Source organism: Pleurodeles waltl, chromosome 3_1 (genome assembly GCF_031143425.1).
Source record: "Pleurodeles waltl isolate 20211129_DDA chromosome 3_1, aPleWal1.hap1.20221129, whole genome shotgun sequence".
NCBI classification, from domain to species: domain Eukaryota; kingdom Metazoa; phylum Chordata; class Amphibia; order Caudata; family Salamandridae; genus Pleurodeles; species Pleurodeles waltl.
The window spans coordinates 967,087,788-967,159,876 of record NC_090440.1 but is presented as its reverse complement, the minus strand read 5'-3'; the positions used below and the strand labels follow the sequence as shown (position 1 = coordinate 967,159,876).

The 72,089-nt window shown below is 43.8% G+C and overlaps 1 protein-coding gene across 1 annotated transcript; it reads right to left on the bottom strand.

Annotated features, from left to right (window-relative positions):
* Positions 1–18,602: 18,602 nt before the first annotated feature.
* On the bottom strand, positions 18,603–49,094 carry LOC138284832 (uromodulin-like). The gene is made up of 10 exons (XM_069224020.1): positions 48,999–49,094; positions 43,725–43,801; positions 43,089–43,181; positions 39,498–39,712; positions 38,317–38,480; positions 37,488–37,736; positions 35,700–35,853; positions 22,601–22,679; positions 21,045–21,074; positions 18,603–18,953 (listed from the first exon to the last, which is right to left on the bottom strand). The coding sequence occupies exons 2-10, from the start codon at positions 43,771–43,773 to the stop codon at positions 18,886–18,888; spliced, it is 1,101 nt and encodes a 366-aa protein (XP_069080121.1). The 5' UTR covers positions 43,774–43,801; positions 48,999–49,094; the 3' UTR covers positions 18,603–18,885.
* Between the last annotated feature and the right edge of the window lie 22,995 nt (positions 49,095–72,089).

Sequence of the window (72,089 nt, the reverse complement as noted above, 5' to 3'; positions counted from 1 at the left end):
GATATGGCGCGTAATAAATCACCAGGATCAGATGGTCTTCCATCCGAATTCTATTCCCTGTACAGTTCAAAACTGCCCCCCAACTGGAGAGGTCATACCATGCCTCGTTGGCTGTCGGCCACCCCCTGATACAACTAAACAAGCGATAGTGACTTCACTATTAAAACCTGGAAAGTCTGCAACAGATATGTCATCTTACAGGCCTCTATCCTTACTGAACACAGAATATAAAATATTAGCTAAGTTGCTGGGGCGGAGACTCCTTCCCTCTATAGGAAACCTGATCCACAGTGACCAGTGTGGCTTTGTGCCATTTCATAACACCTCGTTGAATATAAACTGGTTATATCATGTAATAGATTCTGCAAGAGAGAGATACCCCCAAGCGGAGTGTCTTTCTTTGGATCTCCACCAAGCATTTGATTCCTTAAACTGGGAGTATATGTTTGAAGTGCTGGAAAGACTTGGACTACCCTGTGAGTACGTACAATGGGTTTGCCTGCTCTATGCTGCTCCTGCTGCGAGGACACACACGGGGCAGAGTGTCTCAATCTCCTACCATATTCATAGGGGAACTAGGCAGGGCTGTCCATTGTCTCCCCTGCTGGTTGTGAGTTCTGATGCTCAGATATTTAAAGATTTTGCACCACTGTCGGGACTAGACATAAATTATGATAAGTCCACAGTATTTCTTTTCTGTACTTTGGATATAGGGACCACAGTGGGCTTTGGTGATAGGTGACTACGGGTAGCTGTAGAAACTTTTCGATACCTAGGTATACAGGTTTATCGGACCCTGCTGGACTTACTAGAGGGCAACTTGCGGATACCGATGACCTCACTCAAACCACAGATTCAGTTTTGGATAACAGTGCCACTATCCATAGCAGAGCACCTAGCGCTGTCCAAGGTGGTGATGCTGCCTTGTATCCTGTATTTTTTTATGAATATACCGGTGAGGGTGCCTGACACCTACTTTAAAGTGCTTCATTCTATGTTGCTTGAACTTATCTGGGGAAGGGGAAGGTGCCGGATTGGTTTGGCGAAGTTGCAAATGCCGGTAGACCAAGGGGGCATGAGTGCACCTGACTTTAAAGCCTACTGTGTGGCGGGCCAGCTTCAATGGCTCACATACTGGCTGGCTGGGTGAAATTTGAAAGAAATAGAATTCACCCAGACAATGTTTGATAGAGGTTGCCTACACTCCTTGATAAGTCCCACTGATGGGGTTACCTGTGACGACTGGACCATTAACCTAAAGCAGAATACAAAAATGGACACAGGAGGTAGTGGACACAATTGGGATGCTGATGAGAAACTCTCACTTACTTACACACATGGACTTTGTCCATGAACATAACCTCCCAACTTCTTTATTTTTACTGCATGCAAATATATTACACTTTGTGAAACAACACTGGGCTCCGGATGGCATAGAACCCCCCACACACAATTTTATTCATACCATGTATATGGTGGGACATGGGGCACATTTAATAAAATGGCTTTACTGCGGACTCAGACTTCATCTACTGCAGCCCTTGACAGATCTTAAATCTAAATGGGAAGTAGATATGGACAAAGAATTGTCAGACAAAGAGTGGCCTTCAATACTAGAATACCCTAGTCGGGTTTCACGGAACATGAGATTCAAGTTTATACAATACACCAAACTGCATAGAGCGTATCTCATGCCGCATAAGCTGCATATGCTTTACCCTACGCTACCATTCATGTGTCCTAGATGCGGAGTGGAGGAGGCAGACCTACTACACATGCACTGGAGCTGGCCTACTATTTCTAGGTACTGGGAAGAGGTTGGTACCGTCTTAGAGAAAGTAGCAGGAAATGGTGTCTGGGAGACCGCGGAGGGGTGTTTGCTTGGGCTGTTTACCCACACAAGAAAGGGGAGGGTGGCCTCACGGTTCGCAGATTTGGCACTTTTACTGGCAAAGCGCCTATTGACTAGACGGTGGAAAGCAAAATTAGTCCCCTCAATGACGTAGTGGAGTGTGGAGGTGTTGGAATGGGGCAGACCTGAGAAAGCCGCACACAGAAGAGAAGAGAGTGGAGAAGTGAGAAGACACCCCATGGCTTTAGACTGGGATGAGGTGCTGGACGCTTTTAAAACAGCATATGAGGCAGAGAGGGCCTAATGGTAGATATAGATATAGCCATACCAGGCCATTTTGCTTTAACAAGATCTAGTAGCCACTAATTGAAATGTGTTAAGAATGGAAATGTGATCTTGGGATGGTGTCTTTGAGCACAGATGCATGATATGTTCCCCCCCACACCAGACCTAAATAATGATCATATGCTCCACAAAAAATGGCAGAATTCTGACATGCCACTGCTATGCTTCTCCGTTGAGAATAGGATGTCAAGTTGAAAAGTTGAAAAATAAGGAAGGGGGGAGTGTTAACTGTTATATGTTAAGACATATTGAATAGAACACAGTTTTCACCAGGCGAGCTTTGTAATAATACGCATATCCTATATATCCTAGTACTGACTAAGAATGATCATGAATACGAAATCTGGATATAAGCTTGCATAGCTGAGTCATATAATGTAAAGCTGTATCTCCGGAATGATCATATTGAATATTATATAGTATGAAAACTATTGTATTGTAATATGCCATGATTATTATTGATTTTTGGAGAAAACAATAAAAACATATATATATATAATGGTTTGTCTTAGGACGAACAGTGGAAGAATTTAGGAATTGTTCAGTCTTGTATAATCTTGTAGCTCGAAAACGGTAACAAATAATGGCTTCACCGAGAAATCTGTAACAAACTGCAGTGGCTGAACGAACAAGCAAAGTAGATCTATTTTCTATTATTTTACTATGGATGTTCATTATGGAAACACTTTAGCATTATTTTTGCACCAATTTTGTACAATGATATGTAGCGTTTTAGTATCATTCGTCACCATTAAAGCATTTTAGTCATAACTTGATTCAACATTTGCACAATGATAAATAATGTTTTTAGAGTTGAAATATTATTGAATTATAAATGGTTTTAGGCAACTGTTTTTCCTCAGTTTTGCTTTTGACCAAAGTATTGTTGTTTAAATGCTGTATTAATGTTTTACATACACTGTAATGCTTTTTTATAATCAGACAATAAACTTATTTATTTAATGGTGAAACATTTTGCAGTAGACATTTATTTCTCATTTTTTCCCCTTTTTTCATAATATTATTTGAGTAGGTATTTTGTAGAGCAACATTTTCACTGTCACCCATGGTAGCCTATTCGAAATTAGGAGTCCTTAATATCAATTATAATCTTTTTGCCTTTCTGTAGCCTTTACACATTTCTATAGAAAACCTTTCAACTTTTTGATGGTTGCAAAGGTTTATGATTTACCACAGTTGTGCGAATATAATGTCTTCCTCAACCGTTTATGCCACATATATTCTTATTCCAGACTATAAAAAGTACTCTGCATGAACATAGGATGGCTCATGGAAAGCAGTTGGACCCTCATTTTGAGTGCCCTCCAAATTTCAATGATGTCGATAACGGCAGCTACCAGTCATGGAACAATAATAAGATTCATGGCAGATCTGTTAATTTCAATTACAGACTTGAGTCTCTGGGTGAAACTAAATGGCACAATGAGGAATTGCTGGGAGAATTGGACCCAGACTTACAGATTTCCCACTAATAACTAATTTTCCAGGGGGACCTTAATTCTCCACTTGAAAGTCCCAGTTAATTTGCCACCCAATACTTTCAGTTTCCTCAATATTGGTTAATTGTGGAGGACCAGGGGAGTAATGTGGCCTGGACTGTCATTAGCTCCAAGATATTCTATTTGTGAGTGAGGGACGGATGCACCAACCCTACATCTGACAGAGACTCGCTAAGCAAGTGCTTGGAAGGATTTGCGGTGTTGTTGGATCAGGCAGTGCGTCTTTCCTCATTTATTTCCATCATAGCCACCAGGCTCTTCCTGTGATGTGCCTGTGTCGCAGGCCTTAATACAGGATAATCGCCTGCTTGTGGCCTAAGTGCCCCATAAGTGGACTTTGTCACTGTGTCACTACCAAGAGTTTTGTTGAGCAGGACCCAGACCAGAAGCTTAAGTGACTTGAGAGGTTCCTTGGGGGCACCTAGTGAAGAACTAAGGATGTCATATTGAGGCACGATGTGCTGAAGATAGAATCCAGTATGCACCACTTTGGAGAATCATCTTCTGTGTGCGTGTACCCGTCGTGCTGAAAAGCAAGCTCCAAGTACTCACTGGAGTGTAGGGTTGAGCTGAGTTGTGTATCAAGTACCCACTGGAACACTGAAGCAAACCACGATCTGCAGCCTGCCACCCAGAATAGGCCCACAACCCTTGATTCAACATGCTGCTTGGCCAGCTGTGAGATCCTGCTGCATTAAGAGGGTTGAAATATATCCAGTGCTGCTACTGCAAGCTTGGTGAGCGACTGAAAAGGCCTAGGTCTGAGTGCTAAGACTAGACGAAAGTGCAGGGAGTACAAGCTGCACCCACTGATGTATGTCCCACTGAACCTGAGGGGTGGAGTCCAAAGACAGGGGGACCCACGAGTGGCAAGTGGAGGAGTAGTCAGCACAAACCCTAGAGAGCAAAGACTCTCACACCTGAATCATGTATTTGTGTATTATCTATTGTGTAGTGGAATTGCTGTTTTCTGTTTAAGAAACTGCTTGACTTTTCTACAAAAAGAAGCACTGGTTTGGGGATGGATTTTATTATGCTACTGGGGGGTGGTAGTACTGATTCTTGAGCCTAGGTAGCCCTCACACTAACCTCCTTGAGAAGCCTGTGATTGGACATCCTCACTACTAATGAGAGTCAAGTCCAGAAAGGGTTGTACTTGGCCAAGTTTTGAGAGTCACAGTATGGAGACCCTAGGACAGCAGTGGTTAAAGGCTTCAACACAAACGGTTGTGGCCCAGTAAACTTTGCCTGGCCTGTGGCCTACTCAAAGGGGTGTGCCAATTTTCATACAATATACAAGGTTTTTTGAGAGAGATACCAGATAACAATGACATATGGGATTTACATAATGATTTTTACAGTGTTACAACTGCTGTTTAATAAAGTTAACTGCTGCTATTCACATAATACCTTTGTAATCTCCCTGAAAGCCATAGTAGTAGTTACTTGAGAATGTTACTGTTCCACTGAAATAAGTGTATTTCTGAGGTCCTTGCCAGCTCCACTTTGCAAATGTTAAAATCAAATTGCCATGAACGACAAGAGCACCCCTGCCAACATGTACTGCCAGCCACTCCAAAGCCATTCTGTGTCCTGCATTTTCTCTTTACCCATACAACTTTCCTTCATTTTATGTGCCACATCATTCCAACCTGTAGTTCCATTGTCATTTTTTTTGTTGCTGGAGGACAACTAATACTTCAAAATGTATCATTCATAGTTTCCTCTTTTGAAACCATGGTACCAAAGCATGAATCAATATATTATGAGGCTAGAGAATTATTTAATTGAATTGGCTCTGTTTTTAAATGAAAGGCAATAACTTCGTTGAACACCCTTTTACATGCTTTTGAGATACTTGAAGGGAAAAATCACAAGTATAATAATAGCTGAATCTTAATGAGAATGAGCCAGTGACCTCAACGTTCAGACTGAAATCCTGGCAGGATCCAGCGCTTGAGAAGCAATATTGATCACTTCTGTTTTACTTTGACTCGAGTTTCATAGGACGCTACTGACAACTTATATTTCCCACAATGCACCATGGAAATAGTTGCATCTTCGCCCCACGTAGATGCAGGTCATCTTGATCGACAGCAGCACCAAGCTTTGCCGAACGTTTGAATCGATCAGAAGCAGTGACCATAAAAACCCTTTGAACGGTGATTGCAGTCCCGGTGTGGACTCCGCATAGTATAGTATTCTGCGCTAAAATAACCCCCATTCATATTCTGTGGAGCTGATGTTAAGGACAACTTTGTAAAATCAAAGAACACAATCAGCCTCTCCAATGTAACCCTGGTGAAGAATAAGACACTCACAAATTCCCCAAAGCCAATTAGACAATAGAAGAATCATGACTTTCCGACCTTCCACTCTCTATTAACCACTTACTTACCTAGCAGCATAAGGAAAACAATTCAGAAGTTCTGCCTCTCGCTTATAACCAGCATTCACAATCTTATCCCACTCCTTTACTACTTAGTGCCTTCAGAAAGCCGGCTGGTGGACAGCCAAATTAAAGCAAATAAAATAATAATTTAACAGGACTGAAAGAAAACTTAGTCATAAAGACAAACTGACATTCCCGCAACATTTCAGAATTTATGATTTTACATTTAAGTAAAGTAAGCTTGGACTGAATTTTAAAGTTTGTGTTTTTTGAAGTTTGAATCCAGGCAGTGGTTCCTTGGACCACAGCCTACTTCCCAACACACTGTTTTTACATTCCCAAATAGAAGTAGCACATAAGAGACCATTTCCCTTTGGTGAATGTGTTACCACCCTATTCGGTCGCAAAATATTGGTACATCTCTGTAGGAGGCTGGACTGGCTTGTAGTGAGTACCAAGGGGTACTTACACCTTGCACCAGGCCCAGGTATCCCTTATTAGTGGATAGGGTGTCTAGCAGGTTAGGCTGATAGATAATGGTAGCTTAGCAGAGCAGCTTAGGCTGAACTAGGAGACGAGTGAAGCTCCTACAGTACCACTAGTGTCACTTGCACAATAACATGAGAAAACACAATACACAGATATACTACAATATGCCAAAGTATCTCAGAATGTACCCTCAGTATGAGGATAGCAAATATACACAAGATATGTGTACACAATACCAAAAATATGCAGTATAGTCTTAGAAAACAGTGCAAACAATGTATAGTTACAATAGGATGCAATGGGAACACATAGGGATAGGGGCAACACAAACCATATACTCCAAAAGTGGAATGCGAAGCAGGAATGGACCCCAAACCTATGTGACCTTGTAGAGGGTCGCTGGGACTGTAAGAAAACAGTGAGGGTTATGAAAATAGCCCACCCCAAGACCCTGAAAAGTGAGTGCAAAGTGCACTAAAGTTCCCCAAAGGACATAGAAGTCGTGATAGGGGAATTCTGCAGGAAAGATACAAACCAGCAATGCAACAATGATGGATTTCCAGTCGAGGGTACCTGTGGAACAAGGGGACTAAGTCCAAACGTCACAAGCAAGTCGGAGATGGGCAGATGCCCAGGAAATGCCAGCTGTGGGTGCAATGAAGCTGCTACTAGGCAGTCGATTCTGCAGGAACGACAAGGGCTAGAAACTTACCCTTTAGAAGATGAATGTCCCACGTCGTGAAGAGTCGTGCAGAAGTGTTTTCCCGCCAAAAGACCAACAACAAGCCTTGCTAGCTGCAAATTGTGCGGTTAGGGTTTTTGGATGCTGCTGTGGCTCAGGAGGGACCAGGATGTCATCAATTGTGTCTGGGGACAGAGGGGGCGTCGATCAAGACAAGGAGCCCTCTCAGAAGCAGGCAGCACCCGCAGAAGTGCCGGAACAGGCACTACAAAGAGGAGTGAAACGGTGCTCACCCGAAGTTGCACAAAGGAGTCCCACGCCGCCGGAGGACAACTTAGAAAGTCGTGCAATGCAGGTTAGAGTGCCGTGGACCCAGGCTTGGATGTGCACAAAGGATTTCTGCCGGAAGTGCACAGAGGCCGGAGTAGCTGCAAAAGACGCGGTTACCAGCAATGCAGTCTGGTGTGGGAAGGCAAGGACTTACCTCCACCAAACTTGGACTGAAGAGTAACTGGACTGTGGGAGTGACTTGGACAGAGTTGCTGGATTCAAGGGACCTCGCTCGGCGTGCTGAGAGGAGACCCATGGGACCGCTGATGCAGTTCTTTGGTGCCTGCGGTAGCAGGGGGAAGATTCCGTCGACCACGGGAGATTTCTTCGGAGCTTCTAGTGCAGAGAGGAGGCAGACTACCCCCACAACATGCACCACCAGGAAAACAGTTGAGAAGGCGGCAGGATCAGCGTTACAGAGTTGCAGTAGTCGTCTTCGCTACTTTGTTGCAGTTTTGCATGCTTCCAGCGCGGTCAGCAGTCGATTCCTTGGCAGAAGGTGAAGAGAAAGATGCAGAGGAACTCTGATGAGCTCTTGCATTCGTTATCTAAGGAATTCCCCAAAGCAGAGACCCTAAATAGCCAGAAAAGAGGGTTTGGCTACTTAGTAGAGAGGATAGGCTAGCAACACCTGAAGGAGCCTATCAGAAGGAGTCTCTGACGTCACCTGCTGGCCCTGGCCACTCAGAGCAGTCCAGTGTGCCAGCAGCATCTCTGTTTCCAAGATGGCAGAGGTCTGGAGCACACCAGGGGAGGTGCAGGTCAGGGGAGTGGTCACTCCCCTTTCCTTTGTCCAGTTTCGCACCAGAGCAGGGCTGAGGGGTCCCTGAACCGGTGTAGACTGGCTTATGCAGAAATGGGCACCATCTGTGCCCATGAAAGCATTTCCAGAGGCTGGGGGAGGCTACTCCTCCCCTGCCTTAACACCTTTTTCCAAAGGGAGAGGGTTGTAACACCCTCTCTCTGAGGAAGTCCTTTGTTCTGCCATCCTGGGCCAAGCCTGGCTGGACCCCAGGAGGGCAGAAACCTGTCTGAGGGGTTGGCAGCAGCAGCAGCTGCAGTGAAACCCCTGAAAAGGCAGTTTGGCAGTACCAGGGTCTGTGCTACAGACCAGTGGGATCATGGGATTGTGCCAACCATGCCAGGATGGCATAGAGGGGACAATACTATGATCATAGACATGTTACATGGCCATATTCGGAGTTACCATTGTGAAGCTACACATAGGTAGTGCACACGTGTAATGGTGTCCCCGCACTCACAAAGTCCGGGGAATTTGCCCTGAACAATGTGGGGGCACCTTGGCTAGTGCCAGGGTGCCCACACATTAAGTAACTTTGCACCTAACCTTTAATAGGTAAAGGTTAGACATATAGGTGACTTATAAGTTACTTAAGTGCAGTGGTAAATGGCTGTGAAATAACGTGGACGTTATTTCACTCAGGCTGCAGTGGCAGGCCTGTGTAAGAAATGTCAGAGCTCCCTATGGGTGGCAAAAGAAATGCTGCAGCCCATAGGGATCTCCTGGAACCCCAATACCCTGGGTACCTCCGTACCATATACTAGGGAATTATAAGGGTGTTCCAGTATGCCAATGTGAATTGGTGAAATTGGTCACTAACCTGTTAGTGACAATTTGGAAAGAAATGAGAGAGCATAACCACTGAGGTTCTGGATAGCAGAGCCTCAGTGAGACCGTTAGTCATAACACAGGTAACACTTTCAGGCACACTTATGAGCACTGGGGGCCTGGCTGGCAGGGTCCCAGTGACACATACAACTAAAACAACATATATACAGTGAAAAATGGGGGTAACATGCCAGGCAAGATGGTACTTTCCTACAATCTCTTAACAAATTGTTATATATGAGGATACCCTAAACTAATCTAGCAATTTAATAACCTGCTACAAAATCACAAAATTAGTTCAGTATGTACTAAAAAGCCATTTAGCTTTTACTAATCCTATGGTTTAGCGAATTACAGGTGTTGCAACTTGCGGCTTTATTTGTCTGGTCTCAAGTTCGTATTTTTCACCTGAGCTGAAGGTTGTGGGGTTGGGGAGTTGCTCTTAAATAGATACAATAGGACAAATGGTTGGAAGGAGGTTAGGGCAGTTGTACAGTGCCTGCACAATTTATTATTTGCAGATAGCAGATATAGGACTGTCATTAGGTTGCCCACTATCATCCTCTCTGGGGACTTTAATGATGCATTTGTATTCCTGTGTTAGTGCTGACAAAAGTCTGACAGGAACTTTATAAAGTAAGGGCCTCATTTACAAAAATGTGATGCATCCGCTCCGAGAGGTCAGATTTCTTATGCTACCCTACGACCCCCTAAGGATGCCATGGATGTGCTGTATTTACAATGCAATACAAAGCACCATGGAGCACGTTTTCACAGATGCGTCAGAAATTCTGAGGTATCTGTGGTGCTAACCAGACGCATTGCTGGACTAGCATAAAACAAATGACGCTACTCCAGGAATGTGAAGAAGACTCCCTTAGAGAAAGGCCCTGCATCAGTTTAATGCCTGCTCTGAGCAGGCATTAAATTCTGACGCAGTGAAGTCGCAGAATGACGCAATTAACTACAAATTTCACTGCATCAGTTCTGCATGGCTTTTCCCAAGAGAATGCCTACCTAGCATACATTATATCTGGCGCAGGTATAATATGATGCAAGGCTTTGCTAACTGATGCATTGGTCCCAATGAGTCAGTTTGTAAATGTGGAGTAGTAAAAAGCACTGCTTGCATTACCGTTGCATTAAAGACAAATTATGTAGTGGTGGCACAAATGCCTTGTAAATGAGGCATTAAATCTAATAACACCAAGACTAGCCGATTGTGAGAATCCCTGCACCAAGAGGGTAAGAAGTGGGAATGCTGTAGAAGACCAAGGGCCAGATGTAAGTACGTTGGTTTTTGAGACTTGCAAATTGCGAGTCAGAGCGACTCACAATTTGCAAGTCGCTAAACCTTATGCACAACAGTGTCCCTGACACTGTTTGCGACTCGCAAGGGGGGTCGCAAATGCCCACCTCATGAATATTCATGAGGTGGGTTGCAATTTGCGACCCCCTTGAGAATCGTGGCACTCGCAGGGATGTGGTCTGCTAAAGACTGCAGACCACCATGTCTGTGACTGCTTTTAAATAAAGCAGTTTTTGTTTTGTAATGCAACCCAACAGGCCTTAAAGGAAAACGAGATGCATTACAAAACTAAAAAATGAAACGGTTTTGTTTCATTTTTTCAGAGCAGGCAGTGGTCCATAGCCTGCTCTGGAAAAATGTTTTTAATGCTATTCACAAAGGGGAAGGGGTCCCATGGGGCCCCCTTCCCTTTTGCGAATGGGTTAGCACCCATTTGAAAAGGGTGCTAACTGCAATTGCTTTGCGACCGCGTTTGAGGTCACAAAGCAATCCTGCAATGCACTGCGACTCCCAATTAGGAAGGGGACACCCCTTCCTAATTGCAACTTGCACACCCGTTTTGCGATTCGGTAACCAGGTTACCGAATCGCAAAACGGGTTTTGTGCATTGCAAAGTTCATTTTGCATGTCGCAAACAGCAATTTTTGCAGTTTGCGACGTGCAAAATGCTTCCTACATCCGGTCCTGCTTCCTACATCCGGTCCTAAATACCTAACAAGGCTATAGAATGAAAGAATGATGGATTGCATTTTTTTCTTTCAGCATAGAGTTGCCACATGATTGAATACTGAGCTTTGCACTCCTTATAATCATTATTGATGATGATCTCTCAATTACAAGTTACAAGATACAAGGAGCTTCCCCTGCAATGTGACAATATTGACCAGCAAGAAGCAGCCACACCCCGAGTATGAACGCACAAGATCAGGAACAAACAAGGAGGACCACAGAGTAATTTTAGTTAATTTTCTGTTCTTGTAACAGGGAAGCAGTTGACTGGTGTTGACGTCAATCTTAAGAAAGTAGCTTATGCTGTTTGGTGATCCCACCTCAATCAAGTTAACAACGGTGTCGAATTTCTAATTACAGTAGCACATTCACACGATGTTTATCTGCAAGTTTAGCTTTTGTTTAATTTTTCAAGAGGCAAAAGAATGGCGCAGGCATAACATGCAAATTGTGTTCTACAAAATCAGATTTCATGCAGAACCTCCTTGTCAATGTTAAATAAGTAAATGTGCAACTGTCACAAAGGTCATAGTTTTAATGTGAATGTGGGAACACAAAATAATAAAGTTTCTGCGTTTACCTCTGATATAAATTATTTAAAAATCTGCCTTTCTAAGTATTTTGACCTCATTGTCGAAAATCATGACAAAATACTTGCTCTAAACGTCGGTCACATAAAATTCTTCAAAGATAATTCATGGACAAACGTCTCACTTTCCAAGATCAGTAAAACTGCCTAAGCACCATACAATGTTTTTAGTATCTTATTTGCTTCTGTAGTAATATCCTTGAAACTTCTCATAGGTTGTAAGAGTCCGACAGAGAGGTAATTCCTCTCTGAAAACGTCCAATGGGTTTGGCATTGTGTTAGCTGCAAACCCAGCAGTATCTTCTGGCATCTGAAGGTTTCCACCACTTGGATGTCCTGCACAACTACATTTTTCACCAGCATCTTAAAGCTCGCAACTCAAGCCCTAGGAGTTTCAGGATTTGAAATAAGGTATTGATGTGTTGTTATTACAATCTCCTAAGTATGTTTTAGCTTTCCTTCCCCTGACATAATCTCGGCATATTAGAATGGCTACGTTATCAGTTAAAGCTTTCTGCAGTGGAACACACAGTTTACCAAAGAGTGTGTTTTTAAATTCAGGGTTTCATGTGAATTCAACAAGGTGGGCCACCAGCCAGAGAAAGGGATTTTTAGTGAGGTGATCATATCACATCATATAATATCAAATCACACCATATTGTAAAAAATGAGAACGTGGTCTGAAATTAAAACTGTTTAGGAAAATAGAGCTTCAAAATCTACAAATAAGTCAGCTGGTCTTAATGAGAACTATAGCAGTTGGTAGCATTTCAAAATGTCCTTAGGGAACTTCATCTGTAAGGACTTTGCATTTACAGCCTAGTTATAAATCCAGATTCATGGTAAAACCCATTTACCTTTATTAGAAGTGCATCACAGCTTTAGTAGGGCCATTATTTGATTTGATAAAGATTTGTTTAGACCTTACAATATAACATTTTCTTTTCAGACCAGGTAAATCCTAGAAAATCAAAAACAAAAACATGTGGCAATGATTTTATTGTTTCCATATTAACATAACCCAGGTTTGTTAGCCATGTCCAGATTACCCCGTCTAGTGGTTCAGTGGAAAAATGCATTAACCACAGGGATCTGAATATGACCCAATGGTAACAGGTTAACCTTCAGCAGTTTCACTCAGTCTTTCATCTGCCATACTTCGATAAAACAAGCAATGTTGAAGTAGGTAACAAACATCTGTCACCCAGTGAGCAAACCTGTACTTTACAAAATGCATTAGTGTGTACACAAGTGCAAGACGCAGGACTTAATCCTACATCAGCATCCCATCTTTAGAAATGAATGATAGACATACTCAAATTGTGTGGTATTACCAAGATGGGGTAATGTAATCACACAAAATGCAATTAGCGAATTAAATACCAATCAAATAGGAGTTACATTTAAACCCAAGGAAACAAGGAAGGCAACGCCCATATTCTACAGCAAGTGACTCTTGAGATAAATTGACCCAAATACATTTAGCCACTATTCCTAAGTCCAGTGATAAGCAGTTTACAAATGTATTGTAACTAGCAGATTCTTTCTACAGGGAGTGCAGAATTATTAGGCAAGTTGTATTTTTGAGGATTCATTTTATTATTGAACAACAACCATGTTCTCAATGAACCCAAAAAACTCATTAATATCAAAGCTGAATATTTTTGGAAGTAGTTTTTAGTTTGTTTTTAGTTTTAGCTATGTTAGGGGGATATCTGTGTGTGCAGGTGACTATTACTGTGCATAATTATTAGGCAACTTAACAAACAAAAAAAATATATACCCATTTCAATTATTTATTATTACCAGTGAAACCAATATAACATCTCAACATTCACAAATATACATTTCTGACATTCAAAAACAAAACAAAAACAAATCAGTGACCAATATTTGCAAGGACACTCAAAAGCCTGCCATCCATGGATTCTGTCAGTGTTTTGATCTGTTCACCATCAACATTGCGTGCAGCAGCAACCACAGCCTCCCAGACACTGTTCAGAGAGGTGTACTGTTTTCCCTCCTTGTAAATCTCACATTTGATGATGGACCACAGGTTCTCAATGGGGTTCAGATCAGGTGAACAAGGAGGCCATGTCATTAGATTTCCTTCTTTTATACCCTTTCTTGCCAGCCACGCTGTGGAGTACTTGGACGCGTGTGATGGAGCATTGTCCTGCATGAAAATCATGTTTTTCTTGAAGGATGCAGACTTCTTCCTGTACCACTGCTTGAAGAAGGTGTCTTCCAGGAACTGGCAGTAGGACTGGGAGTTGAGCTTGACTCCATCCTCAACCCGAAAAGGCCCCACAAGCTCATCTTTGATGATACCAGCCCAAACCAGTACTCCACCTCCACCTTGCTGGCGTCTGAGTCGGACTGGAGCTCTCTGCCCTCTACCAATCCAGCCACGGGCCCGTCCATCTGGCCCATCAAGACTCACTCTCATTTCATCAGTCCATAAAACCTTAGAAAAATCAGTCTTGAGATATTTCTTGGCCCAGTCTTGACGTTTCAGCTTGTGTGTCTTGTTCAGTGGTGGTCGTCTTTCAGCCTTTCTTACCTTGGCCATGTCTCTGAGTATTGCACACCTTGTGCTTTTGGGCACTCCAGTGATGTTGCAGCTCTGAAATATGGCCAAACTGGTGGCAAGTGGCATCGTGGCAGCTGCACGCTTGACTTTTCTCAGTTCATGGGCAGTTATTTTGCGCCTTGGTTTTTCCACACGCTTCTTGCGACCCTGTTGACTATTTTGAATGAAACGCTTGATTGTTCGATGATCACGCTTCAGAAGCTTTGCAATTTTAAGAGTGCTGCATCCCTCTGCAAGATATCTCACTATTTTTGACTTTTCGGAGCCTGTCAAGTCCTTCTTTTGAGCCATTTTGCCAAAGGAAAGGAAGTTGCCTAATAATTATGCACACCTGATATAGGGTGTTGATGTCATTAGACCACACCCCTTCTCATTACAGAGATGCACATCACCTAATATGCTTAATTGGTAGTAGGCTTTCGAGCCTATACAGCTTGGAGTAAGACAACATGCATAAAGAGGATGATGTGGTCAAAATACTAATTTGCCTAATAATTCTGCACTCCCTGTATATATATCCTCTGCAGGGGCAGGCACCTGGTGTCAACAATTCTCATTCCCTACCAAGGCTTGTTGGGCAAATAATGTCATCAACATCCATTTAAACAAGCTTTCACCTCTGAGTAGAAAACACACAGAGTTTGATACATAGCATAGAACTCCAGGGCACTGCATAACCCACCATCCCTGGCAAGGTACCTGTGGCCTGACCAGCCTCCAGGTCAAGCCTGCATTCATTATCAAATCCAGGCAAACTAGGGTAGGGCTACAAGGTCCAGGACCACCAGCAAGTCAGTTCCCCTCCCGCCAGTGTGTATCCATCAAGATCATTACTGCATCAAGGGGTGAAATGTAGCCAATCAGTCCAATTTCTGAGGCAGCCCCTTCTTTTATGCTCAAAATGTCTACCATGGGGCGATAAGATCCCTGGCGAACTCGCCCTCCTCCGCCGCACCTGCACTTGCTTGGATATCTCTCTCATGACTGCCTCTCATGACTGCCTACATGGCCTCTACGGAATAGGTGTATCCCGCCACTGCAACAGCTCCCTGCTCATTACCGGAGCAAGTTATTCCTGAGGTACCCATTAAAGAGAGTATCTTTTGAGCTTAGTGATTTATTTCTTCACTGCTAGGTTCATAGTCCTCACTGCTACGTTCATAGGTCTAATGGGTGAGCCATTTGGCCAGCTGATTGCAGAATGACCTCTGACCCAAATATTTCCGGTCTGGGGTGCCTCCTTTTAGCAGAGACACTATGCCAAGAAAGGCCCTAGATCATACTTTGCAACATCTCCAGACTCACCTTGCATGGTTTGTGTATGATGTGGCTCCCCGCCACAGGTCTAGAGCCTCTGTAGATGTTGACTGCTGAATGGGCAAAGATGGAGTTCTCTGGCCCTCAGAGTTAATAAGGCTCTGCTGTCTTGGTGCTCCTAGATGATGTCACAACCTCCTGCAAGAAGCCGCCCAGAGACCCCATTGCAAGCTCTGCCAGTGGAGCATGTAATGGCGGTCTTCTGTTATGTGCAAGGTACACCAGCTCATGATTTTAGATGATCAATTGTACATTTTAATTGTATTTCTAATTTACCAAAGTTTACCTTAATTTTCATATGCTGATTAGTGGCGACCTTGATGTCAATCTGTGGCATTTGCTAAGTTTTAAAGGAAGAATATTTGATAATAATGCAGCTCTTCACATGTCTTCTGTTGTTTATTTTGGACCCTGACGTCTGGCAGTTCTTTTTTCTTAGTGAAGCTGTTCATAGTGCTGGCGATTTTATGGTACGTAGAATGTAATCACCAGAAAACCGTTCCATTTGTTCACCCAATACTTGTGAACAAAAGACAAAATACTCTAATTAACCTGCATAATTTAATTCATACATAAATTGAATTGATGACAAGAAGCAGCCTAGTTGATAAACTGATAAATGTTGAATTCCCAGCATTGAACTTGATTTAATAGACTTTTATGCATATGTTTAAAAACATGCTTGACTGCACTCGTGTACTCACACCATAACTCACATTTCATTAAAGCTTTAAACGCAAAGTCCCACTTCAGCCTGTCAAAGGCCTTATCTCTGTCAGTTGTAACTATACATAATTCTGCATTTGTAGGTACATCTAGAACAGCATGTAATTATCCTGAACAATATCTCCCTGCTGAGTGAAGCAGTGTCCATAGATACATTTATAAAATAAAACTGAGGTAGAAAAAACTGTCTGGTCCATGGTAATCTTGTAGAAAGGTCAATTCAATGTAGGAATCTTCTAAAATATAGAATGTTGTTCTAATTCTGTACAGGTAAAACTCCCTAGTGGACTCTCCTTTTAATTCACTTGTATTTTGTTCAGTGTTGTGAGCAATGACTTGTTGTCCCAGTGCTCTAGTTACATTGAAAAAGGATCACTTAGCTGAATCTAACTTTTAAGATGCGTTATGTCGAGAATAATGTTGTGTTTCTCATTCGTAACACACCCTGACATATGAACCTCATAGAATTTCATCATATCAGATCTGTGGGTGCTCAGGGTTTATGTATGGAGGCTGATCCATGGTCTTGGGTTTGACATTAGTACTCACTTGAATGTCCAGCTTAGGTCCAGATGAGTCAAATACATGCCACAGATTCAGGATAAATATACTAGCTATGTAAATGAACCTTATGTGGATTAGTTTATCGTGTGCAGATGCCGTAAAACTCTGGCAAGGATCCAGCCTGCTTGGTCTATGTTGGATACTTCTTTTATAGCATGTATACAGTTACTCATACAGTGATTAAGATTGTCTTGCATTTGCTTGAAATTAGTATAGGATCAAAGTGACATTCAGGCCCTTAAGACCACCACACTCGCGATGGAAGTCAGACCGCTTCTGACAGGGCGGTCCAACCGCCATATCATGACCATGGCAGATGGGCCACAGTTCGACTGCCAGCACCACCAGGTTGCCGCATGTCGACAGCCTAGAGGTCTTGGCAGCCACAATCCGCTGGGGCAGCACTGAAAGTAGAGCTGCCCTCAGGATTACGAGTCCCCCTTCCTTCTGCCTTTGCATGGCACACTCAATGAACAACAACATTGCCGCCAGCTTGATTAAGAGCTGGCATCAATGTTGTGGTGAGTTGTCTGCTGGACCAGCGGGCGGAAATGCTGTTTTCGCCCACTGGCCCAGTGGAAAACTTCTTCTAGGGCAGCCAGCATACCGCCAGCACTGGCGGTATGCTGGCTGCTGCGGCTTCAGCGGTCTTTAAAAAAGACCACTAATGCCTTAATGAGGGCCTCAGTCTGGTGGAAAATAATTGTGTTATCTGTCTGATCAACTGATCCCTGTTCTTTGTAACAGATTTTGATATCCTGGTATCTCAGATTGCCTTAAAATTCTGACATGTTTTCTTGAATCAAAAACCAAGTAAATATACAAATGTTTGCATGGCAATTCTAATCTAACTGGACCTTTCACTTTAGTTAAGCATAATGCCCACTTTAACCATATGCTGGTGCTCTAGTTGCCATTGATAGATTTACTGGATTTGGAATTTATCCACTTGAGTTCCAAGTGGATCTATGAGCAGCTAGGCATTACTCAGGCATAAGCTAAAAGGCACCTGTTTACAGAATCTTTACTTCATTTTACTGCATCTGACCTAGAGTTAATTGTATTGTGCAAACCACTCTTTATGTTGAGTATGTTTTCGTTAACAGTGTTTGCATTTTTTGTAAGTATTATGGTCTGTTGTCCTACGTATATGAGTGATGGAAATTTATGCTAAGTATGACATCACATAAATTTCCAATGAGTACATTGGAAAATTGAAGCTGGATACATCTGCCATTACGCTAAGATTTATTTAGTGAAGCAAGCAAGAGAAAATTAATAGAGCAACAGTGTACATATCCTGTGCAGATCAAATAAAAGTAAAATAATATAGTTTAAAGTTATGCCAAGGAGGTATTGAAGTGCTCCTCTGTATACAGCCTGAAGGGTGATATATCACATACACACACACACACACATACACACACATGCACACGCACACACACACACACACACAATCTCTCTCTCTCTCTCCCTATCTCCATCTCTCTCTTACTTAATGTCATAAAAGGAGAAATGATCATGTGATTCCCAGATTAAGCGCAGATCCTTTAATGAATTTTGATTCCCCAAAGGGCTTGGTGAAGGTTCTAGAGTCTAGCCAGTGGGAGAAAAGTCAATGGCTAGTGACAGATGATTTTTAAGCAAGTTTGAAAAGAGGACTAGAGCTTAGTCCATGCAAAAGGTCAAAGGTTGATTGCAGGTTCCGGAGAGAGGTTAGTGAAAGGGCTCCCTTCATCCAATAGCTAAGGTTGTCCTTAGTCAGCTACAAGTTTCCAGAGACTGATCCTGTGGTCTTGCCTGCACTGTAAATCGCGGTCACTTATGGAGTCTCTGTACCAGCAGGGAGAGCATCAGGAAGATCACCATCCAGATCCATGAATTGCCTGAAATCCAAACATCAATTGATTAATTGATTAATCAGTTTCTTCCATCTGTATGCCACTCACCATCTCTCTTAGAACAGCACCTAGGACAACAGTTACCCTTCTCACTTACGCAATATTTAGCACAGCGGTGGTTGACAACAAACATTTTGTAAGCAAGATTTTGCTGAGGCTACAAATTTTAAAATCTTTACAAAAATATGACTGCTTGCTAAAACAGTTTTTGTTCTGCAAAAGCTTTTTTTACGAGAAAATTCTCAGACTATATGACTATAACATCTTATCTACTTAACTCTCACATATTTGATACATTTTGAAAATCTTCATGAATTTGTGGAAGTAAAATTCTGCAATTTGGTATGCCCCAGGCTTATTGGCTAACAGTCAAACAGTGCACATCTAGAATCAACCCCTTCTTTTGCACTGTTGATTCTTCCTTCCACACAGGTGAAATTAAATGTTGGCATGCTGAATGCGAAGGCTGGGTAGTCTTCCTCTTTAATCCACTACCAGATTCTCTCTGCCCCTTTATCTCACTCTTGCATGCTCCTGCTTTCTCCCTTTGTGAAGTTTTTTTGTCTTTCTCTTCCTCTTTCTTCCACTGCTTGAATGACCTGTCTTTCTCTGGCTAAATGTCTGATGCAAAAAATAATTGATAGTCCCCACAAATTAGTGCTGGTGGCCCCCACCGGCAACCACTTGCTCAAATTAAACATTGCTGCACCCAAATTCCCTGAGAAGGGGAACACTGGCCCAACGTTATGGGTGGACAAATCTGTCCAGTAAAATCAAATGCAGATTAAGTAGGAATGATGGGCACCTGCCCAGCCCATCCCCTCCTAAGACATGTGGGGAGCAGAGAAGGCTTCCACTGCCAGTCAATAGACTGCTGTGCCCCCTGAAGCCTCCTACCACCCAGACCTCCCACCGTGCATAGTCCTCCTGTACCCACCTACCACCTCCTCCTAGCAGTTGGTAAATGGGAGTGTAATTGGCCCGGGAATGGAAAATCTGCATGTAAAAGAGGACCTGCTATTGCTGGGTCTGCATGTTATTCCTCATTCTGGAGATACAATCTCATAATTGCAGGGCTGCAATAGCCCTCTGGAATCTGTGATTTTTCATTCTGCAAGTTCGGCACCCCTGCACCATACAACTTGTAATCAGCAACTTGAAGTCAGGACGTGTCACTGGTAACACAAAAGAATAATTGTTGGCAGTTAACTGGTTGCAGCTTGTGGCTTTGCTACTTTACTGACAGTTCTATTTACAGTGGCAAGGTCACTACAATGATCAACAATGGATGACCGTTGTAGGCACTGACACCTCTCTAAGAATATGACTTTTCACTGACAACACCATTTTTGATCATGGGGGGGGGGGTATAAAACTGTATCCACAGCTTCAATGCTGGCAGTGTGAACCATGACACCTTACTGTTTTACCAATGAAGGTCAATGGGAAACAGGAATAGCTAGAGCTACCAACACAAGAGCCTAGAGGCACAGGTTCAAATCCCAGGCTCGGTGTTTGGCTCAACATTGTGGGATTTAGGGCAAATCACTTATCACCATCTGCCTAAAAGTCTGAAATGTAAGATCGTAAAATGTATTTGTGTAATTCCCACTTCATGTAGGCCATCTTGTAGATCAACTCCCAAACCCTCCATGTAATGTACATTGCTTTGATGCTTCCTAGCTACGCTTGTGCTGTATAAGTACTGAATACTTACTATATACATAATGATTGCTTACCCAGAGGATTATGAGTGGTGGTCTCATAACCTCAATGGGAATCCAATGTGGTGCAGGGGGGGGGTGGTTGTGATATTTCACTGACTGCCAAATGAATAGCCGGTTGCTGCCTAATAAAACACAGAGAACCCCAAAAATAGGCTGTAGCTCTCATGGCACCTGAACGACAGTCGAAATGTGTAAGCCATCTTTGTATGGTGACAGTCGGTGGGACTACAGGTGTGCTCCCAGCTGTGTTTCTTGTGTTCAGACTCCTGTGGAGTTTCATTGGTGGGTATGAAATACAAGTTAGTGGTTAACAGAATGTGAAAAGTATGAGATATAAAATCATACTTACGTTCGCAAGACCCAGCGGAGATCGGCGTTTCTAGAAAAGAAAAAACACGTTCTCATTACTGACATTTCATGTGTTTACATGTGTAATCTTTTTCATACAAAAAGGCACATGAGAATGTTTTATCTGCAAGTCGTTTCTCCCTCCCAGTGACTGCTTCGCTTGCTGACACATCTTGCTATTATTACAGCATGGTTGCTTTACTTCATAGACAGGGAGACACCATGGCCCAGATTTAAGCGTGCCAGCGCCAACCTAACGGCACATTAGAGTCATTTTTAAACGCTAATGTGGCATTAGGTGGCCAAAAATGCTGTGCCATATTCACAAATATTTTAAATACGGCTCACACATTGTGGCGTTAGGGGGGGCACAAGAAAAGTGGTGCTGTGCTATGCGCAGAGCCACTTTTCATAAACCTGCCCCCATATTTCAAGCATACGTGCCAACACTTCAGAAGAGGTAATTGGGCGATATTAAAAAAGAAACCGAGAGAATGTATTTCTCACATTGACTTATATTGAAGGAGAAGCAATTTCAGGTGGGAGACAGACAAAATAAAGCAATTTCTGGCTTAAAAACGTGGGAGCTTCCTGTCTGAATCCGGCCTCTTGGCAGGTATGTTTCAGGGTCTAGGCTTTTACTATGAAAACGAATGTTTTCTGCGAGGTGTTGTCACGTGTTGCTTTCACTGAAGGAACTTCAATGATGCACCTCTTGATCAAGATTTCTAGCACCAAAATGCGAAACTGAAAACATGGTGTCTGATGACATGGAGCAAGGTGGTAACTCCACTTACAGAGTGAGGTGCAGCCTGGCCTCTATGGCATTAAAACAGATGGAAGTGTGCAAAAAACTAAGCAGACTACACACTGAAATATCCTCACGTCCCTAACTGTTGGTCGCAGTGACGCTACTCAGAGGGGAGTCCCGTTGCAATGCTGCAGTAGGAGCTCAAGTGCAGTCTGAAACTCCTACACCAAGATGGCACTGCCAGATGGCACTGCCAGTGAGAATAACTACTGTAGCATCAGGGATCACAGGGCGGACGTAGACTCCTGTACCAAGAATGGCACTGCCAATGAGATGTAATGTAGCATCAGGGATAACAGGGCAGACGTGGACTCCTTTATCAAGCTGGAGCTGCCAGAGCGAAGTGCTGTGCCATCACCGTCCTATCAGGAAACAGTACAGGCTGAGACTCTTCCAGGGATGGCGGAACTCCTCCACCACGGCTACTCTGCGACATCAGGAGTGTTAGTGTCGCCGAGCGCTCCTCTTGAAAGGTGGTACAATCCTTGGAGGAAGGTTGCAGTGATGTTTCTTTACAAACATGGCTTGTTGTACCGAGGCTTCTGCCTCAGTGACGGTTCGGGCTGCACTCTTGCTACACTGTAGGCTGCACTAGGATTGCACAGTTAGTTACTTTATGGGTGATACTTCGGAGACACGTTCTGAGGTTGTGTTTACGTGGTTGGATAGTTTTCTGGGATTATTTTCCTTTTAAGAGCTTCCATTTAATCCGTGCCACAAGGAAAAGCAGGAACATGATGACGCACCTGCATAGATGGGTCCCATTGTCACTGTTGGGGTGTCTGCAGCGATAGCTCCGCTTCTGGCGCCGTTACCAGTGCAGGCCTAGAAAACAAAGGGGAGATTAAAAGGTGGCAATGTCTACACCGAAGAAAAGCCAACATTTATTAACTGAACATCAGCAAAAGACAGCTCCACCCGTGCTTCTAGTAAACTATAGGAGGGGTCCTAATAGCCAACAAAAAATTAGGCAAGCATCCACAGAAAGAAGTTGGGGGTCGAGTAATCTATTCCCTCTTACGCATACTCTAAATTTGACTAAAGTAGGAATGGAAAAAAGTTTTACACATTGTTGTAGTAGTCACAAAAACCTTATTATGAGATCGAGACTTGCAAGGCGCACAAGAGGTGCTTAAGGGGCAGTGTAAAGAGAGAGACGTGGATTGGTAGGTGAACTAAGCAAGAGAAAGCACATATATCATTCGGAAATTAACAGAGAACTGTCCTTCTATTAATTAGCACTCAGTATGAGACACTAAATGTCTACCAAACACTTATAAATAAATTGAAAGCACACTTCTATCCATCAAAAATCAACAAGGGGCAGCACATGAATGGATAAGAGTGTCAATTAAATATGAGTAGAGGATGGAACATCGATCAACCAGCAATCAATAGCTCACAGAACATCTATCAAGAGCCAATTGATTACAGCCAGCCGATCTTTCAATGAGGAATCAATAAAGGACATTATAGCTCTCAATTAAAAACTAGGAGCAGAAAGCTTATCTCAACAAACAATCAGTGGAGGAAAACATGTATAACTCAGCAACCAACAGAGTGCTATTAATAATCAATGGTGGGTGGGTGGTGTGCTTGTCAATAATCAAGATAACACAGAATTATTCAAAAGTCAGCAGGTATTTAAGGATAGCACAATTATCAATCACTGCTCATTTATCACACAGCAAATAAGTGGAGGGAAGCAAGGCTTTCTTTAAGTAATCAACAGAGGAACGGCAGATCTATATATTCCATTGATGGGGCATATGTTCATTAATCAGTCATCAGTGGAGGTACACGATGATCAAGCAGTCATCAATATATAATGCACTGGCCTGCCCATCAGACATCAAGGGTACAGGAAGCTTGTCAAGTACTCCTTAGTCCAAGGCAATCCACCAGTGTACTCATGCCCCTTGACCTCAGAACACTGTTGCTCTTCTTCACCTTTGCCCTTTGTGTTTCTTTCCTGCGTGGGTGTGTTTGGTGCCTGCAGTTTTCTCACGCTGCTGTATCCTGCAATCCCTTGCTCTACCGCTTCCTACATAGATGCTGCTCTCCGCTCTTTATGCGCTTGCAATGGTATACTTGCTTTTACCACGAACAACTTCCTCAGCTGTCTCGCTTTTCAAGTTACAGTGCTTTTTTCTTTGAAGTTATTATTTCTAGGTTTATATTTGTCTCGATCCCTCCTAAAGCGCATTCCCTATCGACCGCAATTAGACACTCAATGCTGAAAAATGTTTCTAGAGAATATTCTAATAAATTGGAAAGTCTGATTTAATCAGTCTGAATCCATGGTAATTACTTTAGACAGCATCATTATGCAGCTTCTTGCACCATTACAAGAGGATACAAATAGCAACGTAAATGTAAAAAATGACTTCATGAAAAAAAAGATGTATACTTTTTTAAGCACATTTTGTTCTATAAACTTTACTAGCTGTATGTAGCCATTGATAAAGGGTGTGACTGATGATACCCACTGGTATCAAAGACATGACAGTGATGATGGAGCGTGTACAATAGTTTTACATACGATAATGGTAATGCAGACATGCGTGTCAAACTGTGATTAATACAGATACTGATACAGAATGGATCAATGATGTTTATTCCATAAAACTGTATGACTACATAAGCTGTCTCCCCATCACTATCATGAGGACTAGATATCCCCTCGTTAGAGTAAGCAGAAAGCGAGAGTGTGTGTGTACCCAATCAACCCACATGTGCCATGTTGGTTTTTAGGGTTTGCACTCGTTTTACTTTGAATAATTTTACTTTAGTGTTTTTGAAAGCACATAAGTGGTGCAAGTGTAAGCATGATATCCTAATTTCAACCCATTTTATGAACCCACTGACTTTTTTTGATTGAGCCTAGAAGGGTATGAAACAATCTATTCTTTAGAACGTCTATGTATGAATCCGTACATGATTTGGAAAGAGATCTTTATTAGTCCACGGGGAAAGCCTTTGACCCATTTTGGCATGAATTCAAGCTGAAACAAATCAACACCTTTATGGGTGTATGAGTCATAAAAACTAAGTAAACATAACTTAGTTGTTTTTTACCCTCACTTGTGGCACCCTTAATACGAAGCAATGTATTTGGGTTTACCATAAGGTCATTTTAGTATGGTGGATCACTTCCATATCCAAGAGCCTTTTTTAAAGAAATCCCTCAAAAAAGAAACTGAGTCCATCCTGGTAGTACTATCTCAACAAAACAGTGTAAGGAATGACGAAGCATGCCACAAAAGAGTGGGTGAGGTTGCCTTGTCCAGAAATGCCTATTTCTTTTGGTAATTATTTAAGTGGTTAGAATAATTTATAGCCATACTCATTGTGGAATACTATTTCAGAACAAGACAACAATAATTCAATAAGATAGACAGCAAAGTAGTAAAGAGAGATAATGTAGGCATGATTAAATCAGCATTATTATTCACAATTTACCCAATTATGTCATTTAGCTGATGTAGATTTCAAAAGTGGTCCATTGTCATGACATGAGAAAGACCAGATTCAGGCAGGAAGTGTATAATAGGGTGGTATATGAAGACAAACAATGTGCAATTGAAAATTCATAGTTTTGATCAGGGCCATACAGTCCTTTTATTCCACCAGGCATTTCCCCAGGAGGCCGGTGCTCCTGCAGGCCTGATGCCTTTTTCACTTTCCCCAAATCCCAAGGGTTAATTACAGCAGGCACGAGGAGGCTTTAAGAGAGAAAGATAAAATGAGGGAGGGAGGGTGGGAGGGTGATAGAAAGTGTTGATAGTGGGAGATGAGAGAGCAGAGAAAAGGACAGACTGAGAATGGGTGGATGTAAAGAAAGATATGTGGAAGGAGATCAACTGTGCAGTGCTGGTTTGAGCATTTTTACCAGGTCTGTTTTGATTCACCAGACTGGCCCAGGTTGTGATACTTAAAGTCTATGAAAAACAGACATTGTTGGCCTGTGATGCAAGGGGAGGGAATTCCAGGTCAGGAAGAAGCGATGGGCTAATCAGAGTCATTGTAAGAGTGCATACAAGACAATTTAGACAGCAGTGAAGTGGAAACAAGTTGCCTTCAGCCACTTATTTGTATGGTTCCCTTTCAATCAGTTAATTCAAAAAAAATATATTTCCTGGATGTTACAATTGGGGTTTTTGGTTGTCAGAGTATGCACCCTGTACGAGCAGGAACCACCACCGTAGTCAGGGTAAGTCAGATACACATTTTAAATTAATCTGTGCTCACCCTCTCGTAGCTTGGCACAGAGCAGGCAGGCTTAATTTAAGAGGTAACGTGTAAAGTATTTGTGCAACACACACACACACACAGAGTAGCACAATGAAAACACCACAAAAAGACTCAACAAAGGTTTAGAACAATAGAGACTATATTTCTGACTTGAACACGACCAACATGACAAAATCCAACCTGTAGCAGTTGAGATATTAATTTTTAAAGATTACATTGGAAAACAGTGCTTAGAAGTCAATAGCACTAAAAGATGCATTCAAGGTCGTGAGGAACTGAGGTAAATAAAACGTTCAGGCTGACTTTGATGGAGGGCAGGCTGGCTACAGGACTCAGACAAGTCTTGCTAACAAAGTACCAGGAATAGAGCAACTCGTCGGGGTCGAAGATTTGAGGTGTGGCGTCTGGGTGGTGCTGCATTGTCATCTAACTGAGGATGGAGGAGAGTATTGGTGATGATCCAAGCTGTCAAGGGAGATTCGGTGTTGAACCTCTTGGTGAGGCAGGCACTGCATCAATGTTGAGCTGCGCTGTCCATCGGTGTCAAGCTGCACAACTTGATGAGGTGATATCATCGAGTAGCTGCTGTTTCTGCATCGGGAGGCGAATCGTCAGGATGGAATAAAGCTGCAGAATACCCACTTCTGAGGCCCAGGAGTGGAGGGAGCAATCCCGGCAATGGTAGGATTCACAGAAGGCAGAGTCCAGGACAGTTGCATGTAGGCTTTGATGTCCCTGATGCTGCAGAAGAACAATGGACAAGCCAGCAAGCCCTTGGTGTCATTCTGGGTTCAAGTGGGATGGGTACAGCCCTGAGCAGGGTAGAGATGAGCAATCAACAGGGCAGCTCAGCAAAGCAGAGAAGCAGTTCTTTTAAACAGTCAGTCTAGGCAGAGTGGCAATCCTTGCAGCACAGCAGTCTTTACTCAAGCAGAGTTCTTCCCAAGTCCAGCAGAGATCTGATTTGAGGAGGTTTGGGACCCAGTAATTATATCCTAAAATGGCTTTGATGTGTGTGATAACTTCAAAGGAACTCTCTGAAGAGCAGAAAGATCCTTTCAACCTGGCCCTATCTGCCAGGCTAAATGTGGGGGGTAATCAGTCCTTTGATTGGGATCAGGGCCATACTCTTTGAAGTGTAAGTGTGGGCCCCTCCCATCCTCCCTACTCAGGAAGACCAATCAGTATGTGGATGAATGCAGATGCAGTTGAGTGTCCTGTGTTTTGGCTGTCTGGAGGGAATGCACAAATGTAACTGTCACCCAGCCCAGTCCTGACGTGTATTGGAGACAGGCTGTCAGGCACATAGAGTAGTTAGAGCAGAGAAATGCCCTCTTTCTAAACATGGCATTTCTTAAATAGTCATGTTAAATGTGACTTTACCAGCAAAGAGGATTTATCTTTACCATTACAAGGATATGAAACATGACATGTCTACTCATTTTTTATCAGGAATTACAGCTTAAGAGGATTGTAAGGAATTCCCAATGCTACTCTACGAGAGGAGCAGGTCTCACAGTAATGAAAACAGAATAGGCTGTTTGTCACTATCAGGACATATAAAACATAAAGGTACATGTCCTGCCTTTTACTTAACTAGCACCATGCCCTTAGGCTTACATAGGGCCTACCTTAGGGGTGACTTATATGTGATAAAAAAGGAGTTTACGCTTGGCAAGAGGTTTTAAATGCCAAGTCGAAGTGTCAGCGAAACTGCACGCACAGGCCTGCAATGGCAGGCCTGAGACATGTTTAAGGGCTACTGAAATGGGGGCACAATCATGCTGCAGGCCCACTAGCAGCATTTAATTTAGAGGCCCTGGGTATATGGTATACCACTTTACAAGGGACTTACAAGTAAATTAAATATGACAGTTGTATACCCACCAATGTTACCATGTTCAGGGGAGAAGCAGACGCTCTTTAGCACTTGTCAGTAGTGCTAAAGTGCTGAGAGTCCTAATGCCAACAAAAAGATGCAGCAAAAACAGGAGGTAAAAGGCAAAACGTCTGGTGTAAGACCCCCCTAAGGGTGTTAGGTCTAACACTGCACCTTTGTTTGTCATTTCTTTCTCTCTTGGATCTTCTTCCCCTTATCAGTGCTTACCTTAATGGTGGTTATGTGGCAGTGTTAGGTTAAAAACAACATCATTCCTGCCAAAGCTACTATCTCTCTCTCTACTACCATTGGGCCTGATTTTTTCTGAGCTGAAACAGGGTAACTGGATACTTACTGCTTTTTTAATAGCATTACCAATTGGAGCATCAGGTGAGCTGCAGGGGATAATGGACCTGCATTGGAACTACAATCAAGGAGCATCTCTATGTATCTTCACTTTGTGTTTGCTTGCTTGCCTAGACATCTCCACTGTACTGCATGAGTATTACCCCAGCTCCTACCCCTTTCTTGAGATGAACATGAGGCAGACACATCCCAGACACAAAACTGGCATCTACAGTGTGCTTCCTATTCCTCCTCCCAATCTCTGTTTCACCTCTCGTGGTCTAGGTTAATTCATCTCTCAGCCTGTAGCCCGCTTATGGTAGAAATTGATAGATTTACTTCAGCGCTCATATTCCTTCACAGGTCGTGACATCCATTATGAGACAGATGTTTTAAGTCCCATATTAAATTAGATAATTCTTATATGTTACGTTTTTCTTTGAAAATATATACTGCAACCTATATATCTAAATTAAACAATTGCTACATTGGTTGAAACTCAGCAGTCCCAGCTAATAAGGTCTCAGGTTCTGTTTTTTGTTGTTCAAAGGTAGCTGAATGTATTTAGTAACTTATATTTTATAAGACATACCTGTAGCTTCCAAAAGAGATGAAACTTGACAGAATTATTCTAAAACAGGTTTTTTCGAAGGTGTTCACATAATGATCACAAACTCATTGTGTTTATTTTGATGCATAATTCATAAGATAAGTTAAATGTAGTATATTTATATTGATTTCTCTATTCCCTGTACTGATTAACAAATGAAGTATATCTCCTTTATTTTGTTTGGTGGTTTCAAACTAGGTCACTATTTAAGATTAGAATATGGGGAAAATCTTTTAATTTGTCTACACCTACATTCTTGATAATGAAAAACGTGTCAGTGATAAAGTGGCTTGCAGTTTAAATGTGAATATGTGCAACTGAATGTTATTTTTATTCACAACAAATTGTTTTTCTGCTTATCCTAAATGGGTTTGTGGACATTGTAACCCTGAACAAACTGCATGATATAAGAGTATCTAGTTGTGTGTACAAAATGGCCAGTTTAGATACCTTCTGTCATCTCCTAAAATTCAATGCAGATCTATATTACCGTTAGAATGCATTATAATATTCAATCAATATAACAAGAGATTCATTCAGCATCATTTGTACGGTACTAGTTGTGTTTTACCAAGACATGCATTTCTTCATTTTTATTAGAAACAAGTTGGGGTATTTCTAGCTTGTAAATCAAGGAACTACTTCTTGCCTGTAACTTTTGTTTTCCAGCTTCTCCTCTCCAATCAGTCTGTTTTTTGAAAATGCTAGTTAATTTAATTTTTCAAAGTTTTTGCTTGCAGTTTGTTTTACATAAATGTTCAGATATGTGGTATGTTGGAGCATTGTTCCTAAAGTCCGACAAATGTTATTTCCAATAGTTCTTTACTGGTCAGGTCATTGAACCAACATTTACTTTGGAACATGCAAATTTTATTTTAAAGAAAACACAAAAAGTGTTACAATTCATTGATTCATTTAATATTTAAATTCTGAAGTTCCAATTTAGTTAGTTTTGCTTGTCTTGCAATTTCATTTGTGTATCTGAAGATATTTCTGAGACAAATCACCTTTAATGCAGTACCCTCTTTAAAAGTCTCTTCCAGGTTAGCTGAAATGCATTGACTGATATTTTTACCTAACATCAGTAAATGAGGATCCTTGTACAATAAGCTACACATTTGTGCACTTTTGATGTTATGTTTAGTATTAAATTTGATGTTATTGTAATCAAAGACCTCATTTTTCCCATCTGTCTAGTATAATATGCAAACTGCTTTTGTTAAATGGAGTATGCTTCTGATGCTGCCATATCATTATGATACCTCCTTTGAATAATTATTTGACAAATGGTTACATCTTTCTTTCCATTGTCACAATTTCAGCTATAATGTAGTTTTGTCCTCACAAATTCTCCACAAAGGATATTAGTTATGTTATACATGAGCAGATGTTGCATATAATATACTAGTCACTGTTGTCATTCCTCTTTACAGTCGTCTCTGTATTTTATATTAAGATGAGAAAATAGCATGAACTCGAAAGCCAGCAACAGTAGTGCGGTTCTCTAAAGTCAAAGCAAGTCAAATATCATCACTAAAACACAGTCACAAAAACGCATTGTTCTCAAATTGTTGAACATTTTTCATCAAGGACCGTTACTTTAATAAGTATTATAAAAAAGGAGGCATAAGAGGGAGTGAACCAAGAATGCATCAGTACTCCCCTGGAAAAGCATTCAATTAACATATCAGGTAGCTCAATAATCATGAAGTGTGTTCAAGCAATTGGTTGGCCTTGATTCCAAGTACTTTCTCATTGCAAAGAGAGCATTATGTTGCATGGCACAACTTTATAGTGATCTGATGTCTGTTGTTAGTAGCACAGTTGGTAGTTGGCTTGTGTAAAGTCAAACATTAGTGACTTTACAGGTGGGGCAGTAACGAACTCTACAAATTCAGAAACTCATCCAATCAAAGATCCTACCTGGAAATAATCTGTCTGCTGGTGGGATTTTAATTGCTTTGTGATTTTTTGGAACAAAAAAATAAATCACTGGTTCTCATGGAGACAGATATTCAGATAACATCATTCACGTTCACCAATGATTCCCAGATCTGTTACTTTTTATCATCTAAATTAGTTTTTTGTGAAAAAGCTTTAAATCTTCTAAAGTGGTTCTGACAAAACAATGTTTATAGCCTTACAGCCACCATAGCGGGCTATACCGGCCATTAAACACCGCTCCAGAGTTAAAAGCGCGAGCCGAAGACAAGGGCCTTTAACATTGAAGCAGGCCTTTAATGGGCGGTTTAGCCCAGCCACGGAAGCTATAAGGCTATTAGAACATTCTGACCCATCGGGTTAGAATGTTCTAATTAGTTAAACACAGGCCTCATGGAGCCCGAGGGGTATGAAATCCCCTTGGGCTCCATGAGGGCTTTGTTCACAGCTGTTGCTGTGAAAGACAAACATTAGAATGTTGAAGCTGCGGGTTTTTACCAGCCATTAGAAGCCAGGAGCTCAGTCATGGCCTGATGCGCAGCAAAGGGGTGGAACAGCGCTCAGCGGGGAGGACAAAATAAACAAGCATTTAAAAAAAAAATTAAACGTACTTGCCTCACCGCTGCGCCACTCCTCTTTCCTCGATCACTGCAGGCCATGCATGAAAGCAGCATTAGAATTGGCTTGAGCGCCCTGGCTTGGCGCTCCCAGGCAAACTGGGAGCATGCGCCTGCTCTCTCCAACACAATGTCGGGTTGGAAAGAGCACCGTGCGCATGTGTGTTTGGCCGGCCTGAGACGGCTGGCCAAACACACATGCGCACTGAGAGGGGTTCACACCACTCCCCTCCATGACTGTCATCCCCCCCCCCCATTGTTCCGCCCCTTTAAAAATAAAATTATAATAAATGCTTATCATTGTTTTATTTTTAAAGCTTTGCAGCTTCTTCTGCTGGTGGGGGGACAATGATCATCCGCCATAGCGGAGGAGCCGCCGCTGCCAGAGCTACTCTATTGTCTTTAATGGAGTGGTCGATATTTCAGTGTTATAATACAGCCTCAAAGCCTGCTGTAGTGGGCTATATTAGCAATTACAAGCCAGTTCCAGAGTTAAAGGCCCGAGCGGAAGGCGAAGGCCTTTAACAATGTAGTGGGATTTTAATGGATGGTATAGCCCAGCTACAAGGCTATTAGAACATTGTGCCACTACAGGGCAGAACATTCTAATAAAAAGACAAAGGCCTCATGGAGCCTGTGGGGACTGAAATCCCCTTGGAATCCCTGAAGCCTTTGTTCACAGCTATTGCTGTGTGAAAAACATTGGAATATTGAAGCTCCAGGCTTTTATCACCCATTAGAAGCCCGGAGCACTACACTGTCTTTAATGGAGCTATAATACAACCTAGTTCCCCCTAGCGTGATATACTGGCCATTATAGGCCTCTCCAGCATTAAAGCCCTGAGCTGAAGGCGAGCGCCTTTAACAAGGGAGCAGGACTTTAATGTCGGTGTAACCCAGCTACAGAGGGCTATAAGGCTCTTAGAAAATTCTGGCACTTGATGGTAGGATGTTCTAATAAATGAAACAAAGACCTCATGAACACCGATCCCCTTGGGCTCCGCGAGGCCTTTGTTCACAGCAATAGTGGTGACCAACGTTGGAATGTTGGAGCTCTGGGCTTCTACTGCCAATTAGAAGCCCGGAGCACCCCATTGTTTCCCAACGTTCCAATGTTCTAATATAATTTAGAGGTCTCAAAGCTTATGATCTTTACATTCTAAAAGTATCCCTCCTCTTTCATTATCTACTGCTTGTAATATAGTGTTTTTGTCCAAAGTTTATATTTACCTTGGACCATTTAAGTTTTCATTTATCAATGTCAATCAACATTTCTGAAAAGTATATATGCTATCTTTTTATGGTAATTTAGGTCAAAAGGTGGATTTCACCAAAGAATGACTTTCTAACGGTAAATAGAACAGGGAGGCTTGCAGAAAAACAGTTCATACTCTTAACTGGCAACAGAACTAGTTAATAATTGATGAACAAATGAGGAACAAAGAGCAGAAGCCAGAGAAGAAGGAGGAACATGAAAAGGAATGAAGCCACTATCCCAAAGAACTGAGGAAAGCATCAGGGAATCAATATTGTGCGTTATTTGTCTAATCAAACACTAACCCAAAATCAATCTAATATCCTTGTCGCTCCCACAAACTGAAATGTATAAATAGGTTTCTACTAATTTTAGGATGGCCTCCTTTTAGAAACTGGCAGCATGGGTGTACTAACACTCTTAAAGCAGTTATTAGCACTAACAAGGCAGTCGGCTATGGGGACGGCTGGGGAATTCTACCCCTCCTAATGAAAAAGATCAGGGGGTTTCTCACCCTCGCCCCTCAGAGCCCTGGGAAAGCCTTCATAATAAATTTATATTTCACCAATAATACTTCACGGGTACCCGTGTTTATTTTGCTTTGCTGATGTCCATGGATGTCATTTAGGGGTCGCCAGAGGTAGCAGACTCACCAATGGTAGATCGTCCTTATGGATGTTGGTTGGGGTATCATTTTTCTTATTTTCCATCAATTTTTATCACACTAATATTGAATAATATTTTATTATTTACTATTAGTGTGATAAAGAATGGATTACAACTAGCTGGAATGTGACCTTCCTGGCAGCTGAGGTAAGTAAAAAATTATTTTAAATGCATGTTGTGTGCGTGCTTGAGGGCGAGAATGTGTTTATGTGAAATTGTCTATATTTGTGAATGCCTGTGTATGTGTAAGCATGCACATGTGAGTGAAACTAAAGGTTAAATGACGTGTGATGTCACTTCCGCTACCCTTGGCGTGTTGGCGAATTGATGTTCTTGCTGATGTCTCGGTTCTCGCAGGAATGGCATTCATTGATTGAGTCCAACTGCATATGGGGGTCAGGCGCACATGCCAAACGAATTTGAAATATTTATTTTCCCAGGAATCCGATCAGTGGCCTGGCATTCCAGTCCCAGAATTCTCAGCGCTGCAGGTGCTGGGCATTCATTGACATACCCAGCTGCGGATGCAAATGCTGCCTGCCATCAGTGAACGGAGTGGAGGGTTGGGGTTAATGATTCAGGCCGCAGGCAGCGCTGAAACTCTCCAGGAGAGAGGAATAACGGTGGGCATTTCTTGTCAGGGTCCAAGACCCAGGCAAAGTGGCCATCTGCAGCTGCCTGATATCTGTGGTCCACCGCCCTACAAGCTCCAATCCCAGAAAGGCGATCCTCTAAAGGTAGTTACATTTAGTGGCATTACATTTGGCTACAGTAATAGGATTGTTACAACGCTTTGGAATGACACAGTGAGGGATGAGTTGCTAAGTAAACCAGTCGTTGCTTAAAAACACGTTAACATACGTGTGGTTCTTTAGGAGTATATTCAGGCTAACAAGGAGATGCTCCGATAATACCGTGTCCTCTACATCTCTTGACACTACATTATCATTATCGCTCCACATCTGTTACCTATACTTAGACCTATACTTAGCATTCGAAGTACCTGCTGGGCCGATGTAGTGGATGCGATATTACTGTAATGCGATACAACACCTCCGGTGTAGTGAGGTTTACCTCGTAGACAGCACATTGGCCTCTTTACTCATCCACAAAGAACATTTGGAAAGTGCCAATGCAGCCTTTGAAGTGGTGGCTGATTTAAAAATATACCTCTTTGCACTGCACCCTTGCATGGGGTTGTAGCTGTCAATTGTGCAGCAGGTGCAGTGACACCGGAGCCCAGATGGGTGTAGGGCGCCTAATCTCTCATTATTTCTGTATTTTCACACTTAACAAGCTGGCAGAGGTTCCTATCCCTTGCATGCACTGTGAGCCCTGGCAGCCCTGCTGAGCCACTGCGCTAACATGTTATGGCAGCGCAAAAAAAGGAGGCAGGGTTATCTGCAACACTACCTCAATGCAATGTTGCAGTGCCCTCGACCTCCTGTCATATAGATGGACCATTCAAGCTGTGTCTGTGGACATATGATCAGCGAATCCACTCAAGGTCATTCACAGAAAACACCATTACCTTCACCGCTCTGCTTTTAAAGCTCCCTCACTGTCCTTTCCCTTCAGTTCGGAGTTGCACCGCGCACTCAATCATTCTGAGAGATCTGGCTGGGGCCTTGAAGCTGGACACGCTCTGTCAGCTCCTGGCAAATATTCTGAAAGCACTGAGTATTTACGCCTATTCTGACACGTGTCAAGGAGATCCTGCTTCAGTGAGGAGGCACCAGCAGATCTCAGATATTTATTGACCCACGTCAAGGAGATCCTGCTTCAATGAGGAGGTCCCTGCAGATCTCTAATGATGTATGTCCATCGCCTGCATAACAAAGCGATATCCCAGTACTGACATTGTGAAAGCTCTGACAGGGCAGGTTTACCCTAACCTGCACCATGTGCTCCTCTCACGAAAGACGACCTGACAGCTCTGATGGTGCATCACTATACTGTCCAGCAACATGTCCTTCTCTACCATAACTTGAGACATCCTGACAGCTCTGATGGGGCACCTCTCTTTTGCCTCGTACCATGTCCTTCTGTACCTGTACAGAGTCAACCTGACAGTGCACCTCTTGCCTGACCAGTACCATGTCCTTCTATACCAGTATTGAGGCAGTGACAGTGCAGCTCTCTCCTGATGTAAGACATCCTCAGAGATCAGACAAACCACCTACATCATGGTTTCCATCATGCTCTAGTTTACAGGTATTAGAACTTTCACTAAGCCCGTCCCTGCGAGCCGGCTTAGCATTAGAGGCAGGCTTCTTACCAGTACGCATCTTCCTTCGCAGATCTCCACATTAGCATGGAAGAAGAGAGAGTCTGAGTCCGTGATCTCGAAGACAGTAACCGTAATTCGAGCCTCATTGGTTTCACCGTTCCTGTTGATGGTCACAAAGTCACTATTTTGTGAATCACGGCACCTGCATCAGTAGGTGGAAAAGACAATGTTAGGTTTCATTCTGGCACCCACAACCCTCTCCTAGGCAGTGCGTTCATTTTTGTTGTCTAAACCAGTGGTTCCCAATCTTTAGACTTCTGTGCCCCCCCCCACACACTTTATCATTACTGGAATCAGGGGACCCCGAAGTGAGTCGTTACTGGAAGCCGGGGACCCTGGCCTAGATATGGTCGATGATTAGAACTATAAAACAATACACAAAAAAATACAGAAACACGCATTCATCAAACACATTCACAAATGATAACACATTTTATTCAATTTGTAAACAAATAAAATAAAAAATAAATACATTTAATAGGAAGGTTGGAGCTTTTCCAAATGTAATTGAAGCCACATATCGTCCATACTATATTAAGTATGATGCACCTGCACTGCTCCCATGAATCAATCTAAGGATACTAATTTATTTTTTAACCTCCAATTTCAAATTTGTTGACATTTACTGTATGTTTCAAAAATTTAAATTGTACATTTAGCCACTTTATGTGTATGCATTGTATTAATTTGCTATTATTAGTTAATTTTCTAAGCAGTCACAGACACCTCTTAGGAGGCTTTGTGGACCCCAAGGGGCCCCCGGACCACGGGTTGGGAACCACTGGGTTAAACTGCATACAAGTATCCGCCTCCGGGCACTGCACTTTTTCTAGCACCTACCATTTCAGTATCCTTTCTAAGGCACTGCCTGTGGTGTCCCAACTTCAGACATACAGTGTCAGAGCACTGCCCCTGATGTCCAGCCTTCTGACCCTCAGTGCCACCACCAAGCACTGCAGTGTCCTTGGTGTCCTCCCTCCAGATATCCGGTAGCAGCCAGCCCCAGGGCATCGCACTGGCTCTGGTGCCCTGATGCCAGATACCCAGAGCCCACCTTAAGGACTGCCCAGCAAGAAACACTGCAGACTCATGCGGAGTGAGGGGGGCAGCTGCCTCGAGTGGCACCGGGATTCAGAACTGTGATCCAAGGTTCTGAACTTTTACCAACCGCAAGGATTTCAACTTGTAAAATACTGTGACAACCTCGTTCTAAATCAGGAGCCAAATCAGGGCCCCAAGGCTAATACTCTCAAGCAGGAGCGCTGAGAACTCAGGCACACAATAGCGTCCTCCAAGGCCCGATCCCAGTGCATTGTGCTTCCTATCTAAGTCGAAAACAATGCAGCAGCAGGCGTCATTTTAGGTTGGAGGGTCGGATTCTCTTGTGCAGGTTAACTATTGTTATTATTGGTATTGTTATCCTTATAATTGTTAATATTTAATGTTTTAAAGATAACAAACAGAATAAAATAGTGTTGCATTGTTTGAAACGGATTCATTGGACAACTCTTCAGCAATCTCAAGTCTACCTTCAAGGAGCCTCCCATCTTGTCTATAAATGTCACCCTTCACTGTCACAATTACGCACAATGTGCCTCAAAGTGTCTGTGGTTTCGGCTACAATCTTTGAATGGCTACAGTAGCCCTCATTGCCTGAAGTGGGCGTGTGTGTACTGGGATGAGTCGCTGTATTCTGGGACTCCCCCTACATACGTGAAGTTCTCACCCTTGGGAGGCCTGCGTTTCACAGGCTTCTGGGGCCTGCGTGGTACTCACCCGTCAGTGATTAGGTTGTATTGCGGAATACTAGCGGCACTGTCGTACTGAGAGGCGAACAAGCGATTCACCCGCACAGAGAATGCATCCCCATTAAGATCGAGGGCGGTCACGCGGAGGTAGATGGGGTCCTGGACTTGCAGCGGCGTTGTAGACTCGGTGTAAGGGATGGAGAAGCTGGCGTCTACATACGCGTACATGAGAACAGGAATACTGCCGGTCCCGTCGGGCATGGCGACTGCAACGATGCTGAAAACGAAAAGGAAAGAAGTCCTGTTACTATCATTGAAAGTACCAGAGATCACTGAAACCATGTTTATCACTGAGAACATCTGCTATTACTGAGAACAGCGGCAGCCGCTCGCTGAGGCCACGGCTGTCACTCAGACCCCGGCTGCCATTGAGACTAACAATGTCACTGAGGTCAACTGTGATAGAGCAAGAGGAGTCACTGATTTGGGCTAAATCATAGGCCAAAACGAGCACTAAGACCAGGGCCTTTACTGGTGTCACAACTACGACTGAAGGCAAGGTACTCACTGAACACATTATCTTCGTATGTACCCTGAGGTCACAGGTTGTCACAGAGATGAGTTCAGTAAGCACGCAGTACGTGACAGAAATCACTGACACAAGGGGCTTTTCTGAGGTCAACAACGACCACTGAGAGCAACAGGACAAGGAAATCACTGGAACCAAGACTTTCAGAGCTCGTGCCTAGCACTAGCCAAGCCAGGGGCAAAGAATGGGACTAGTGTATGTTCCAGCACTTAGCAAGAGCACACATCTTATCACTCTGCCTGCCTGACTGTGTAAAAAAAACACTCACCCCACTACAGGTTTAATGGCCGTTGCCAGGTAGACTGGTATATTCTTGAGAGGATATGAGCAGGAAAAGTTATAAACGTAGCTCTGTCTTGAAACAATTCCAGCCGGAGACACCTTTCCGGGGATGGTCAGATTATTGGAGTAAATCACACTGGAGCTGTCTGCCTGCAAAGGGGAAAATAAGCAATAACAATAAGCAGGAATTCTCCGACAGGTTGTGCGCAATTTGACTGACTTTGCATTCTTTCTGGACCTGTCAGGAGGAGATTAGAGTGCACGTGCGGGAGGCAGGGAGAAAGAAAAGGGAAGAGGAGTGTAGGCTGGTTGGAGGACATGCCCTGGCCCCTTTGCGCAGCACTAATCCTGAAGTGTGGAGGGGCTAGACACGTTCTGGTCAGGTGATGCAGAATATCTCGAGCCTGATGGGTTCGGGACGGTCCGGAGTAAGAACCATTAGGGGCTGGAATTAGAGGGCGCTCAGGCTCATTCGTGAACCGCTGAACATGGGCTGCGGACAGGGTGGCAGAAGTTTGCATCAAGTGGGTTTATAGAAGGCTCATTCGTGAACCGCTGAGCATGGGCGGCGGACAGGGTGGCAGAAGTTTGCATCAAGTGGGTTTATAGAAGGCTCATTCGTGAACCGCTGAGCATGGGCTGCGGACAGGGTGGGAGAAGTTTGCATCAACTGGGTTTATAGAAATTGACTAACAAGTCCTAACACTTGAGATGGGAGGCAGGTGGTGGCCAATGGGGTCGCTAAGGGACATTGGACAAATGCACCAGCTCTCTTTTACCAACCTTAAAACAGTACTTTAAATCTAAATACTTCTTCACAAATCCAAAAGATTAAGTTTCTCTTCCACCCTCTGGTAAGCCATGAATGAGTGTGTGTTCGGATGGTGGCAGGAGTGTAGCTCTCAAGAGAACGGCAAGTACAGTGTCATCAGGACCCTGAGTTCTGAGGGGCCCACGGCTAGCCAGTTATGGCCACAATTTTCCTCCTATCTGTGGGGAGGAGGGAAAGAAGGCACCCATTCTCCCTGCTTGCATTAGGGCCCATGGCAGCCTTGCTTTGGCACTGGGGGATGGGGATGGCGTGCACCCAGGTTGCTAATATCATCCTGCGCCTTTCTCTGTCTCCCAGTATTTAATATGCGCGGAAGCCGACGTGCATGTTCTCACCGACAGCGACAGGATATTTCCACAGACTTGAGAGGAGGTGCTGGTGGAGACAACCATCTGGGCGGTGCCATTAACCACTCGAGCAGCCACGCAGGAGGGGTTGAGCAGGTGGATATTAGCCGTATCAAACTTGCTCCTCTCAAGCTGGCATTTGCCCATGCTCAACTTCATCTCGCCTGAAAGGCACTGCAGACTGGGTTGTTCTGGTCGTATCACTGTGAAGTAAGATATGGGATGGAAACATCAGAAAGAGCTCATTTGAACTGAGAGATGCTTAATACAACAGATAATTTAACACAACTACCCAGCTCAACACAAGAAGGAACTTTGCTTCTCAGAGTAGCTTCTAACTTCTGTGGCAGTACCGAGAACGCAACGCTCCCGTTGTCACTGCCAACTAGTCACAGCGCCTCATTCTTTTCCTGCTACCTGGGCCACTCTGCAGTTCAGTAGGGAAGTTTATGGTCAACTCAAGGCCCCACCGAAATGAGTTTATACCGCCTGCTGCAATACAAAGTGACGAGGGGGTGAAGTCCTATCACATTATGCCAACTACAACCTCGAGTGTGGTATGGTCTTGGCAGAGCGTGGCTGGAATGGGGGTTAGCACGTGTATGAAATAGCGGGTGCTTATGGTGGAATGTTGGCGCTGAGTGGAATGTCAGTGATAGATTATGGAATGTGTTTGGAATCAGTGTCAGAGGAGGATGGATGCTGGTTGAGGTGCTGACTCATTATGATATGAAAGACTGCAAGTACCAGAATACACTGGGTTCTCATTTCAGCCCAACTAAATACCAAAGAAGTTCAGACTGCTTTTTCTGGAGCATATCATATCTTCTGTTCAAACTGGTAAATATTTTAAAGCCCCCCCCGGGACTCAAATACTTGCATCCTAATTTAGGGTATTGGTCGGAACCCGGCTGTAGTCCAAACATTTGGTAGTAATGTTACCCACCGTTATCAACATACAAGTCATACAACTATAAGCAACGACAATTAGCAAATAATTCTACTACCATATTTTTTTTTCTGCGTTACAACATATGGTACAACATATCAGAGAAATTCAGCAGCACCAAGGTAAAGCTGGCAAAACTGTATAATTATGATATTGTGGCAAAATGGGCACGTATTTATACTGGCACATTGTATCAATCCCAATGAGGCTCATGATGTTAATTATATTTCTATAAATATGGTAGTCAAAGTGTGAGTGCTATGGGACAAAGTCAGAGCAGTGATTGGCTGTTGATCTTAGGGATCTAGGGCTTGATTTTCAAATATTTCCTCCCCATTGGAAGTAAGTAAAGTATCTCAGACTCATATCGGCAGCAATACGGAGATTTGAGTTTCATATAAAGAGAACAGCTCACATTTACACTGACTGCCTTGTGACACCATCAGAAAAGATTGTCACTGTTTATACCTAGAGGATGTGAAATTCACACCAGCCTCCTTTTATTATTGTCACAATCATCTGCACCAAAGCTTCCCAGAGCACTTTCTACCCACACAAGGCTGCAGTTTCCGGATTTACAAAGATGTGGACCACCCTTTACATACAGTTTCTCAGCTTCGCACCAGCTGCCTTATTAACACACATTTGCTGTAGGTAGCTAGAGCATCTCAGATTCACACTGTCCATCCTGTTTCATATTCACAATGATCGGCACCATAGATTTTTAGATCATCTCATATTCGAAGTATGTACAAATAATTTTAAAATATTTGCACCACAGACACATAGAACATCTAAGAATCACACCAGCTGCCTTGTTAACAAAGATTTGCAATAGACACCTCGAACATCTCAGGTTCACACCAGCTACTTTTTTCTATATTCACAATGATCTTTAACATAGTTTCCCTGAACATCTCACATTCACCCCAGCTGTTTATTCCATATAAACAAAGACTTGCACCACAGATACCTAGAGCACCTCTGGTTCACTCCAGCTGTTATAGGAGCGAAGGTCTGCAAGAAATACCCATGGCATCTCAGATTGGAACCAGCGACCTTCCACCATATTCATATCATCTGTATTATAAATTCCCGAGCATCTCACATTCATACCAGCCACTGTTTCCATAGTCACAAAGATTTGCCCCAAAGATACACACAGCATCTGTTTTACACCATGCTAGCACAGATCGCCGTATACATCTGGACCATCTCAGAGTCACATAATCCACCTTGTACCATATTCACAATGATCTGCACCATAAATTCCCAGAGCATCTCATATTCACACTATTTACAAAGAATTCACAGCGATTTACACTGCAGATACTCAGAGTATCTCAGCGTCACAACAGCTGCCTTGCACTATATCCATAATGGTCTGCATCATAGTTTCCTAAAGCATCTCACATTCACACTATTTACAAAGAATTTACAAAGATTTCCATCACAGACACCAGGACATCTCAACGTCACACCAGATACCCTGCACTATAATCACAATAGTCTGCATCATTGATTTCTGCAGCATCTCAGATTCACACAATTTACAAAGAATTCACAAAAATGTGCACCACAGACGCCAAAACAACTCAGCGTCGCACCAGCTACATTGCACCATATGTACAAAGATTTGCACTATAAATTCTTAGAGTAACTCAGATTCACACCAGTTACTGTATTCTGGGTAACAACAGGTAGTTTGCCAACAACGATGTGTACTGCATGCCTCGAGCACTTCAGAGTAACACGTTCCAATATTCACTTTTTTTTTCACAGGAAATACTTAGAGCATCACAGATTCACAAAAGATGCATTTTCCACATTCACCCAGTTTTCCACTGCCTATAACTCTATACTTAGATGATGTTAGCCCGCAACAGTTGTCATATTGATAAGGATTTGCACCAGTTGTACCTAAAGCATCTCGGATTCACAATGGTTGTTCTATTAAGATCTGAACTTCATGTAACTGGATCATTTCAGATTCACACGTTGCCATTTTTCTAAAGAGGTAGCCTGCATATTCTTAGAGCATATCATATTAAGACCAGCTGTCTTTTCTGTCCTTTCAAAGATTTGCACCACAGTTACATAAAGTACCTCAGATTCACACCGGAGGCCGATTCCTTGTTCGCAAAACTTAACACTGAATGTACTAGGAGTATGTCAAACTAACACCAGCAAACTTACCTCTAGCATGTCAAACTCATACCTGTACCTTACTTCATATTCACAAGGATTGGTATACAATACAAGCATGTCAAACTCATACTTGTACCTTATGTCTAATTCACAAAGATTTGCAAGTTTTATTTCTAAAGTTTCTCAAATCATACCAGCTCCCTTCTCTGTATGCACCATGATCTACCTCACAAATACATATAACACCTCAGATCTGCACCGGCCTTTTCAATCTGCATTTAGGAAGATTTTGCATTCAGAACCCTGTAGCAACTTCGGGATGCAGCCGACCATGTAGTTGTAAATCCTTTTGCATGCAAGTGAAGATGTCTAGGGTACATCTGAGCTGCTGTGTCATCTCCTGATTAGATCCACCGAGGTCCCTCCTGCTTCTGGTGCCAGTATCAGGTGTCATGGGAGGTGGTCATCTATTCTTTGCTTACCTAAATTTGGGTACTTGGTGAAGTCGCAGTAACAGGTATTCGATGTGACATTTAATAACTCGTCTACACCACACGGAGGGGCTTGGCCAGAAGCTGCAAATTGAGAGAGGGGAGAGAGACAGAGCACAGGTAAGTCAATTAGTCTGTGCACATCAGCAACCACTGTACACGTTTTTAGTTCAGTCAGTGAGATAGCTCGGCACCAGGATGCAAGAGGGTTCCCATAAACACAACAACATCCAAGTGCACAATTGTTTTGTTCACTTTGTGACCAGAGACAAAAACCAACTTTATGCAAATCAGCCTTGGTCCAGTTACATTAGTAACAAGCCAGCCTGGACTACTGGGCTACTTCCCCTCAGAACATCAACAAAAGATACCTTAGATAGTTACAAAGTTGGTTTCTGTCTAAAGTAACATGGTGGGCAAAAAACGATTGACTGGAATATTCACCGAAAATGTACTAGTGGTTGAGATTACGTCAAGCACTCAACCCATATGTTTTTACGTTTGTCCCATTCAGTAACATTCCTTTCTGATGGTTGGAACAGTTCACTCACTCTACTTCCAATGATCTTCATGCTGAAGGAAGAAGTGTTGCACCAAACAGGGTATTTGAGAATGCCACATCCTCACCTGTGTATGAAACGCAGAGAACAAGTGCGAGCCCCAACCAGGCCTTCATCTTCCAATCTTCAGAAGTGTTTGACCTTCTGGAAAGCAAAAGATGAGAGTTAAAGCCCAGCCGCTCTGCCCCAAGGAGATAAAAACATGTCAACAGTTGGGGCACACCTTAAGAATTCATGGTAGGATCATATTTCCCCTAGACATGATGATTAAAGAACATTTGGCTCATGGAATCGATGCTCGTAGGATGTTTGACTTCGAAGATATTCTGATAAAAGCTAACCTGGCTAAGCATCCTGAATTTCGCAAGGCGCAGACAATAGTTGAGAAGCAATGAAGGAGAAGGGAAGGTGGTTGCGACCAGGCTCCTGGGGTTTGAAGCCAGGGTTATTTTTCCATGATACCTGGTCCCCTTTGTGTTGTTCCCACCAAGATAGTGGATTCCTAAAATTATTTCATCAGTCTACGTACATGCCCCAATTAGTAACTTTCAATAAAGCCCTCATTTTGAGTTGGCCAAATTAAGCTGTGGAGAAGTGGGGATGTGGACTCTCCTAATAGATCCAGTATCGCCACACCTAAATTCTTCCATTAAAGGTTATAATTATCCGAATGGGGACTAAGTAAGCAGAGCCAGGAGCACTGAATGAAAATGTGCATGTTTTCCCTGACTCGAGAACAATTCTGGTAACATTATACCTGCTCTTAGCACATGGTTAATGTTAGCGAGGAAAAGGAGTGGGTGTGGGGTTCACGACGTGAGGGGGGCGTTTGCAGGGAGGCCATCTGTGGCATTACCAGCCCGAGTTCTGGCTGGGTGTAGGTTGTCAGTTTTTGGTGCTGGAGGAAGAGTTGGGAGCCAGGATGTACCTGTGCCTGCAGCCCCTGGCCTTCTTCAGCCACTGTTTTACTCACTACAGAATCGCACTAACTAAAACCAGGCCCCAGGACATGAAATCGCTCATAGTTCCCAGCAGTATCTTACCAGGGGTACCATACCACTCAACTCGTAACGAGGACCTACAAACTCTCTCTTACATCACAAAATGAATACACACTGCGATAAATCCCTGATGCCCGTCAGAGATAAATATAACATGGTTAATAGAGTTCTGCACAACATGGGATAAATCCTTGTGAGGGCTGCACATAACACGGTTAATGGAGTGCTGCACAAAATGTGAGAAATGCCTGATCCCAATTTGAGGTGCATATAACACAGATAGAAACGAACTGCTCAACATGTTATTCCTCTGTGAATCTGTGAAATGTGTATAAAATGGTTAGTGGAGTGCTGTATGACACTTGATACACCCCTTTGAGGAGTATGGGTGTGTGTGACGGCGGGGCATTGGCTGTTGTGTTGTTGCACACATGTTGTGTAAGAAGAGGTGTGCATATAATATAGTGTATCACTGCACATATTCTGATACCTACCTTATACCTGAGAGGTGCAGATGCACTGTGGCTAGTTGAGTGCTTCACAATATGTGATAAATCTCCTTGAGAGGTGAATATAAAATGGGTTGTGGAGTGCTGTACAGCATGTGATAAATCCCTGTTTTCCATGAGGGTTTAATATAACATTGTTATTGGAGTGCTGCCCACTATATAATACATCCTCATCAAGCTTGACTATATCATGGTTAGTGAAGCACTGCACAATATGTGATAACTTCCTGGTCCTGTGAGGTCTGACTATAAAATGTTTAGAGCAGTGAGGCACACCATGTGATAAATCCATATTAGGAGCAAAGGTGTGTTTGGAGGGAACTTGTGGGTGCATTGCTGCAAATCATGTGAGGTGTGGGTGTAACATAGTTAGTGTATTGGTGCATTGATAGATACATCCCGGGTCTCTGTGATGTGCACACGTATCAGGGTTAGTAGAGTTCTGCACAACATCCAATAAATTCCTTGACAATAACATGGGTAGTAGAGCGCAGTGCATCATGTGACGAACCCCCCTTAGGGGGTCTTGTGTGCTTATGTGTGTGTGTGTTGGTGTCATATATGACGTTGAGGCGTAAAATAATTAGCATATTTTTGCACTGCTTGTGTTTCATCCTTGTGAGGCATGTGTGTAATATGGCTGTTGTAATATTTAATTGCCTTTTTTCATTATATGCTTGGTATGGTCTCACACACACACACACACACACACTTCGTTCGGCCCCTGCCATGAATACACTTGCGCACCAGACAAAATACCTTAAACCCACATAAGCACTCTCAGTTCGGCAATGGTACGCCCCATAAGTGGGGTCCGTGGGTCCCATTTTTATTTGTACCATAAGCCGGTCTTGCTGCTAGGCTTTGCATGACCTGTACTGAAGTGAGGCAGCTACTTACCTCAGTACACTGGTGTGCTTAGCATAGTACCAGATTCCACCCAATAGAATCTCTGGGGATAAAAATAGCACCCAGTAAATAAGCCCTAGGTGAAACATGTGGACATGACCCCTGGTCCACAAGCCCAGGGATAGCTACGATTCCCCAGTGGTTAGCATTCGGTCACCTTTTGATTCTCTCCTCTCGGTTTAACGGAGTGCTAGAAAGAGGGTCTAGAGATAAATTCAATAACTTTCTGCGAGAAGGATTAAGCTAGAACGTATTCGCAATTTGGTTGTAAAATAGCCTTTAATGCCCTATGCCTGATGACATCACTGCTTTCGCGAGGGCACTGCTGGTAATGTGGGCAGACACATGACGATTTCTTGTGTTTAACCTGAGATTCTCAGGTTCTGCATGACACTATATTGGGGTAAACAATACCAGCACACACTTATACTGCATTCTGTCCATTGCCTACCACTGCCTAGCCGTGCAGGTTACTGAAATTCAAGCAAACCATGTTTCTAGCTCATACAGGTCAAAAGCTACTAAAAAGGGCTAATTGAGGAGCCGCTTAGTGAGAGACAATTTGCAAAGGTTAACTGACCACTATTTAGTTGCTGATTCCTCTAATATGTCGTTGAGCTGATACTACTGAGCTGAAACTTTTGGTCAGACAGAATTAATGTGTGAAAAATGAAGAAATAGAAAAACAATACTACTTTAGAATGCGTTGCAGTCTGGCACATAACTTACCTTTGTTTGCATACCTGTCCTTATTTTGCATAATTTTGTCATCGCTCCTGCTTCATTTAGTCTTTTAGTACCGAATAATTCCAGTGGCCCTGACTGTATGTGCTGTGGACCCAGGATTGTACTATTAGACAATGCAAGGTAATTTTGAAGACTGAATAGGAGCCACTTTAAGTAAAGATGTCTGCATATATAGAACAGGCAATAGCCCTACTACTGTACATGGCAAGCTTTCGATTGCTCAAACAAATGTCAACACAAAGTCTGACCTGGAAAGCATACTAAAGTCCATGGATCACTCAAGAGGTGCGCCTAGTTAGCATTCATACCAAATGGAACGCACAAAGAGCTACAGAAAACGCCTCTTACAATCCCCCGCAGAGAATATTGAACAGAGCTTGAAAGAATGATTGCCCTGCCCTTTAAAAAGTTATTTGGGCTTAGATGTTCTTAAAGGCTGTCTACACTTCTAGGTGTGGTAAATAGTATTTCTTTTGCTAGCAGGCATTTGAACGTGTGTCCTTCATGTCATAGAAAGCCGTTAAACAAGTACAGGTGTTTTCTTTCCAGATCTGACTCTCATGGAGTTCCACTTGGCGCATGGATGGCGCTCAAATGTATCTTACAAAGTTCCCTCATCACTGATCTTCAGCACTCTTAGGGCCTCATTTACAAGCTCTTGGCGCAGGGCAGTGCCACAAGCCTTCCTGCTGCATTGCCCTGTGGCAAAAGGAAGGGCAGAAATGCAAGCTACGACACATTACTGTCTTTGTTCCCCGTGCTGGTGCGCAAATTGCTGCCTGTTGCCAACGCATGCAACCTTGTACCATAGTGCAAGGATACATGCTTTGCAGGGATGATTGTTTTTGTGCAGAAAGGGACACCTTCCTGAATGAAAACAATCAGGAGAGACGTTTTCCTTCTTCTATGTGTGCTGCAGAACTCAGCACACAGAGAAAGAGGAGAAAACGGGGATAAATCATGTTATTTTTTCCCATTGTGCCACCATTATGCCACCCCTAAGGGGGCATAGAAACCTGATGCATTCCCAGTCTTGTAAATCTGGAAATGTGTCAGACTCCTTTGGATTCCATGGGTGTTGCTGTATCACGGTGCCCTGTCCCCTTTGGGTGGTAGGTCTTGGACGGCCCTCTCTCTTTTCTTTTGGACAAAGATTTATTGTGACAAAACACAGTTATAGCCACGAACAGGACAAGTCTCAACCTCTGCATGCGTTTCCCTCCATTTTGCTTCTAGCAGAAACTCTGTATCACATCTTTGAGTAAAAAATGAATACTAAGGGGCAGCAGAAGACTGAACACAGTGTCTGTTCTTTGACAACTAGTTTATCTATAATGCCGAACCACTGACCCTGCTCTGGGAGCTATACTAGGAAATATGCATCAGCCAGCTTTTCAACAGTGATTCTTCCATTGAGCATTTTAATTAAAAATCATATAGGTATTGAAAATGTTCACCCAGTTGGTAAATGCCTTTACTAAGACGATCATGTCCCAAGCTTCTAACCACATTATGGGAATACATCATGCCTCTGAAAATGCAGTTTCTTTTGCCAATAATTAATTGAGCAAACGGTCTTCATCCTCAGTAAGTGGCAAATGAAATTGAACTGAGCATGGACTCTGACCTGCCGGAAACTCAGTGCATGGGATCATATAAGACGAGGACGAGGCAGCAAGTTAGATCAAAGAGTTAAGAAAGTGCAAAAGAAAGTTAATTTCATCTCATTGCATCACATCACAATCAGGATATGCACCATATAAAAATACAATGAATTATGAATTAATCAAATCGCTGATGCGCATGATTAGATAGTCAATTAGGCAAGACAGTGCACATATGACGTACTACACACAATAAGATAAATCATCAGATAATCATCAAGTGTATCAGGTAACACCCTGCTTAAATGCATTCTAAAACCAATGACCTAACCATCGTCAACCATGCTTTACCATGAAAAGATATGAATAACCCAGGTTGGGCAATTACTATGCCAGGAGAAAGACCTGAAGAAATAGTACACCAATTCACGGAATGGATCAAATAAAACATCAGATGAAATAATAACACACATTAGGAAAGACGAGATTACCGCCCTGACTAGATAATATACAGATGTTCAACACTAAAACACCATTCTGTGAATGGGTAGTAAAGAGATGTGTTACTCACAGGCAAAGGTATTTGAGAAACCTCTGGATCTTCCTTGAGGTTTCTGGAAAAATGTTGCTGAGAAGTGTGCTCTGAGCACTCTAACTTGCTAGTTTATAAGGTGTGGTGATGAGGTGTCGGGGCCCCTGATTAGTCAACAGGTGAGGGGAGGGTCTAGTGACGTTCATGAAAAAAAGCTGTTAGTGGTCAGTTTTATGGAACAATACATTTGCTTTGATTTGGCACCCAGCCACGAGGTAGATAGAGTTGCACATCACCTGTGATCTCAGTAGGGTGGGGCTTCTGGTGAATCAGGGAGTGGTGAGGCATGGCCACATTCCACAGAAGGCAGGAGAGACTTATGTGCCCCCAGGCGACGTCTATGGAAGGTTTCCTTCAGTGTTTCCCTTAATTTGCTTTTCTTGCATGGTAGGAGGTACATCACTATTGTTGATACAGCTTCTTTTGCATATCAGACCACAGAAGGCCTGTCCATGCACTTCATTCTGAACCTACTGCCCCCTGTTTTTTAATAATGGTGGCTCTATGAATTCTTCTTTTAAAGTGCCCCAAAACTGACCCACATAATTCCTTTGTTGATCAACAGGGAGTCACATACTTCTCTGGCAAGTCCTGATATATTGACCGCAGTGATTCCAGAGATGCTACAACACACACACACACACACACACAGAGCTTACTTTGCCAAAGCAATTCAATTCTGAATTGCAGTCCTCACCCCTTCTGTGTCTGCAGTCTTGACGCCCAAAAACAGCTGTGACATTGAGTCTCATTTATGTCTTATTGCACTTCTGCTTCTCTTGTACAAATATCAACCCCCATGTCAAAGACCACAGCAATGTACCTTAATCATGACCTTCAGTCCTGTGGTCCTGTGCACAAGTCTGACAATGCATTCGTGTAATGATCTGCAGCGCCCACTGTCACAGCAGTGCTGGCCCACGTACAGATTATTCTCAATGAATGTTCAGCATGTTCTCTCAAACATTCATGGCAATCCTTTGTCGAGTGTGACACAAAGATTAAATTCAATACTGGATTAGAAAATGTCCCTAAAGCCTGGCCTGAAGCACTACCATATTCAGTGCAAGAACGGTGAGTCACTTAATGACTTTGCTACAAAGCCACACGCAAGCATGGATACTAAATATATCCTATCCTAAAATATGTCTCACACTTCTGCAGTCTCCCCAGATACATTCTTGCACTGTGCGGTTAAGGGGGAAGGGGCTGATGCAATCGATGGAAAATTGTCAATTTTGTGCATGTTTTCACCATGAACTCAGGAGAGACATTGCATTTACCTCAGGCACTGGCATATTCACAGTCCGTGAATTAATTCCCTGTTGTCTAGTTTCAAGATGTGAATCAGTTTCTCACATTCCCGGGAGGGGGCGGGGGTGGTATCCACCTGCAGGTATGCACGGGCTAAAGGGGTGTCTGTGGTCGCCTTTGACTGTGTCTGGCACTGGGTCTGAATAGTGAGGTCGCCTGAAGTATCACTGCAAGCTCCTGTGACCCAAGTTAATTCACCTGAGAGAAAGTCTTTAAGATCGAAGCTCCCAAAAGAGTCCACAAGGAGCTAAACTGACTTTAGAGTCAACAATTTGTTCAAGGGCAAGCTTAAGACAAGCAGGAGACTGTGGAAGCAAGTAAAGGGAGGAGGAGAAATCCAGGGCTGGGTGAAGATACAGGGCAAAGGAGCTTCTGTAAAATAGTGTGTAGTGCCACCTAAAAAGCACACTGTTGAAAAGCAATCAGCAGCACTGTCCAAGACCTTTAAAGACCTTGCTAACCTGAGGTGCATGCCGACTGCACCCTGACTCCACATACTGCTTCTGCTCAGCAGACTGAAAGTCATAGATGTTGTCTTTCAGGAAACAAGCTGAGGGTATAAGGTAGTGACGATGTTCTAATGTTTACTTGTGCTAAATAAACAGAGCTAGTTAAATGGGAAATGGTCAAAATCTGGCTACTGGTCAACCATGATAATTCTTCAACTTTGAATGCCTATACAGTAGCCACTATGTGGCTTTAGTGGTGATTTTGTACTTGGTAGTTACCCTGAATATTAACTTTTTGTTTACAAAAGGCGCAGTTGGTTAAAGACAACAGTGCCCTCCACTCAGCCAGGAAGCTGCTGTTTCGTGTCAAATCTGCCTGTCATTCATACTTCATGGAGGACGTGATCTGGGCGCATCTGCAAAAGCTTGTAGAAGACCACATGTGCCTACATAGCTATCAACTGGGGGTGTATCCATGGACGTCATTTAGTGGTTGCCAGGGTTCGCAGCTGCAACCCCTGCCTTGCCACTTGCTACCTCTGGCACTTCCTTTGCAACCCCTGGCCTCAGAGGTGGCAAAATCAGTACCAGGAGCACAGAGGAGCTCATCTTTGCAGACATCGGTTGGAGCTCCATTTCTCTTGCTTTCTGTTAGTATTTTATTACACTCCTAGGTGTCATAAAGATTGGAGTACAACTAGCTGGAATATGACCCTCACTGGCATCTGAGGTAAGTAAACATACTTCTGATTGATACATCTACCTGTGGATTCCTCACCTTTTGAATACTCCCAATGAACCAGAATTCAATGGATTTTTTTTCTTTCTAGCTCTCCATGTCAACAAGGACGTCACAATAGAATGGCTCTGCACGCAACTCCGACTGACATCATCAGAGCCATGTGAAGTCCTCACCAGTTCCCTTTTTTCTGCACCTTCAACGCTAATGGGTTTTCAACCTTTCAGTGTAGTTACGTTGTTTCGAGGGAATTTAATTGTCGAAGTTTTGTTTGTGCGACAATGTCCCTGCCAAAGAAGTCAGGCTTCAAATCCTGTCAGGAGTGTAGAAGTCACATGTCTTCACGGACCCGCACGAAAACTGCCTCTGGTGTCTTTGTTCGTATCACAATGTCGGGGTATGCTCATTGTATCAGAGCATGAACCCTAAGGCACTAAAAGAAAGGGAGGTGAAGTTGTTTCTGATAAAGGCTAGAGAGGAGAAGCAGGGCTGTTGTAGACCCAGGCCTCAAGAGGAGTTGTCATCCCACAGGTCATCAAAGTGGCAAAAGAAGCCGAGACACCATAGTTTACTGCGTCTTTCTTCCTGGGATACCAGTCCTTGATCCTTGTCTTCGGCTTCGAAGTCCAGATGCTGCTCAAATTGGGAAGTGAGTCCCACTTTGTTTCCTCTACAACAGAAGTTGCCTGAGGCGTCACCGGCAATGTCTTTGGTGGAGATCTCCTTGTGTCACCCACAAGTCCTGTCAGGAGATTGAAGAGCAGGCAACAGGTCAGGTTGAGCCTCCGCAGCAGGAGTAAGAATACCCGACCTTTCTAGGCACAGGGACGGATCCTATCAGATTTTTAAATGTTATGTTTAGCATTTTTATTAGAGCAATGACCCTTTATGGTGCACCTGCGGGCCGCACAGGTTCATTGGCCTTCTCTCTGGGAGGTTTCCGGGTACCATATAGGCAGGTTCTTTTCCTGTCTTTCATGTCTACGGCTCCATATCCATGGCCTGTAATGGCATGGAGAAAAACACCATCATCAGTGGATTTCACAGGAGTTGTTGGTGCCGTCGGTGCCAATTCTGATAGCGGTTCGATCCCGTCCGGCGTCGAGTCCTCCTAAGTCTGCCCGGAGTGAGGTCCCAGTACCGACCCCAGCTTTGCAGGTGCCGCAACTTGCTTCTTCGATGCCAGCGCATTTTCCTTTGATGCCGCAGTTGGAATCTAGGCTGAGATCCAGGAGGGAAGCCTTGAGGCTCTTAGAGGAGCAACAATATTTAGAGGATCAGAAGTATCAGGACCTCGACGAATGGGAGTGTGACAGGGTCAGAAATAATGGAGGCTTGTAGAGGTTGTAGTAGATTATGGTTTTATTTCTTTTTCATAAAAATTTATGTCACAGTCTTTCTATCCGAGTGTCTCTTTGTTTTCTTTTCTTTCTCTCACTCTCTCTCTCACTCTTTGCTGGTAAGTCTTCAGTGTCCTGCCTCTAATCCGCCTTTCTTTTCTCTTTCTTTTAAGGTGGAATCTCCAGTACCGTCCAGGGTGGCCATAAGAGGAAAGAAGAACTTAGAAGACCTTTAGGAGGCAGGTATTGTTGCTTCTCTCTCGCTCTGTCTTCTCTGACCTTTGTTTTCTCTTTCCTATCTTTGTTTGCTTCCTGGGTGTCATTTTTCTCTTTCTTTTCTGCCTTTCTTTTTCTAGCTGTAGGTTTTCAATACTTTTCTGCTCTTGGCTTTCTCTTTCCTTAGGACTTTTCATTTTTCCTTCCTTTTCCCAGGGCTCTTCTATAACCCCCCCTGTCCGTGATATCTGGTCTGTCTGTGCTTCTCCTCAGTCTTCCTCTCTGTTTCTATAGCGTACCCACATGTAAATGAGCCTTAGAATCATAACATTTTTCTGTGCCCCGTGTCAACGTGCAATTTCAAAAACCCTGTGTTTGTGCACCCCCTCGCCGTTTCCCCATGATGAATTCCTTTTGGTTCCCACTCCCCCTTCTGTTTAATGATAAAAACAAATTCCCACCTCCCCGACATTTTTGCCAATGGCCTGTACCTGACTAGGCCACGTTCTTCATAGAACGTGGCCGGTCTGTTCGTTCCTGCTCTCATCCCGGACGTCCTCCGCTGTCTCCACTTCGGTGTTGAAAAGCGCCTATCCTCCTCCTCCTCTTCTTCGATCTTTCCGTCTGCAGGTCCATCCATACCGCCGTCCGCCTTCGACACCTCTTCTCCTCCTGGGAAAACAATTTCCTCCTTCCTTCGTCTTGCTCGGGTTTAAAACCCCGCTAGATTCTGCGTCCTTCTCACGGATATGCTGCTTCACCATGCCCTCCTCTTCCGGGTCAGAGTGGATTCCATCGACAGTGCCCCCGGGTCACTTCTTCCGCGGATCAGGGTTCCGCGGCTCCTCACATCCACTCCCCCTAGGCAGTGGCTGTTTTGAGCCACTGTAGTCTAAGACAATGAGGCGATACCCTCTAACCCTTTTGACCAGGGTAATGAATGGAAGTAAATATATTGCCAAAGCAAGGGGGAAGTACTCCTAGAGTAGTGTAATAGTATGTTTCTCTCTGTTGGTTTTTGATATAGTGTGACGAAGAGTTTTTCTCTAGCTACTCCTATTTTGAGACCTAGAAAGGGAATGCTCTCTCTGTTGGACTCAATGGTAAACTGGATATCTTTAGATTTGTTATTCAGCCAAGTGTGAAATTCCTGGAGTTGGATAATCGATCCATGCCAAATGAGCAATACATCATCAATATACCTCGACCCTTTCCATATATGGCGTAGGAAAGGATGATGACCCACTATTGATTTATGTCTACATATGGGGTCGAAACGTCGACATGATTTTGAATGTGGATTAAAATTGTAAAGAAATTATATGTGACTACAGGGCTTCCTGGATTGACGGAGCTGCTAGAAGTCCATATTATTCTTAAACCACTTTCTGTATATATTGTACATATCACCTTCACTTCCTTTCACAATATTCACTTTCACTGTGTGTTTTGAATTAGGAACACCTACCAATATAAGTACAATCTTCTCTTATGCTAAAAACGTAAAAAGAAACAAAAAGCAATAAAACACTACCTATGCTACATAGATTGTATATTTGCAATTGCTTAATCAATAGATTACAGTGGAAGTCTAGGAGTACTTCCCCCTTGCTTTGACCATATATTTACTTCCATTCTGTTTGAGACACTGGTCAGATGGGTAGCGAGAGAGATATTCAGCATTGGACAGGAGGGAACCCGGGGAGTGCTGTATCTGGAAGGCAAAAGATTGTAGGGATGAGAACCATCTTAGGACCTGTGCATTCGTGTCTTTGTGTTGCGATAACCAGGTCAAGGGAGCATGATCCATGAGCAAAGTAAAGGGGCGGCCCGACAAGTAATACCTAAGGGATTCAATAGCCCATTTTATAGCAAGACATTCCTTTTCTATTGATGGATAATATCTTTCACGGGGTAACAGTTTTCTGCTAAGGTATACAATAGGATGATATAGTCCATCCTCATCTTGTTGAAATAAAATGGCTCCTATTCCTTGATTGGAAGCATAGGTTTGAACCAGGAAGGATTTGTTGAAAACAGGGCAAAGTAACACAGGTTCTGTTGCTAGTAGGTGTTTCAAGCGCAGAAAATTTTCTTTCTCCAATTCGGATAAGTGGGTCATCTGATTGGGTTTGTTCTTTTCGAGTACGGCAGTCAGAGGAGCTGCGATATCTGAAAAATGAGCAAAAAAACATCTACAATACCCTACCATACCTAGGAAAGCTCTGACATCCATTTTGCATCGTGGAAAAGGAATTTGTGTGATAGCGTATACCTCTTCCATTTAGGGTTTCAGATTTCCATGCCCGATCACATATCCCAAATAGTCAATGGTATCCTGCCCTAGTTTGCAGTTTTCTGGATTTGCTGTGAGTCCTGCCTGTCTGAGAGCTGTTAAAATGGCAGATAGATGTGAAGTATGGGCTTCCTATGTTTTACTATAAATGTTAATGTTGTCTAAATATGCAGCCGCATATTCTTGAAAAGGCCGCAACACCATATCAATCAATCAATCTTTGAAAGGCAGCTGGTGCTCCATGTAGGCCAAAAGGAAGGACCGTGAACTGATATAACCCTGACGGGGTTGCAAAAACTGTTTTTTCTTTATCACCCTCCTCATGAGGGATCTGCCAATAACCTTTTGTTAGGTCTAACGTAGTCATATATTTAGCTTTTCCTAACCCTTCAAGAAGATCATCTATTCTTGGCATGGAATACATATCTAAGTAGGAGAGGGCAATTACTTGTCCGAAATCAATGCAAAATCAGATAGATACACCTGGTTGCGGAACCAAAACTATTGGGTGAACACCAAGGACTAGATGAAGGCTCAATAACCCCTGTTTTTAGCATCTCCATCACTTACTTCTCAACCATCTGTTTCCTGGCTTCTGGTATCTGATAGGGTCTTTGTCAGGACACGCGATTACCTAAGGTACGAATGTGGTGTTTTAGATGGGTCCTCCCCGGGATTTTAGAAAATACGTCAGTGTAAGTTTGTACTATAGTTACTAACTGAGAATTTTGATTTGGTGTGAGATTGGTACCCAACTGCGGCATAATTATGTCATTGTCTTGTTCCGTACTAGAGGGATATAGTGGTATTTCAGTTTCGGAACAGGTGGAAATGTATAGATTACTGGTCTGCCCTTCTGGTTCATGTCATAATTTCAAAAGATTGATATGATATATGTGACCTTGGCCTGACTCAGCTGGTATTTCTACTTTATACGTTACAGGAGTAACCTTTTCTAGTATAGTATAGGGCCCCTGCCAGTGAGCGAGTATATTGTTGTCTGTAGTCGGTAAACGAACCAGTACTTGTTTTCCTTCTGTTAAATCACGGGGTTTTCTTCGAGTATCGTAATAGGTTTTCTGTCTCTCTTGAGCTTCCTTCAAATTTTTATGTACCTCCTCCCAAATGTTATGTAAGTTTTCCTTAAGCTCACTGGTATATGTCAATACATCTTTAATTTCCTCTTCTGTTTCTTCCCCTTGTTCGGCTAACATTTCCAACAGGGTACGTGGTTGTCTCCCAAAGAGGAGTTCAAAGGGACTAAGCCCTGTGGATGATTGTATGTGGGTTCTTAGGGCATATAGAATCAGAGGTAACTGTTTTCCCAGTTCTTCCAAGAGTCATTAATGATCTCACGTAAAAGGTTTTTGATGGTTTTGTTATATTGTTCCACCAGACCATCGGTTTGGGGATGATAGACCGATTTCCATATTTCTTGAACCCCCAGAGCCTGAAATACCTCGGACATCAATTGGGACATAAAAGGAGTCCCCTGGTCCGTAAGGAGTTCTTTTGGGAAACTAACTCTGGAGAAAAACTCTATCATGGCCTGAGCTATGGTTTTAGTAGTCATACTTGCCAATGGGATTGCCTCTGGATACCTGATTGCATAGTCCACAAGTACTAAAAGGTATTGATGTCCTCTAGTGGATGGGATCAAAGGTCCCACTATGTCCATGCCCACCCGAGTGAAAGGGACCTCTATAATAGGTAATGGACGGAGGGGAACTCTAGGGTCTGTGGAAGGATTGATTAGTTGACATTGGGGACAAGAATGACAATATTTCCTGATATCACCGTATACACCCGGCTCTTGGTTATGGACTCTGTTTTTTCTCTACTGAAATGCCCTTCCCCACTATCTCCATGTGCCAAATTAAGTACTTGTTCTCTATATTCTTGGGGATCTACTAGCTGAGGACCTCGGTTAGTGGAAGAAGGACACACACAATATAAAAGTTCACTAGTGATTTGAAACGTGGGACCTACCGAAATGTTGTCAGGAGGCAAGGCTAGATGCCAGGCATTTCTTAACGTGGGATCCACTCTCTGTGATTACCAAAACTGTCCGGCAATAGACATGATTTCTTTCAGGAATGTCGGTTGAGGTTTAGGTGTTCATGTGATGTCTCTATGAAACGGTTGTTTTTGTTCTTGCTTTTGGGATCTAGAGAGATTCATCTTGGTTGTGTGTTTCTCTATCTCCGAAGACACAAACAGAGCATCACTCCAGCAGGAGTCTGTTCTGTTAGTGTGGTTTAGTGACTCTCAGAGTTCTGGAAATGCATCATAATCAATTCCCAAATTTAGGTCTTCGCATAGTTCGGGGATTACTCCTACTGAGAGAGACTCTTCTTGTCCTCTCCAATTTATTTGTATCTTAGCTACGGCATAGATTTTACTATCCCCATGCACACAAGTGATCAACACTTGTGCAGTCACTACCTTTTGGTCTGGTTGGACGTATACTTGTTTAGTTACACTCTGACTATGGGCTTTAAGCTGGACCCTCTAAAATCGGGTGCTCGATGATATGCACATGCCAGTTCGATAGCAGTAGTATTGTTGAGACCCGGATGTTGGCGAATCCAGTTCCTTGTAGATGAAGGTAGGGTGTCTAGGTACTGTTCCAGTACTATTGTTTCAAACATTTGTTCTTTCGAGGAATTGGTGGGATTCAACCATTTATTGGCTTCATGATGGTCCCTATAGTAGAGAGTCCTGGGATTTTCTTGACTGACCCATTTCGTATGTCGGAAACGCAGGCGGTAGTTCTCTTGGTCTAATCCCACTCGTTCTAAAATCGCTTTCTTTATTTCTGAGTAAGGAGTTACACCACATGATAGGCTGCCTGCAAGGTTCCTGTGAGAAGGGGTGCAATATATTGGCTCCATCTATCCATAGGCCAATTGGCGGAGCTAGCTACCCACTCAAAGTTCGTAAAAAAGGCTTTAGGATCCTCATTCTCTTGATATTTTTGTATCACGCTACTAGGTACATTAGGGAGTACCCTGGGCATGGCTGTCGTCTCAGTCAATTTTCCGATGGCCGTTTCATGCACTAACTGATTATTAGCGATGATAGTCGCCTGACTTTTCAGAGCGGTTTGTAGTGCTTCATGTTCTTCCTTTGCCTCTTTTAACTGTTCCTCCCAGTCTGTGTGCAGATGTCTCTGCCCTTCCTCTAACTGGGTGATGATGTCTGCCAGGGTTGGATTCTCCTGCAATGCCTGAGCCTGTCCATGAGATTGTAGTTAAATCCCACTTCTGACACCCCTGTGACAGGTCATAAATAATGGAGACTTGTAGACGTTGTAGTAGATTATGGTTATATTTCTTTTTCATTAAATTTTATGTCACAGTCTTTCTTTCCGAGTGTCTCTTTGTTTTCTTTTCTCTCTCTCTCTCGCTCTCTCTCTCCTTGCTGGTAAGTCTTCAGTGTCTTGCCTCCGATCCATCTTTCTTTTCTCTTTCTTTTCAGGTGGAATCTCCGGTACCATCTAGGAGGCCATAGGAGGAAAGAAGAACATAGAAGACCTTTGGGAGGCAGGTATTGTTTACTTCTCTCTCTCTCTCTCTCTCTCTCTCTGTCGTCTCTGACCTTTGTTTTCTCTTTCCTATCTTTCTTTTCTTTCTGGGTGTTCTTTTTCTCTTTCTTTTCTGCCTTTCTTTTTCTAGCTGTTTGTTTTCAATACTTTTCTACTCTTAGCTTTCTCTTTCCTTTCCTTTCCTTTCCTTTGGACTTTTCTTTTTTCCTTCCTTTTCCCAGGGCTCTTCTATAACCCCCTGTATGTGATATCTGGTCTGTCTGTGCTTCTCCTCAGTCTTCCTCTCTGTTTCTATAGCGTACCCTCATGTAAATGAGCCTTAGAATCATTAAATTTTTCTGTGTCCTGTATCAACATGCAATTTCCAAAACCTTGTTTTTGTGCGCCCGCTCCATTTCACTGTGATGAATTCCTTTACCCACTCCGCCTTCTGTTTAATTATAAAAACAAATTCCCACCTCCTCAACTCCCGTATTCGTCAATGGCCCCTACCTGACTAGGCCACGTTCTTCCTAGAACATGGCCGGTCTGTTCGCTCCTGCTCTCATCCCGGACGTCCTCCGCTGTCTCCACTTCGGCATTGATGAGCATCTCTCCTCCTCGTCCTCTTCATCCGTCTTTCCACTCTGCAGCCAGTCCGTCCGTCCCCCCTTCCACCTTCGACACCTCTTCTCCTGGGGAAACGATTTCCTCCTTCCTTTGTCTTGCTCGGCGTTTAAAACCCCGCTAGGTTCTGCGTCCTTCTCGTGGATACGCTGCTTCACCACTCCCTCCTCTTTCAGGTCAGCACGGATACCATCGACAGTGCCCCCAGGGCACGTCCTCCCCAGATCGGGGTTCCGTGGCTCCTCACAAGGAGATTCCACTGCCTTCTCAGAAGTTTGAGGCATTGAGGTGTCGAGTGGGCTGGACACATCCCTTGAATGGAAGTTATTATTCCCTTGGGGCATACCCACTCCAGAGGTTACCTCATGTCATGCGGTAATAAGGAAGGCAGCATAACGTCTATACTTACCACTGCCCATTACAGAATAAAAACAAAACATTTTTACTGTGGTTCTTCATTCTTCCTCTGTGGCATCAGAGCCCCTGCTGCCATTCAATAAGGCTTTGTTGGAGCCAGTATTAGATCTGTGGCAGAAGCCTGATTCTTCTCCTACAGTTTTGAAATCTATAGGTATAGGGCAGCACCAGGAGATCCTCAGGGCCAGATTTAAAAGGCCCTAGTGCCTCCTTGCTGCACATTAGCATCATTATTTTTACGATAATGTGGCTCAAAGAGGCAATTTTTGCTGTGCCATATTTACAAAGTGGGACAATGCATGCATTGCACCACTCTGCAACCCCTTGCGCCAAATTATGCCTGCATCAGGCATAATATATGCAATGTAGTTTTCTGGCATTAGAAGGCCTGCAAAAAGTGCACAGTGACATATACAAGATTTTACTGCTCCATTTTTGACGTTATTTTTAACCCCTCCTCAAGCACACGTTAAAATGAAGCACTTGTTGAAACCATTGGGCCTCCTTGCTAAACTAGTGTCAACATTTTAGATGCTAGTGTAGTGAAGTGCCACAATAGCATCAACCATTTTGACCCTATTGTTCTAACGACCGCCATGGTGCACCGTATTATAAATTCAGAGCACACATGGTGTCTTTAGGTGGGGCAAGGGCGACAGATGAAAGTAGTGCATTAATAATAATGCGCCACTTTCTTGTTAATCTGGTCCTCAGTTCTTAAGCTAGCATCCAACACCTGAAAGCCTGTTTGTACAATCTTCATACCCCTTAAGGCCTGCACGTGGTTCCTTTTCCATGATTCCTGCTGACAGAAAATCAAAGCAGTCTGCAAAAAATATATTTTCATCAGGAAGTATGACTTTGAAGTCGGTGAATGCCACTTGCCTATGGGGCAGGCACATCCATGCGCTGATGGATTCGGCTAAAGAAGTAATCCCCAAACTGCCACAGGATGTGCAGAGTCATTTTGCTGAACTATTGCAAGAGAATCAGGTGGCAGATAAGCAGGTCATACAATCAGGCCTGGACAAGGAGGATTCTGTTGCCAGGGCCATGGGGACTTTAATTGCCAACTCAAGGCATGCATGGCTCAGAGGATTGGGGTTTGGCCCAGATGTGCAGTCCATGTTAATGGATCTTCCTTTCAATGGATCTAGGTTGTTTAGGGCAAAGGCCAATTCAGCCTTAGAGAGATTTAAGGAGAGCAAGGCCACTGCCAAGTCCTTAGGTCTTCAGACACTCTCCATGACCTACAGACCTCTGTGTAGGTTTAGGGGATTTGGCCGGAGCACCTCCCTTCGTGGGAGGCAGCACTTCCAACAATAGCAATCTGCCAACCCTCTCTATGCATCCTACAGAGGTCTTGGGGGAGATAAGCAGTGTGGTGTAGTACACCAGCCTTCCACCTCCTCTACCTCATCCTCCTCTGCTAACCTTTCAGGAAAGCAACCCTAACCCAAGAGTCTTTGTCTCCGGAAGAACTGATGCTTCATATCAATCTGTTGGAATTGCGGGTGATACATCTGGCTTTCAAGGCCCTCCTCCCTTCCATTTGTGGTTGGTCGGTACAGGTCTTGACAGACAACACTACCTGGATGTGGTACATCAATAATCACCGAGAAGTAGGTTCATATCTTTTCTGCAGAGAGGCTCTAAGACTCAGTTATATGACGGAACACCAACTTTGAAAACAACTAGTGCCTTAACAACGAGGTCGAAACACCGACCTCGTTCTTACTACTAATGATTTTACCACGAATGCCTTAACAACGATATTTCGTTGTAAAGGCATTCCTGATAAAATCATTACTAACAGGCACCATTCACCCTACATTCCTCACCCCACCCCCCCAACCCCACCCCAAAACCCACTGCCCCCCAGCCCCTCCCCAAAACCATAAACGTCCCACCCCCCAACCCCACCCCAAAACCTAAAACCCCCTAACCCCCCACCCCCTCCCCAAAACCAAAAACGCCCCCCCAACCCCATCCCAAAACCTAAAACCCCCTGACTCCCCACCCCCTCGCCAAAACCAAAAACGCCCCACCACCCAAACCCGCTCCAAAACCTAAAACCCCCTGACCCCCCACCCACTCCCCAAAACCAAAAACGCCCCACCCCCCCAACCCCACCCCAAAACCTAAAACCCCTTAAACCCCCACCCCCTCTTTTAAAACCAAAAACGCCCCACCCCCCAAACTCCACCCCAAAACCTAAAACCCCCTAACCCCCACCCCCTCCCCAAAACCTAAAACGCCCCACCCCCCCAACCCCACCCCAAAACCTAAAACCCCCTGACCCCCCACCCCCTCCCCAAAACCTAAACCCACCACTTACCTTAGTCTACCCCTTGTCACCTGCGTCGTCCTCCTTCGCCAACTCCCTTCTTTGTACCTTAACCACGCATGTTCGTTGTTCAGAACATACGTAGTTAAGGCACAAAATAACGGAGTTGTGGTTAAAAAAAGCGTTGTTGCGCTTTCGTTAACCACAACCCTCGTAAAAAAAAAAGTCGTAATAAAAAATGTTTCCCCTAAGACTCTGGTCCTCGGCCCTGAACCATAAGATTTGCATTGTAGCAAACCACTTGGCCAAACCATTTGGCCAAAGTTCTCAATGTACGTGCAGACAGTCTCAGCCGGCACTTCTCAGTCGACCATGAGAGGCAAATTCATCCAGAGGTGGTACTTCATATCTTCCGGTTGTGGAGAATGCCTTAGATAGACCTGTTTGCCACTCGCAAGAATGCCCACTGCCCCTTGTTCTGCAGCCTTCAGTATCCGATGCAGGGAACAATGGGACATGTGTTTCATTTGAGCTGGAGCAACCCGCTGCTTTACACATTTACCCCATACCCTTGATTCCTCGAGTTTTGAGGAAGATTCACAAAGATCAGGCCCAAGTCATATTAATAGCTCCAGACTGGCTGAGAAGGGTGTGGTACACATACCTCCTTCAGCTCTCACTGTGTCCTCCACTCTGTCTCCCTCACAGAGCAACCTCCTCTAGCTGTTGCAGGGGCAGGTTCTACACCCCTACCTCCAGAGCCTGCACCTACAAGCCTGGAGATTGAATGGGGCAACGTGAATTCCTTTCGTCTTCCCCCTGAAGTGGTGGATGTGATTTAATCAGCCAGGTGACACTCCACCTAAACTGTTGATGTTGGTAAATGGGCCAAGTTTGCCAAATACTGTGAGGACAGACATGTTGACCCTTTAAATGCCCACTTATCCAATGTTTTGAAATTTGCTCTTTCCTTGGCACGACAAGGTTGTGCAGTTGCGATAGTGAAGGGCTATCTGTCTACACTGTCAGCATTTATTTGTTTACCTGATCAACCCTCTTTAAGTCCCCTATAGTTTTAAGGTTTCTTAAAGGTTTGACTTAAATGTTCCCTCCCACTCCGTTTATAATGCCTCAGTGGGATTAAATTTGGTTTTATTCTACCTGATGGGTACACCATTTGAGCCAATACATAGCTGCCCGTTGAGGCTCCCTACGATACCAGTTTTTCTCATAGCAATCATGTTGTTTAAACATGTTAGTGAGCTGCGAACTCGGAGTGTAAAACCCTCGTTTACCACTTTCTATGCCATCAAGGATGGTTTTGAGAATCAGGGCGTCTTTCCTGCCAAAGGTAGTGACTCCTTTTCATTTGGGGCAGTCCGGCATCCTTCTGTCCTTTTACCCTCCTCTTCATCCCTCTAAGGAGTAGGAAAGGCTGCATCGTCTGGATCCAAAGAGAGCGTTGACCTTCTACATTGAAAGGACGAGAGATTTTAGAATGGACGATCAGCTGTTCATCGTCTATGTAGGTGTAACGTGTTGTGTTTGCGATGTTGGTGTTCACCAGTTCGCCTCAAAGGCATGAAAAAAAGTGGGTGAAACTGACATCAGCACGCCGGCAGGACTTCTTATGGCGCCAATGAGGTTAGACAGCGTAGCATGGGCAGCCTTTCGATTGTGACATCCTCGTCGACATGGAGAGCTTGAAAGAAAAAAATTCCCATTGAATGCTGGTGCATTGGGAGTATTCAAAAGGTGAGTAATCAGCAGGTAGATACTGGATTCACCAGAAAAAGCTTTAAGTAACTTGCTCTTTTAAATGTATGGTGTGTGTGTGCTTGAAGGTGAGAGTCTGTTTATAAGAGAGCCTGTGTGAAAGTGTAAAAGTGTGTGTGTGTGTGTGTGTTTGTAAGCATGTGTGTAAGTAAAACTAAAAGTCAAATGACACGTGATGTTACTTCTGCTACCCCTGACGTTTTGGCAAATTGACGTTCATGGTTCTATCCCAGACAGCAAACTAATTATTCTTTGGCTGATGTTTGGATGAAGGTGTCTCTGGACTGTGGATAAGTGGCGGCTACTAGGCCTCACATGGTTTAATTTTAGAGAGAGGTTGGCATTTTGTATTATTGGGACATTGGATTCTGTAGGTGGGGGGTGTGTGGGCAGTCTAGCAAACAACAGCTTCAATCCTTTTTAGCAGGAGGAAAACAGCTAGTCCACCTTGGTTTGTATTTTTTATCCCCTAGATAACATAAAATGCACGGTGCCCAAAAGTAAGCCCTCTCCCTACTTTCCTTGGCAGGGATACTCAGGAATCACAATGTGAACTTTCAGCTATGCATAATTGAAACCCAACCAGCGGTGCAATCTGGGAGGTAGAGAGAGAACTTTATTTCAGAATGACTGCTGTTGTTTCAGAGATGGTTGTTCAATTCCTTCCTATCCCTCGCTGGGTTCAAAGCAGAGATAATATTGTTGTGGGCTTTGGCACCGATCGTGCTTCCATTATAATAACATTCACAGCTTGCCCCTGCCTATGCAGTTACTATTACAGCGAATAGTGTGTTATTTTGGCTAAACTAAGATCTGCCATTGAGCTGATACATTGCTAAAGTGGCTATCAGCTTTTGCTATTGAACCAGGGCAGCAAATTCCTCCTTTTGAAATGATATATCCAGCCCTATCTAATCCTTCTCCATCTCAAAAAGTAAGGCATTGAAGGTGTTTCTGAGAAAGACGGTCCCAATGTTGAGGCAGATTATGCAGTCTCTGATGAAAAATATCTTCCAGGTACTTATGAAATGATTGCCAACTCTGAGCGTTTTGGGTCCTCTCAGTGTCAAGAAGAGCTTACCACTTCCAGACAGCCTCTTTCTATTTATTCATCTACTTCTGTGAAAGTCTGGAAAAAGATGATTGTTGGGACAGAAATATCTTCTGCCTAGCATACAGATATGTTCCTCTACCCTGTCAGCCCATTTGCATGTATATCTGGTATCCTGACTTTTTATTGTGGTCCTATCGTCACTCGGGTTGAGGCCTACTGGCACACATGTGCAAAGGTCTACTCCTATGTGTGAACTCAGACCTTGTACTGACATCTTGTGCTCATGTCTGTCTGTGTTGTAACTGTATAACATTTATTTTGTGCCAGGAGTCGGAATGATGGTAGTCAATGAGATTAATTTTAAATTCCCCTTATCTGGCCTAGCCCAAGATGGCAAGTGAGGACTATGCTCTCCGTCACTGGAAGATTTTACGCACATTCTGTTAACTGGAGCTAGGAAAAGCCTGCCCGCCGAAGTCCAGACGGGCTGGTTGCTGACAGTAAGGCCGCCTCCCTGTGGGCCCTGTTACAGGTTTCCCACTGGGTCAGTGTGTGGAAACAGAGTTTCTGCCCTCTGGCCCAGTGGGAAAGAGCCTACAGCATTGACTCCGGCTCATAATCGAGCTGGCGGCAATGCTGTAGTTCGTAGGGTGCACCAGCTTCCATCATGATGTTCACTATCTGCAAAGCATACAGTGAACATCACGATGGGGCTGGCCAGGAGGGCACCTGCACTGCCCATGCCAAGTGCATAGGCAGTGCAGGGCCCCCCCCTGGGGCCCCCTGCACTCCATCTCTGCCAGCCGTTTAATGTTGATGCTACAGCCGTGAAACTGGTAGCGGAAAGGGGAGTTGTAATCCCCAGGGCAGCGCTGCACTGGTGGATTAGGACCGCCAGCACCGCCAGTCCGTCTTGTGGTGTTAAAGTGGTGCTGCTGGTGGTCTGACCATGGTACTACCACTGAGGGCACCGGTTACTGAAGTGAGAGAAGAGAGACAGGGCTGCCTTTAGAAGTACTCTAAGCCTTCTGTTTAACAAGGAGCTGCTGATCAGTCTTCCTGAGTGCTGCCTTTTTTCTAGGGGTGATGTGTGCAACAGCAAACTATGATGTGTAAAGTGAGGAAGACTGTAGGTGAGGCCTGCCTTTTTGTCTTTCTCTGACTACTCCTTCAGTTTCTCTAAAGACAACCAGGTGCAGAAACATCATACATGTTTGTGCCGCTTTTGTGGGTACTCAAGGATGGAGACAGCACCAGTGCTAACTTCTGTCAGACACTCATTCTACACAAAAACTGTGTTTTGAAACCAACTTGGAGATAATATATTAAAGGAGCATCATCCCAAACCATTCGTGCCATTTGAGACAGTGAAACTTCATCTACTGCCTAGAATTTGTGTATTAAAGTGAGGCATAAGCCACTTCACTTTATTTGCAGTTCCAAATTCATTATTAATAAGGAAAGGCGTGTTCTCCAGTGTACACAAGGGCTGCTGTACAGCTAGGGCTGGTGTCTCTCTGACAGCCCATATTCCAGTGGTGAGGGGGCATTACCTGAAGTCTGGACTTTATGCTTCAGCCTTGCCCTAAAGCACCATGATCCTGCCTGCCTGTGGAAAGATAGAGTCTGCCTGGCCCTGCAGTCAAAGAGAGTGTTCAGGAGGATCAAGGCCCAGTGCATTTCTTGTGGCTACATGATGTTCAGAAGACTGACTAGCAGCAGAGGTTTGTACCAATGTGATCAAGGTTCTGCTGGAATGGCTAGAAAAATGCAACCTGTGCCCAGCTCCAGTGCACATAACGGAACTTGCCAACACCCCATGAAACCCACCATAATGCATGGCCCAGTGCAGCGCCACTTTCCTTGCTCTCCTTAGCGCCACTCAACCACCACCATGTGCGCGCTGTATTTAAAATACGGTGGATCATGTGGCAGGGTAGGGGGCAATAGCATCAGAATTCCAGATGCTATTAATGTACTCTGCAGGCATAGCATCAAAATCTTGACGCTACAACTGCAGAGTACATAGGAGCCGATTGTATTCAATGGTATCCCCCATTTGAACGCCTGCTCTGAGTAGGCGTTAAAAGTGCTGAAAAAAATGACGCAAGGAAATCTCTCAGATTTCCTTGCGCCATTTTTTCAGCCCCCCCTTGCATACATTATGCCTGGCGCAGGCATAATGTCGTCCAAGTGTTTACAAAGTGGTGCAATGCATGCATTGCACCACGTTTTAATTATGGTGTGTGTAAAAAGCCACTTTAGCACCACCTTAGTGTAAAATAAGATAATGCTATGGCTGCGCTAAGGTGAAGATAGGGCCTCTCAAATCAGGCCTGTAGCGTTTTTAATGCTTTGCTGGCTTGCAGAAAACGCAATTCAGTTCTTCTTCAAATTCAAGTGAGGCATTAAATTGAAGTTATTGAATTTATACTGGTGTACTCCTCACTGCCTATAACACACCACCTTCTAGTCTGAATGGTCCCAGACAGTAGTCTTAGCTCACATTAGTTTCAGCACACCTCTCAGATCAAAGAATATATAGTGCTCATTATTCAACAACCTGGGCTGACCAGGAATTGCGTTAAAGATTTAGGAGAGCAAAAAGGCTACACTTTCAAATTGTCACAGCATTGGCAGTCACTTTGGCCCTCATTCCAGCCCATTGTTTGTACCCATTTTCCAGACAGAGGTTTAGGGGTCTTATGTCCAAAATCGTTAAATCACAGCGTTTGTGACTGAAAAACTTTCTATTTGTTTTGCACTGAATCTATTTTGTGATCCTGTAATAGGTTACTGAATAGCAAAATGGGTTTAGAAATCCAAACTGATTTGCTATTTAGAAGGGGTGTGTTTAGGGTGTCTCTTTCAAATAGTGATTCGTCAAGGGATTTTGGAAATGGTCGTGTCTGCATGGTCATCAACAGACATGTTGCCTTCCTCCTCCACTTTTTCTGACCTTGTTTTTGTTGGTTTTAGGACTTTGTTAAAATGTGGTAATATAGGCTTATCCACAATTGGCTATTTAATTTACTTGCAAGACCCTAGTAAAGTGCACTATGTGTGCCCACGGCCTGTAAATTAAATAAAACCAGTGGGCCTGCAGCACTGATTGTGAATTCCACTATAATCACCTTTCAAACATGTCTCAGGCCTGCCACTGCAGAGCCTGTGTGTGCAGTTTTAAATTGTCATTTCGACCTGTCAAGTGTACCGACTTGCCAGGCCCATCCTTCCTTTTTTTTACATGTATGTCACACTTAGAGTAGGTCTAGCAGGATGGCCTTGTTTGTAGTGGGTACCTAAGGTATGTACACCTTATACCAGATTCAGTTGTCCTTTATTAGTGAAATGTAGGCAGTATCTAGCAGCTTAGGCTGTCTAGGGATAGCTGTAGCAGAGAATCCAAGGTTGAACTAGGAGACATGCAAATCCCTTGCAATACCACTATAGTCATATAGTACCTATACACAATTAAAAGACAAAACTCAGTGTTATCAAAAATCAAGGTACTTTATTTTAGTGATACAAGGCCAAAAATATCTTAGAGGCAAAACTCCTTCTGGAGGTAAGTATTATACACAATATACACACTAGTAACCAAAATCAGGTAAGTAAACAGTCATTGAATAGTTCAAACAGTAGAAAATACTATAGAATGCAATAGGCCTAGGGGCAACACAAACCATATACTAAGAAAGTGGAATGCGAATCACAAATTCCCCCCTAGGCAAGTGTAGTGTGCAGAGGGGCCCTGGGAGTGTATGAAAACACCAAAGGTAAGTAAAGTACCCCAGCCCAGAGCCCAGGAAAGGAGGAGTAAAGTACAGCAAGTTTCCTCAGAGCACACTACAAGTCATGATGAAGAATTAATCGAGAAGCAAGCAAGACTGCAAGCAACCCATGATGGATTCCTGGACGTGAAGACCTGTGGAGAGAGGGAACCAAGTTCAGAAATCGAAGAAGAGTCCAGGAAGAACAGGAGCCTCTGCCCAACTGGAAGAAGGTGCAAAAGTGGATTCTCTGGTTCGAAGAAAAATACAGAAATGCACCACAGAAGATAGCTGCAGGTTCCTGCTTGGTGCAAGGGGTGTCCCACGTTGAGTCATTAGATGCAGGCTGTTTGCGTCATTGGATTCTGCCAACAACCCTTAGTTCATGCAAGAATGTGTTTTGCATCAAAGAGGAGCTGCCTGGACCCAGGAGGGACCTTGGGGTTTCAACTTGGACTGAGGAAACAGAGGGGGCTCTCAGCACTTCAGAGAGCCCTCAGGAGACCTTTCAGTACCCACAGGAGTCCCAGGACAAAGGGACAAAGGAATTGCAAAGTGCAGTCATCTTAGCACTACACAGAAGGATCCTATGTCACCGGAAAACTGCTCAGGGAGCTGCGCATCGCAGGATAGTGTGCTGGGGACGTGGGCTATGCTATGCATGAAGAACTTTTGGAAGAAGTTCACAGAAGCCCAAGGAGCTGCAGAGGACGCAATGCCCAGGGGTACTGTCGGGCACAGGGAGGCAAGCACCTTACCTCCACCAAATTTGGACAGCAGGACCTTTGGACAGTCAGGGTCACCTCAGTCCACCACCTGTGTTCCAGGGATCACGCTCGTTGACAGGAGAGGAGTCCCAGAGAACCGGTCATCATCGCAGAGAGGTGCCTGCTGAAGCAGGGAAGTGACTCCGTCACTCCACGGGAGAGTCCTTCGGTTCTTCTGGTGCAAGGTGAAGACAGGCAGTCCTCAGAGCATGCACACGTTGGAAACTGTTGCAGTTGCTGGCTGGAGCAGAAGTTGCAGGTCCCAGTAGCCTACCTGGATACGTTGTTGCAGTTACAGCAGTTCCTGGAGCAGTCTGCAGTTGATCTGACTCTCAGAAGGTGAAACAGAGGATGCAGAGGAGTCCTGGAGGAGTCTTGCAAACCGAATCTGGGGAAACACCCAGAGGAGAGACCCTAAATAGCCCGGAGAGGGGGATTGGCTATCTACCCAGGTATGCACTTATCAGGAGGGGCCTCTGACGTCCCATGCTGGCACTGGCCACTCAGATGCTCCCAGAGTGTCCCCATACCTTGGAATACAAGATGGCTAACACCAGGGAGCTCTGGCCACCACCCCTGTGGTGGTTATGAAGAGGGGAGTTGTCACTCCCCTTTCCTTTTTCTATTTTAGCACCAGAACAGGGACTGGGGGTCCCTGAACCAGTGTAAACTGGATTAAGCAAGGAGGGCACAGTTTGTGCCCTTCAAAGCATTTCCAGAGGTTCTGGGAGGATGTCCCTCCCATGCCTGTAACACCTATTTCCAATGGGAGGGTGTAACAACCTCTCCTAAAGGAAATGCATTGTTCTGCTTTCCTGGGATTGAGCTGCTCAATCGCAGGGAGGGCAGAAACATGTCTCTGAGGTGGCAGTAGCCGGGGCTGCAGTGGAAACCTCAGAGAGCTGGTTTGGCAGTACTGGGGGTCCATGGTGGAGCCCACAGGCTGCATGGAATTGCCCCCCCAATACCAGATTTGGATTGGGGGTTCAATTTCATAATCTTAGACACCACACATGGCCATATTTGGAGTCACCATTGTGAAGCTACATATATTTAGTGACATATATGTAGTGCACACCTATAATGGTGTCCCTGCTCTCACGAAGTCTGGGAAATTGGTCCTGGACAACATGGGGGCACCTTTGCTAGTGCAAGGGTGCCCTCAGACACCGTAACTTTGCACAGAACCTTCATTAACTGAAGGTTAGACATAGAGGTGACTTACAAGTTACCTGGTGCAGTAAAAATGGCTGTTGAAAAGTGTGTGCACTATTTCACTCAGGTTGCAGTGGCAGCCCCGAGGGAGTGTTTGTATGAGCTCATTATGGGTGGCAAAAGAAATGCTGCAGCCCATAAGGATCTCTTGGAACCCAAATGCCCGGGGTACCTAGGTACCATATACTAGGGACTTATAAGGGGGGGTCCACTGTGCCAATCAGAATTGAAATATGGAGTCACTAAACTATAGTGACAAATTTAGTAAACAGAGAGAGCATAGGGCACTGGAGTTCTGGTTAGCAGAACTCCAGTGGCACAGTCAAGCACACTGACAACACATATAGGCCACAAACTATGAGCACTGGGGTCCTGAGTATCAGGATCCCAGTGAGACAGTAAAAACACACTGACAAACAGGTATCAAACTATGAGCACTGGGGTCCTGGCTAGCAGGACCCCAGTGAGGCAGTAAAAACACACTGACAAACAGGCCAAAAATGAGAGTAACCATGCTAGAAAGAGGCTACTTTCTCACAGCAGGACCTAGTTAGCCCCAAGGGCAGTCTTCTCTGTATTTTAAAAGTTGGACATGTACTTTTACGTTTAAAATGTCCTATTGCAAGGCCTATCTTTCCCAGAGGTTAACATTGAGGTTTACAGTGAAGCAGCTTTCAAGTGTAACTTCCAATGAAAATAATTAGAAATTTGGAGTTTGGTGTCTCTGGACTCACAATTTAAAATCACAACTTATGGTGAAGTCATATTGAAAACTGTAAGTCTGAAATTGCCACTTTTAGAGAGTAGGCATTTTCTTACTTTAACCATTCTGTGCCTCTGCCTGTCTCTGAATACATGTCTGGGATGGTGACAGCTGGGCTATGTGCATTCCCTCTAGACAGTCAAATACTACGGGAGCTTAGGTATGACTAAACTGGTCTTAATGGGACATTAACAGGCTTGATTGGGTTGGAGCTTAGACACTGCTTCACACCTTAATAGGGCTGTGCCTCTCCTCACATAAAGGGCTGCATAACCTGCTGTAGAGTGTTTGGAGCCAGGGAAGGAAGAGCAAGGACCTTGTGATCTTCAAATGCCCCTTTAAAGTCTCCACACTTGAAAGGAACATTTGGTTATGAGTACTGGACCCCAAACCCCTAGAAATGAGAACTCTATTGGAGCCAAAGATGCTCTGCCAGGAAGATGGACTGCTGTGTTGCCAGGAGGCACTGACACTCTGCAACTGCATTGCTGTGCTTGCCTACAGCTTGCTG

What these genes read in the sequence shown, in the direction of transcription:
- LOC138284832 (XM_069224020.1), bottom strand. Translation starts at nt 43,773, where the DNA reads ATGAAGGCCTGGTTGGGGCTCGCACTTGTTCTCTGCGTTTCATACACA. An exon ending in GAAATATCCTGTCGCTGTCG is followed by an intron (nt 38,481 to 39,497) that starts GTGAGAACATGC and finishes TCCCCTTTGCAG; the next exon opens with GCAGACAGCTCCAGTGTGAT. An exon ending in GCGAAGGAAGATGCGTACTG is followed by an intron (nt 22,680 to 35,699) that starts GTAAGAAGCCTG and finishes TTTGTTTTCTAG; the next exon opens with GCCTGCACTGGTAACGGCGC.